This window comes from Lactuca saligna, chromosome 1 (genome assembly GCF_052625555.1).
Source record: "Lactuca saligna cultivar CGN05327 chromosome 1, ASM5262555v1, whole genome shotgun sequence".
Classification (NCBI taxonomy): domain Eukaryota; kingdom Viridiplantae; phylum Streptophyta; class Magnoliopsida; order Asterales; family Asteraceae; genus Lactuca; species Lactuca saligna.
The window spans coordinates 98,759,178-98,831,266 of record NC_136417.1 but is presented as its reverse complement, the minus strand read 5'-3'; the positions used below and the strand labels follow the sequence as shown (position 1 = coordinate 98,831,266).

Here is a 72,089-nt window from a genome sequence, read left to right as displayed (position 1 = left end):
TTGCTTAGTTCGTGAGGTAGGTTGAGTTTATAAGCTACGGGGCCGATTCTAGAAAGAATTTCAAAAGGCCCTATGTACCTTGGGTTCAACTTTCCACGCTTTCCAAAGCGTATCGTGCCCTTCCAGGGTGAGACCTTCAATATGACTCTATCTCCCACCTGGAATTCCAAGGGTTTTCTTCGTTTATCGGCGTAGCTTTTCTGTCGATCCCTAGCGGCTTTAAGTCGTTCGCGTATCTGTACAATCTTCTCGGTCGTTTCTCGAATGATCTCCGGACCAGTGAGAGAGCTGTCAGGAACTCTTCCTTTAGCTAGTTGAGTGTCACCCACCTCAGCCCAGCACAGAGGGGATCTACACTTGCGGCCGTAGAGGGCTTCGAATGGGGTTGCCTTGATGCTCGTATGATAACTATTATTATAAGAAAATTCCACAAGAGGTAAGTGTGTGTCCCATGACTTACCGAAGTCAATTACACAAGCTCGCAGCATATCCTCTAAGGTTTGAATCGTCCTCTCACTCTGTCCGTCGGTCTGCAGATGGTAGGCTGTACTCATGTCTAGCCTCGTCCCTAGTGCTTCTTGCAACGATTGCCAGAACCTAAAGGTGAATCTACTATCTCTGTTTGAGATAATAGATATAGGGACGCCATGTAGTCGCACTATTTCTTTAATGTATGTTCTAGTGAGTTTCTCCATCTTGTCCGTTTCTTTGATGGGTAGGAAGTGTGCGGACTTAGTCAACCTATCAACAATGACCCAAATAGTATCTAATCCACCCGTTGTCTTGGGAAGTTTGGTTATAAAGTCCATTGTGATCCGCTCCCACTTCCATTCTGGTATCTCAAGTTGTTGAAGGAGTCCTGAAGGCTTTTGATACTCAACCTTGACCTTCGCGCAAGTAAGGCACTTACTCACAAAAGTGGTGATTTCTGCTTTCATGTTTGGCCACCAGTATAGCTTTTTGAGATCCAGATACATCTTATCTGAACCCGGGTGGATGGAGTAGAGAGTGTTATGCGCTTCCCTCATAACCAAATCTCTAAAACCTCCATGGCGTGGATTCCAGATTTGGTCCATGAAGTAGTAGGCTCCGTCACCCTTTACCTCCAAATTTTTATCCATTCCACGTAGAGATTCTCCCAACACGTTCTCGGGCTTTAAGGCTTCCAGCTGAGCCTCTTTGATCTGCGTGGAGAGATGCGAATGAATAGTCATTGTCAACGACTTGGTCTTTCGACCAGTATACTCCTTCCTGCTCAGTGCATCTGCTACTACATTGGCTTTTCCCGGGTGATATCTAATTTCACAGTCGTAATCGTTAAGTAGCTCGATCCATCGATGCTGCCTCATGTTGAGTTCTTTTTGGTTCATTATGTGTTGGAGGCTTTTATGATCAGTGTATACCACACTCTTCGTCCCATATAAGTAGTGTCTCCAGATTTTTAGTGCGAAGACAACCGCTCCTAACTCGAGGTCGTGCGTAGTGTAGTTCGCCTCATGGGTCTTTAGCTGTCTCGAGGCATATGCGATAACCTTACCCCGTTGCATCAAGACGCAACCGAGCCCCTGGTTGGATGCATCTCAGTATACGACAAAATCTTCTGTCCCTTCGGGAAGGGATAATACTGGTGCGGTGCATAGGGCTCGCTTCAGGGTTTGGAATGCCTTCTCCTGTCTTTCTTCCCAGTCGAACGGTACTCCTTTCTTCACTAACCACGTGACCTAAGAATTCAACTCTTCGGATCCAGAATTCGCACTTAGAGAACTTCGCATATAACTTTTCGGATCGCAACGTTTCCAAGATTTTTCGTAGGTGATCCTTGTGTTCTTCCTCGTTCCGAGAGTAAACGAGGATATCGTCAATGAAAACGATGACGAACTGATCCAGGTATGGACGACACACTCTATTCATCAAGTCCATGAATACTGCGGGGGTGTTGGTCAGTCCAAAGGGCATCACTACGAACTCTAAGTGTCCGTAGCGGGTTCGGAAGGCTGTCTTCGGAACATCTTCCTCGAGTACCCGTAACTGATGATACCCAGATCTAAGGTCAATCTTGGAGAAGTATCTTGCTCCTTGTAGTTGATCAAACAGATCGTCGATACGAGGGAGAGGGTAGCGATTTTTAACCGTGAGTTTATTGAGTTCTCTATAATCGATGCACATCCGAAACGATCCGTCCTTCTTTTTCACGAACAAGACCGGAGCTCCCCAAGGTGAGAGACTCGGTCTTATAAAGCCCTTGCTGAGCAGTTCGTTGAGTTGGCCAGACAGTTCTTGCATTTCGGCGGGTGCTAGACGGTAGGGCGACTTAGCTACGGGGGTAGCTCCTGGAATTAGGTCGATTCTGAACTCAATCTGACGTTTGGGAGGTAGGCCGGGAAGATCCTCCGGAAAGACATCAGGGAAATCGCATACTACGGGAATGTCTTTTGGATCTTTCGATTTCTGGTTAGTGTCGACGACATGGGCAAGAAAGGCGCGATATTCCTTGCGTAAGTATTTCTGAGCCTGAACACTGGAGATGATACGAAGGCTCGTACTTGGCTTATCTCCATATATCAAGAGGGTTTCGTGATTTGGAAGGTTCAGGCGAATGGCTTTGTCGGAACATAGGATATCGGCGCAATGCAGACTCAACCAATCCATACCAACAATGACATCGAAATTTTTGATTGAGACTGGCATAAGATCGATTGGGAATGTGTGATCGTCTAACATGAGAGTGCAACCTATGTAGATTTCGCTAGAGTTTTCTGTTTTCCCATTAGCCATTTCTATGATGAATGTTTCTTTTAGTGGTTGAGGGATTTGTTTGAGTAAGTGTTTAAAGTTATGATTTACGAAGCTTCTTTCTGCACCACTATCAAATAAGACACAGGCATAGAAGTTGTTGAGAAGAAACGTACCCGTGACTACTGTGGGATCTACTACCGCTTCATTGTGACCGATAGCGAGTAGCCTTCCAGTTCCTCCAGCATTTGTGGTCTTTGGACAGTTTCTCTTAAAATGACCCGCCTCTCCACAGCCATAACAAGTTGGGGTCACTCCCGTACCAGGAACCTGCGTGATAGGTTTGGGAGGGGCCTTACAAAATTGGACAGTATGGCCTTTTCGACCGCAGTTAGAACACTGCAGTTCACGGCAGGGGCCGTTGTGGTGGAAAGGGCACTTGGGACACTTGGGCAAGTTTCCACTGTAAGCTTTTGGCGGGGCTGGAGCAGCTGGAGTAGTCGGGGTGGTGGCAGCATGGACCGCCACAATTTGTTGGTCCTTTGAGGAGGTTTGAGTTTTCTTGCCTTTCATCTTATCCCATCGCTTCCTCTTTCTGTCAGATGAAGCGGGCGGTGCAGTGGTTGTTGTGGTTGCTGTCATCGGAGTGGAGGGGATTTCGTGGTTGATCAGACTCTGGGCCAATTCCTTGGCGCTATCAAAAGTTGTAGGGCGTGAAGCTAGAACATTTCCTTGATACGGGGGCACTAAACCCCAGATGTACCGTTCAATCTTCTTGTTCTCTGTAGGGATCATATTGGGGCACATAGCTGCCAAGTCGCAAAACCTGGCCGTATAAGCTGTTATATCGGTCCCCTTCATCTTGAGGTTCCAGAGTTCTTCCTCAAGTTTCTGAATTTCGCCCCTAGGGCAGTACTCTCCTCTCATGAGGTCCTTCAGAGTGTCCCAGCCCATAGCATTGGCTGTGACCAAGGAAAGTGAACTAACATGGTCATTCCACCATGTCAAGGCCCTGTCGGTAAGGGTAGCGGTAGCGAACTTGATTTTGCTCTCCTCGGGGCAAGAGCACATCTCGAACACAGCTTCGGTTCTTTCGAACCATCGAGATAATGTCAGAATTCCTCCAGTACCATCGAAGAAGGTGGGTTTACAGTTCATGAAATCCTTATAAGTGCATCCCTGCACTCGATGATGGACTTCACCGAACCTGGAGTTACCACCGCTCGCATCCCCAGAATTCATTTGGGCCATGGCTGCTATCACGGCCGTAGTTACCGCTGTTTGAAATAACACTGGATCGATCTGTGGAGGAGGGGTGGTGGAGTAGGGGTTTGAGTTGTAGGTCTTCCTCTGGCGGGACGCTTTCGTGGAGGCATCCTTTACTGGAAGAAGTATAGAAACGATAGCAATAGTAAGGGCCTATTGCGAATATAAATAGAGTGTTTCGTGGACTAAATCAACATAATCCAAGATCAAGATGAGAGTTATAGCAATAGAGAAATCAACTGCCAATATATTGGTATTCATGATGCAACACAAGTTCATGAAAATTTGACCTAACAATAGGTCTTACATCATACCATAGAGAAAAGGTTTGGTAGTTTAGAGGTTTGACTAGAGTACTTTCAAGCTAGGAATGTTTACAGATAATAGATCTACGGAACATAGAGTGGATAGGTTAATCCATTAAACAAAAGATAGAGGTAACTAGACGTCTTCTACTGGCGACGGTTACTTGCCGGGTGAATCCTCAGTTCTGCTAGCTGACGCATAACTTCTTGAAGGTGTCGATCATGAGTCCTTTGGCGTGCACGGAGTTCTCTAACTTCAGCTCGGGATGCAGCCAGCTGGTGCTGCAGAGCCTCGTTAGTCCTCCTTGTCATGTCCATGGCTTCTTCGAGTTGGCGGATGCGAACTGTGTTGAGATTTGAGTTGGCATCCACTTCCACAACTCGACCTATTGCAGCTTGACCTTGCTCGACATTCCTGACAATCCTTCGAATCATGATGGGCAGAACCTGATCTGCTGATCCACCTTCGTTTATGTTGTAGAAACTTCGGTCTCCATTGTATGGCGTGGGCTGACCCTGCTCTTCGCTCCATCTGTGCAAGGATATGGCCCACATAGGAGTGGGGCCATGAAATGTCGGACGGGGGTTGGGGTTTGGGACTCCAGGGGGTAGGTTATTAACTTCTGGCTCGGAGTCGGAGTTATCCGGAAAGCCTTCTGCTCGGTGGTCATCCAAGGGGATTGGGTGATCATCGTCCGACTCTTCACTGAGCCATCCCCCATTACCCTGGTTTGGGTAGTACGGGTCGCCTGGAGGGTGGAAGCCAGCCATGGTATCTATGCAAGAAAAGGGGAAAAGAAGGTTATTAGGCGTACTAACCTAAATTACTTATAAGACGGTCGTCACGAGTTGGACCAATACTTGCATAATGCATACAAATTACATGTGATTGGGGCAGGATAGTCCGTCGAATAAGTGACCCTAACTCTAAATCCACAACCAAACAAGGAACAGGAAGTAAAGCAAAGATCACAGATTCTAAGTCTATAACGCCCTAGTCACATGTAACCGGAAAGTATCCATTTAGCGACTAATGCTCCATCAGTAACGACCCTTTTTAGTTCTCACAGGTGTATGTTTTTAGAGGTACAGAATACTCCTATAGTATTCTAATGTTGGCGTTATTGTGGTAGTGTTGGTAAGTTTTAGACTTGTTGCAATACCACAACCAAACTTAGGCACATGCTAGTCACTCCCAAGAAAACGTAGTTGATCAGGCTACATCCCCCTTAATGTGACTATATGTCTCTAAGCTCAATTGTGCTATCCAACAATCTTAATACTTTTGTTTTGTTCTAGGATGATACTAACTTCTGTGTTTTATAGTGATGTGTGTATATATACTTAGTTAAATCTTTTAGATACTTAACAGTATATATTCTTGGTTAGAGTGTTTTAGTCCCGAAGTGTTTATAGTTCGTATATCTTTTATAGGTTGATATACTTGATTCACTATAAACAATGCTCTGATACCAATCTGTCACACCCCAAAACCGATAACGGCGGAATACGTTTCGGGGTGGATGACGTAATGTACAGTATCATCACAATTGTATAATAGTAAAAACAAGAATCATACAACCATTTCATTTACATAGTAAGTGTATTTACAAGTGTGTTTTGTAATGTTTGACAAACACCAAAAGTAAACAAAAATAAGAGATGGGTCTTGTATCCTCCATCTTCTCCAAGAATTGCTGTTGTACCTGTCTATCTTTGACCTGAAGATACAAGTTATTTTGAAAAGAATATCAGCATAAAGCTGGTGAGTTCATAAGAGTTTAGTGTGAGTACTTGTATAAAAAGCATTAGAGTCATTAGTATGAAAACTGAAGTTGAAATCATAAATAGTGGTGAAACCTAGAAAATCCCATATTCTCCAGAACATTAAGTAATGTAATATAGTGAGTTATTCTTAGAGTATGTAATAGTGGTGCAGCATCCTTTTAGTGTTAGATACTTATTTACTTCGGGATATTACTTCATCTTTCTTTTAGTATTTTAGTGCGGTTATAGTGTCTTTCTAGTATATTCCCAATAGTGTGAGTAATAGCGAACTCCCATGACCTTCCCAGTCATGCATAGTGTAGTAGAGTAAAAGCATCTCTGGGCCTGAGCGGCTCGGACTGAAGTTATCAGTCGGGATGTAATAGCGTCTTCCCCGTATAGATCTATACATATAGTGTCGTCTTCCTGTCGGAAAACTTCGGGCATAGTGAATAGCGTATAGAGTATCCCGTAGTGGATTAGTGAGTTATCTCATGATTAGTGCATTCTCTTGTATTATAGTGTAGTAATATTTCGTATAACTTGTATTGAATTCTCTTATTAGTGTATTGCTTCATAATATAGAGAGTTATAGTAGTGTAGAGTAATAGTGGAAACTAGGGATAGAGTCCTTAACTATACCCATTATAGTTAATTTAGTGTATGTGGTTCTAGTCAAGTAGTGATTCAAGAAATTAATGAATTAAGAAGTACTCATAATCCGTATTAATATATGAGATATATAATTAAGAGATCAATGACAGTCGGATGGATAACTACTACCTTAAGTCCACAATCAAACAAGAAACAGGAAATAAGGCGAGTTATCGATCCTAAGTCTTTCAAGTCTTATTTATATAAATATATTAGTATGATTACATTCTCATAAAGAGTTTTACTTAACAAAAGTATTGTATGAAAGGAACATTTAAAACTTGTTTGTTAACCCAAGATAGTTTTGAAAACAATTGACTTATTTATAAAGCATAGTGATAAATCACATGTGATTTGAACTACAGATTGGGAATCACATATGATTAACTCTGAAATCTGAAAAATGGTTTTGTATAACTTTTCATAAACATGTATGTTCAACTTGTATCTCCCCCCTAAAACATATAAAACATTTGAAAGGTTCATTAAGGGGTATGAACTCACCTGAAATCGCGGAAATCGGGTAAATCGGGTAAATCGGGTAAAAGTGTCGATTGAGCGTTTGGTACCCAATAACCTCTTGAGCACCTCCTAGGACCCTAATGTCATATGAAATATGTATTTTACAAGAAGTTAATCATCTTGTGCTTTTCATTATAGTATTTGGACATTCTAGCATCGTTTTCGGGGTTTTAAGGCTTAGAAGGGGTTCCCGGGAGTGGTACAAAGTCATGAATGATTTACGGGAGGGTCCACGAGCTCACTCCTTTCGAGTTTATGGCCCAAAAGCCATCCTTTGGGAGTTTACGGCCGTAAACCCCTTAGGCTTGGCCGTAAACTCTTGTGGCTCTCCAAAGTGTATGTTTAAGGTCTTATTTCACTTCCTTGATTTAGTGGTATGTGTCTTGGACCATTTTAAGGGATTAAACATCATAATTTGTGACATTTTTGGGGAGTTTACGGCCAAGACTTGTTCTTGGGCCGTAAACTCTTGTAAACCCTTCAAGATGTATGTTTTAATGGTACAACAAAGTCTCATACACCTTAGATAAATTCTAGAAGGCCATATAGTGAGTTTGGGACAATTTGGCACATATTTTTGGGGAGTTTACTGCCCAAGAACATCCTTGGCCGTAAACTCTTCATTTTGTGTCCAAATGTGAAGTTAAATGGTACAACACACTTCCAAAGGCCTTAACTAAATTCCTTACAAGCACTAGGGTAGTTTAGGGACTTGTTTGACACAAATTTTTGGGTGTTTACGGCCCAAGCTTAAGCTAGGCCGTAAACTCCTCATTTTATCCTCAAATGGAGTTGTTTGATGCATTTCAGTGTTCCTTAGAGTCAAGTCCAATTTACCAATCATCTTAGAAGAGTTTTTGGGACTTTAAACAAGTGTTTTTGGGGTGTTTGAGGTGTTTACGGCCTAAGCACATGCTTGGGCCGTAAACTCCTTTTTAGGCTCTAATTCCTTGTGTTTTGGTGTCCAAAGTCCCCTAGGTTTATGCCTTAACTAGTCCATAAGCTTAAAGGAAGGAAAAACAAAGTCTTTGGCATGATTTTGGGGGTTTACGGCCTAAGGAGCTTCTTAGGCCGTAAACTCCATTATGGTCCTTGATTCTCATGATTTTGGACTCTAAAAGCAGTAAAGGATGATTAGATTAAGTTAGGGGATGAATCCTTACGTTTGGAAGTCGGAAATTCGCGGATTTGGAGTCGATTTCGGGTCTAGAGAGAGAAAGTAGTGAGAGAGAGGTGTAATAGTGGTAAAAGAGTCCAATTGAAGTGTTCAAGTGTTTTTATATGTCTCGGGTATTGTACCCGATACATGGCTACCCGATGCTAAAGTTTAACGGGGTTAAAACTTTTTACCCGGGTGAAGTGGTTGAAACGGTAATACAACTCTATTAGGTTAAACTAGATTAACACGTATGAGTTATATTACTTATAATGATATTAGGACATGCATATAATTAGATATTCCGATATTAACGATTCCAAATATTACATAAAATAACGTACGTTAACATATTCCGTTAGTGAAAATGGGATTTGTAACGGGAATAGATTTTGGGTTGCAAAAGGTCTTCTCAGAAATTGCCGACACCATGACCTTAATAGCCAACAAGAAGTTTCCATCTTCTATGATGGAGTCAATGTCACCGCAAGGAAATTGCTCGACTCTCAAGGCCCGTTCATAAGGAAGCCACCCTCGGAAATTAAGGAATTAATTGAAGAATTCTCTAAACATTCTAGAGAATATCACAACCCAAGAAATGAAGTAAGTCGGGGGGTAGTGAACTCGACAAATGATGGCATAGCGGCGATGATGGCTAAGCTCGATAGTTTAGATAGAAGGATGGCAAAAATGGATCAAACAATCCATGCTATTTGAGTTGGATTCGAGAACTGTATTGGGCCTCATCTCACGAAGGATTGTGACTTAGATGCAAATGGAAACAAAAAGGAGCAAGTGTTCTACTCAAGCGGCGATCGTTACGATGCGAATTAGCAGAAACCGAAGAAGGAATGGCTACCGTATGAACAATACAAAAAGGCGAAAGAGGAGAAATACAAGCAGAAGGAGAGGGGTTTTTATCAAAAGGAAGAACCGGTTATGGAAAAGAAGGATGATTTAGAAGAAATGCTCACTAGATTTATAGCTGCGTCCGAGAAAAGGCACAATGAACATGATGCTGCAATACAGGGAAGACTAGAAATATACTTCAGAATCAGCAAGCATCTATTCTCAACATTGAGAAATAGCTAGGACAACTTGCACAACAAGTGCACGAGAGAAGACCAGGTCAACTTACAAGTAAAATCGAGAACAATCCGAGAATGGAGAATGTGAATGTTGTGACCTCCAGCTTTGGAAAAATTTTCACCCCTGCACAGAAGATCTACAAGGTGCATGCAGAAAAGACAGAAGAGTCGGATCCAGCTGAACCCGACCAGACTCGCCGAGTCCCTCTAATGGACTCGACGAGTCCATGCCCTGATGACAAAAGTGTTGTTTCCTTAAGGCTTTACAACTCTCCTCTGCCATACACAATCAAAGCCATACCAACTGAGAAGGTTAAAGCATACAGAGCTTTTATGGAGCATGTTAGATCCCTTCAAGTAAACATTCCATTTGTGGAAACAATGCTTCAAACACCCAAGTATTTTAACTTGCTGAAAGGTCTCTTTGCTGCTAGAAAAGATTTAGCTGAAGTCGTGAAGATAGTAATGAGTGATGAAAGACCCCAACTATCGTATTTTTGAAAGACCCAAACATTCATACTTCACAATATCATTACTCCAAAACATGCTATTTGCATATTCATAAAAGCAATATTTTACATTGATAAAGGGAATTACAAACTATTGGATACAAACTGTCTATTACAAAGTATTATATATATTACATAACTACCCATGATATTGTAATTTATACAAACATAAACTGTAGTACAAAAGAACTATTACAAACTATTCTAAATCTATCAATAGTATGTGAACATACTAGTTACTTATCACCTGCAATTGTTAAACATTGATAGGGTAAGCGATGACGCTTAGTGAGTTCAATAATAGATACAATATAACGTTATGCCATATATATACTTCAATGTGGCAAAGGCAAAGAAGAGTCACAAGACATATGTGAGATCATGTGATAAGCGTTCATATCAATCAAAGACTTTATTCAAAGATATACTTTTCAATTCTTGATATACATCAATAAAGCTTTAGCCCAAATGGCATAGAAGACATGCAATTTATGATTAGCATCTTGTTAGATTTCAAGCTTATAGTCCTGTCAAACCATTTGCCAATGCCATAGAATAGAAGTCATTCTCTTACGGAGACATGCTCTACATGGCCAGAGGCTACGTACCAGTACCAATGTGAATCTAAGTCCTTTCACTGATCACATGGTCAAAGGTATTACAATTGCTATAAACATAGCGAATAAAATATCACGGGAAAATAACTCAGAATAATAACATTGAAAAGCACATAGCACATATAACACATAACATACAATTGTTCCTATATATTGAACTCACCATAAGTTAACTGGGGGTTAAAATAGTAATTTGGACAGCACTTCGACGTTAAATATGACTTTCTATGTTGAAAATCGGGAACTTAATTGAAAACCGGGCTCTGCGAAGGTAGGGCTTCAAAACCGAAAAGATAAAATTTTCGGGCTTCTCAGGGGACTCGGGGCGTGTTTCGGGTGCTAAAACTGATACCGGGGCTTCGGGGAAAGTCAAAATAGTGAATATATGGATTTAGGGGTGAAAAATGGCAAATTCTCAAAATTACACGGGAAGGCTCGCAGGCCTCCCTTTTATAGGCGAGGGGCTCGGATCCGGAGCTAGGAGAAGTGAGCATGTGCCTCACATGTGAGGAGGGAAAGGCACGTGGCAGTGCGAGGCTCGGACATGTGTGTGATAACGAAGCAGCTCGGTGGCTCGGATGCGAGGCTGGTAGGCGAGACGTATCTCGCCTCGGACTAGCCACTGATACAAGACGTGTCTCGTTCCTGCTGGACCTCAGCCTCGGCGAATCAGAAGGGAACACGTGCTGGTCTCAGACTTAGGCCGCGTCTCGGATACGCTGTTGCTTCGTGCGAGGTGATGTGTCTGAACACTGTTCATGCGAGTTTTTTCAGTTTTCGGGCCCCGAACTTCTAAAATCCATAACTATCGCATACGAGCTCCGTTTTTGATGTTATTTATATGAACGCGTAGCTAAAATTACGCTCTACAACTTTTTTTTAGACTTCATCCGCTAATTTTGACTTTATTTTTAATATTATTATTTTTAACAGACCGGGACAGGAAAATCCGTTAAAAATTTATAACTTCTTCATCCGAAATCCGTTTTCGTCAGACTTTTTACCGTTGTACTACATATGATGAGACCTTCGATTCTCGTTTAAGATGTATCGGTTAAATATCGCTCGATCTAAAATTTGAGTTTTTAGCTGTCTACTGCTACGTTGAAACTTCGAAAAATCATAACTTCCTTATATGAAATCAGATTTTGGCGTTCTTTTTATTGAATTTCTTGGTTTAACGAATACTACGAATTTAATTTAGATTACTAAGGTTAAAAAGTAGTTTATAAAAAACTCACTTTTTACGTCATTCGGCGTCGTGCTAGTTTTGTCGCGAATCTTCGGTTGGTCATAACTTCTTCGTTATAACTCGGATTTTGACGAGGTTTTCGCCTACAAGTTTCTAACGAGATTCTCTACAAAATCAAATAATAAAATTTAACTTATTTAAAATTTTATATTTTCGCTAAATTTCACTATTTGGCTTTTAATTGGAATCTCATAAGACTTCCAATATTTTCTGAGTGATTCTAAACATAGTTTTACTCAATTCTAGTAAAAACCATTTGTTAGAACTCAACACTCAATTTCATATAGTATTTCACAATTTTATTCATTACAAAACACGGTTTCAAAATGTGTATGTTACAAATACCTTCTCCTTTTGAGGATTTCGTCCCCGAAATTACATCAACTAAAATAAATGGGGATATTTTGCTTTTATCTCATTCTTATTCTCCCAAGTATAGTTTGGGCCATGATGGTGTTTCCATTTGACAAGAACCAATTCTACTTCTTTATTGCGTAGCTTAGTTGTTCTTTCATTCACGATTTCTTCAGGCTCTTCAACATATCTTAACTTATTATCCAATTTCACCTCGGATAATGGAACTGTCTCATCGTAGATGCTCAAGCATTTGCGCAGATAACTTACATGAAACACATCATGAATACCTGTCAAATCTGCAGGCAATTCTAATTGGTATGCTTGCTTTCCAATTCTCTGGATGATTTTGAAAGGACCAACAAATCTAGGACTCAACTTTCCTTTCTTCCCAAATCGCATAAGGCATTTCCATGGGATACCTTCAACATCACGAAATCACCCACTTGGAATTGTATAGGTCGTTTTCTCTTTTCTGTATAGGACTTCTGTCGATCCTGGGCCGCTTTCATTCTTTCTCGTACGATTTGAATCTTGTTGGTGGTGTCTTGAATCATTTCAAGGCCTCCAAGGATCTTCTGTCCTAAATCACGCCAACATAAGGGCGTACGGAATTTGTGACCATATAATGCTTCATATGGTCGCATTTTGATTGAAGTGTGGTAACTGTTATTATATGAAAATTCAACAAGCGGTAAGTATTTATCCCAGTTACCACCGAACTCCAAGACACATGAACGAAGCATATCTTCTACTATTTGGATTGTTCTCTCTGTCTGACCATCTGTCTGGGGATGATAAGCGGTGCTGAGAGCAACTCGAGATCCCAATTCGAGTTGCATACTCACCCAAAAGTGAGAAGTGAAGCGAGTATCGCGATTGGAAATTATCTTTAGTGGCACACCTTGTCTTGCAACAATTTCATCCAAGTATACTTGTGCATATTTCTCCATTGGAGTCGTTTCACGCATGGCGAGAAAATGTGCACTCTTAGTTAGGCGGTCGACGATTACCCAAATGCTATCATGCTGTCTAGCAGTCTTTGGAAATTTGGTAATAAAATCCATGGAGCTCTTCCCACTTCCATACAGGAACACTAAGACTTTATGGGGTTCCATAAGGCTTTTGGTGCTCTGTTTTGACTTGTAAGCATACTAACCATTCATGTACATCTTTTCCAATGTCTCTCTTTAATCCAGGCCACCAATAATCTGCTTTTACATCATAGTACATTTTACTTGTACCAGGATGTATTGATAGCTTAGACTTATAAGCTTCATCTAAAATCTTCTATCTTAATCCACCAATCTTTGGAATCCATAGCCGATTCTTAAATACTTTTAATCCTCGTGGATCATCAAGTAAAACATCATCATAATGTACCATTCCTTACTTCTTCACATTTTCCACCTTTAAAGCCTCAACTTGCCACTTCTCTAGTTCATCAAGAATAGTGAACTTCACTGTAGTGTGAGTAATAGTATAACACATACTATTACGATAAACTTTCCTGCTAAGTGCATCTGTAACCACATTAGCCTTTCCAGGATGGTATAGGATTTCGCAATCATAGTCCTTGATCAGCTCCATGGCTCGTTGTTGTCTCATATTCAGAGTTTTCTGACTGAATATATACTTGAGACTCTTGTGGTCGGTAAATAATTGGCATTTCGTACCAAAAAGGTAATGTCTCCAAAGTTTTAGGGCAAATACTACTGCAGCGAGTTCAAGATCATGGGTGGGATAATTCTTTTCATAATCTTCCAGTTGTCTTGAGGCATAGGCTATCACTTTACCACGCTGCATCAACACACAACCGAGTCCCAATCTTGAAGCATCGCTATATACGGAGAAATCATCATCACCTTCTGGGAGTGATAAGATGGGAGCATGAGTCAAAAGATCTTTTAGACTTAAGAAAGCATTTTCTTGAGCTTCACCCCATTCGAACTTTACTTCCTTCCATGTAAGACTTGTGAAAGGTACGGCTATACGAGAAAAGTCTTTAATGAATCTCCGGTAATATCCCGCGAGTCCTAAGAAACTTCGAATTTCGGAAGCATTATAGTGCACTTCCCAATTTTGAATGGCTTCGATTTTGATAGGATCTACGGATACACTGTCACTAGAAATAATATGGCCGAGAAATTGAACTTGACGAATCCAAAATTCACATTTCGAGAATTTAGCATAAAGTTTCTCCTTTCGAAGAAGTTCTAAGATTTCACGAATATGAATGGCATGATCGGCTTCAGACTTGGAATATATTATAATATCGTCAATGAATACGATGACAGACTTATCGAGCATTGGGCGGCATACTCGATTAATCATATCCATGAATACGGCAGGAGCATTTGTCAAACCGAATGGCATGACAAGGAATTCGAAATGCCCATAACGAGTACGGAAAGCAGTCTTCGATACATCTTGCTCTTGTACTTTCAACTGATGATAGCCAGATCTCAAATCAATCTTTGAGAAATAGGTAACATCCTGAACTTGATCGAACAAATCGTCTATGCGAGGTAGCGGGTACTTGTTCTTGATAGTCACCTTAGTTAGCTCACGATAATGAATGCACATTCGCATCGATCCATCTTTCTTCTTGACAAATAATACTGGAGCACCCCAGGGAGAGGTACTCGGTTGAATAAAGCCTTTGTCAAGTAATTCCTGCAGTTGGATCATCATTTCTTTCATCTCGGCTGGCGCAAGACGATAAGGGGTCTTTGCAATCGGAGCAGCAGTGGGCACAAGGTCAATTCGGAATTCTACTTGTCTGTTCGGAGGAAGTCCAGGCAGATAATCGGGGAAAACATCGGGATATTCGTTAACAATGGGAATATCATTTACAGTTTTATTCTCCTTTCTTGAGATGTCAACTTTATAAGCCAGATAGATAGGACAACCTTTCGATATGAATTTACGAGCTTTGAGGAAAGAGATTATTTTTTTAAATCCTTTGTTCACCGTAGACATGAATAGGATCTTCCCCTTTAATAGGAATGTGTACCATCTTTTCATAACACAAGAGTTCTGCATGGTTCTTTGACAACCAATCCATGCCGAGAATAATATCGAAATTGGGCAAGGAGATAGGGATTAGGTTAGCAAGAAAATTATAGCCTTCAACTTCTATGACACAATCCCTATAGATTTTATCAGCAAGTAATGATATACTTCCTGCAGTATCTACGTGAAATGGTTGCGCGAGTGCATAGCAAATAGTTTGAAAAGAATGAGCAAATTCATAAGATACGAAAGAATCCGAGGCACCAGAATCAAATAAGATGTGAGCAGGTCTAGAGTTGACAAGAAATGTACCCATCACGACATTCGGGTCCTCACGTGCTTCCTCTACGGTAATCTGGAATGCACGACCCTTAGCTTTGGCACCTCCTCCTTTTTAGCTGGTGTACTCTTCGGTTGTTGGACAGGGACTTGACTTCTCGCCGGTTGTTGAATAGAAGCTTGACTTCCCGTCACTTGGTTGGTAAGAGTAGGGTAAAAACGCTTCTTGTGGCCAGTAATACCACATGCATAACAAGTCACATCCTTCCTTGGGCAATCTGACTTTATATGAACTGTTTCTCCAAACCCCTAACAGACAATGGATTCCTTGTCTATTTTGCATTGACCCAGATGATTCCTTCCACAAACGCGACATGAAGGTGATTGAATAGAAAAAGATTGTGACCTACTGCGGCCACGAAAAGCACTCTGAGATTGTGCTTGCTTGCAAGGATCAGTTCGAATAGATTGAGCTGGTGGAATAGTGGAAGAAGGAGTAGTTCTTTCAGTACGAGGATGCTTTGGAACAGTAAGAGTGGCACCACGTATTTCTAAGTCATGCTCACGCCTTCGAGCATACTCAACAGCTTTATTGAATGACAGAACATCCCGATTGACAACGAAATCATGGATTTCGTGTCGTAGTCCCTCCATGAATAACTGAATTTTCTCGTCTTAAGTTGGAATATACTTCGTAGCAAAACTTGCTCTTTGATTCAATTGAGTTTCATACTCATTCATAGTCATTCCTCCTTGTTTAAGGACACCATAAAACTCCGTAGCACCGCTACTCTTGAAATCTTTGAACGAGGGATGCATCACCTTTCCGCTTGAAGATTATCCAGTGACTTTCTCTTTTCCTTTATCATCATTCTTTTTGTGTTCTTAGAGAGTATGTCGAATAACACCGGTAAGTTTACTTAGGAGTCGCTCCTCATGAGGAGATACTGGAGTATTCACTTCCTCAGGTTGAGGATCTTCACCAACCTCAGGGGTATGGCTACTTACTTGTTCAGCCATTGATCTTAAATACGGAGTAAGATATTATTTTTGAATATTAGGGTTTACTATTACCTAATACTTTTACTTATATATTTCCTATGGTTTGTATCCCTATACTTATAATGATTAAGTTCATATATTGAACTTCCTATAGTTTAAGTCTAAATACCAATCCGTGGAATTTAGTTCGCTTAAACTACTGCTCTGATACCATGGTTAAAAGACCCCAACTTTCGTATTTTTGAAAGACACAAACTTTCATACTTCACAATATCATTACTCCAAAACATGCTATTCGCATATTCATAAAAGCACTATTTTACATTGATAAAGGGAATTACAAACTATTGGATACAAACCGTCTATTACAAAGTGTTATATATATATATATATATATATATATATATATATATATATATATTACATAACTACCCAGGATATTGTAATTTATACAAACATAAACTGTAGTACAAAAGTACTATTGCAAACTATTCTAAATCTTTCAATAGTATGTGAACATACTAGTTACTTATCACCTGCAATTGTTAAACATTGATAGGGTAAGTGGTGACGCTTAGTGAGTTCAATAATAGATACAATATAACGTTATGCCATATATATACTTCAATGTGGCAAAGGCAAAGAAGAGTAACAAGACATATGTGAGATCATGTGACAAGCATTCACATCAATCAAAAACTTTATTCAAAGATATACTTTTCAATTCTTGATATACATCAATAAAGCTTTGGCCCAAATGGCATAGAAGACATGCGATTTCTGATTAACATCTTGTTAGATTTCACGCTTATAGTCCTGTCTAACCATTTGCCAATGCCATAGAATAGAAGTCATTCTCTTACGGAGACATGCTCTACATGGCCAGAGGCTACGTACCAGTACCAATGTGAATCTAAGTCCTTTCACTGATCATATGGTCAAAGGTATTACAATTTCTATAAACATAGCGAATAAAATATCATGGGAAAATAACTCAAAATAATAACACTGAAAAGCACATAGCACATATAACACATAACATACAATTGTTCCTATATATTGAACTCACCATAAGTTAACCGGGGGTTAAAATAGTAATTTGGACAACACTTCGGCTTTAAATATGACTTTCTATGTTGAAAACCGGGAGCTTAATTGAAAACCGGGCTTTGCGAAGGTAGGGATTCAAAACCGAAAAGATAAAATTTATGGGCTTCTCGGGGGTCTCGAGGCGTGTTTCGGGTGCTAAAACTCATACCGGGGCTTCAGGGAAAGTCAAAATAGTAAATATATGGATTTAGGGGTGAAAAATGACAAATTCTCAAAATTACCCGGGAAGGCTCGCAGGCCTCCCTTTTATAGGCGAGGGGCTCGGATCCGGAGCTAGGATAAGGGAGCATGTGGCTCGCATGCGAGGAGGGAAAGGCAGGTGGCGGTACGAGGCTCGGACAAGCGTGCGATGTTGAAGCAGCTCGGTGGCTCGGATGCGAGGCTGGTAGGCGAGACGTGTCTCGCATCGAACTGGCCACCGATACAAGACGTGTCTCATTCCTGCTGCTTCGTGCGAGGTGACGTGTTCGAACACTGTTCATGTGAGTTTTCTCGGTTTTCGGGCCCCGAACTTCTAAAATCCATAACTTTCGCATACGAGCTCCGTTTTTTATGTTCTTTATATGAACGTGTAGCTAAAATTACGCTCTACAATTTTTGTTTAGACTTCGTCTGCTAACTTTATTTTTAATATTATTATTTTTAACAGACCGGGATAGCAAAATCCGTTAAAAATTCATAACTTCTTCATCCAAAATCTGTTTTCGTCAGACTTTTTACCGTTGTACTACATATGACGAGACCTTCGATTCTCGTTTAAGATGTATCGGTTAAATATCGCTCGATCTAAAATTCGAGTTTTTAGCTGTCTACTACTAAGTTGAAACATAGAAAAAATCATAACTTCCTCATACGAAGTTAGATTTTGGCGTTCTTTTTATCGAATTTCTCGGTTTAACGAATACTACGAATTTCATTTAGATTACTAAGGATAAAAAGTAGTTTATAAAAAACTCACTATTTACGTCATTCGACGCCGTGCTGGTTTTGTCGCGGATCGTCGGTTGGTCATAACTTCTTCGTTATAACTCGGATTTCGACAAGGTTTTCGCCTACAAGTTTCTAACGAGATTCTCTACAAAATCAAATAATAAAATTTTGCTTATTTAAAGTTTTATATTTTCGCTAAATTTCACTATTTGGCTTTTAATTGGAATCTCATAAGACTTCCAATAGTTTCTGAGTGATTCTAAACATAGTTTTACTCCATTTCTAGTAAAAACCATTTGTTAGAACTCAACACTCAATTTCATATAGTATTTCACAATTTTATTCATTACAAAAAACGGTTTCAAAATGTGTATGTTACAAGTGAGCTACCTGAAAAGAAGGGCGATCCGGGAATCATCATAATTCCTTGTCAATTTGGAAATGTACTTGCTACTCAAGCATTGACCGATTCGGGTGCAAGTATTAACTTAATGCCTTTGTCTTTCTTCAAAAAGTTGCATTTACCGGAGCCGAGGCCTGTGAATATGAAGATCCATTTGGCGGATAAGACGAATATTAGTCCAAGAGGTGTTTGTGAAGATCTCCTCATCAAGGTGGATAAGTTTATATTTCCCGTGGACTTTGTAGTGCTCAATATGGAAGAAGACCCTAAAATTCCAATTATTTTGGGGAGACAATTCTTGAATACCGCGGGTGCATTAATAGATGTATGCGAGTCCACACTAACGTTGAGAGTAGGAGATGAGTCAGAAGTGTTTAAAGCTCAACCAAAAGTTAAGCAAGAAGAAGGAAGCAAAGAACAAGTCTCATTCACTAATTTGGATGATGAAATACTACAAAAAGAACTTGCTATCTTGCACGAAGAAGATCCAAGTAAGTTTTTGCTATCTTCTGGAGGAATTGGTGATGTTGGCAAAGACTTGGAGGAAATAGAGAAGATGCTGGAAGGAACCAATTCAGAAAACACAGTGGAATGTGGGAAATTTGATCCAACTCGTCGAGTCGCTTTAATGGACTTGACGAGTCCAGTCGAAATTCACAGCAGCTTGGCCAATTTTGATCTGCTTGTTACCAGCTCCCTGCATGCTCTAGACATGAAGATTTTCCCTAATTCTACAGAAGATCAAGCAACAGAAGGAGGAAAGGGTGGTGATCTTCAATACGTTCATGTAGCATGTCTCGATACAATAATGCAAGAAGATGAAGACAATCCACTTGAAGAGGAGGCAAGCTTTGGAGAAGAGGGAGATGCAATGGTTATGAAGGATGATGCTGATGACCCATTCATTAAGTCATGTATTACCAAACCTCGAGCCCGAATTTTCACCAACATCGAAGTAATAAAGTTTAAAGAGAATTAGGTAAAGAAGAAGAAGATGAGGAGAATGGTAATTCATGCAACGGAAGATGACGCTATAAGGAAAAAGAGAGAAGAATTAAGATGAGCTTACAAGAAGAAGATACATGCTTACAAGACAAAGTATAAACCACAGAGGATTAGGCATGCATTCCCGATGCAGGAGGATGAAGGAACGTAGATGGGAAGGATTCCAGCTAACGACTCCTTAAAAAGAAGCGCTTGGTGGGAGGCAACCCGTTATTAGAGTTTGCTTTCTTTTATCTTTTTCGTTTGATTTTCGTTTTTAGGATTTTATTTTCTTCCTCTAAATCATTAGGCATGATTGCTTAAGGGTGCGTATGGACTAAGTGTGGGGTGGAATAAAAATTTTATGACAAAATGAAATATTTTTGAACTCGTGACCAGACTCGCCGAGTCTGACCCTGACTCAACGAGTCGGTTTTATTTACAGAAAAAAATTTAATTTTTACATCTGGTAAAGCTAGGCTTTTTAACCCTAATGAGATCATTCTTTCAACCCCTTACTCGACGTGCACCTCTTTCCCTTTCTCTCTCAAGCATTCATCAAAGTTTGCACTCTTTCTTCAAGATTTTCAAATTCTATCAACTAAGGTACTTAATTTCTTCCCTAATTCTGTTTAGGTCATGATTCTTAGATGATTTAGGGTGTCAATTTCATATAATACCCGATTTTGAAGTTTAGAGAATTTTTAGGGTTTTGATTTACTATGAATTGTGTTGTTTTCGATGGTTATTCTTGCTCTAATACATCTTAGGAACATCCATGGACAAAACCCTTGAAAAAATTTCAAGTTTTTATAGTCAAATTTTGTTCGACACGTTGACTGACTCGCACAGTTCGAGCGACTCGCCGAGTCGTTCATGTGCTCGACGAGTCTAGTCGGGGACCCAGATGAATAATTTTTTTTGATGTTTTTCTGTATTTTTTGGGTTGTTTGTTCTTTGTTTTGTAGAGATCATGTTTTTCAGAGGGCAGAGCTCACGAGGGAACCAAGGTGATTTTCCTTGGTTGAATTTTCCTCCAATTTAATCGACTTCAACAATGACGAGATGGAAGAAGAGGCTGGCTGATATCAGAAAGAAGGAGGTGTATGTACCTAATCGGATTGATTAGGATTGGTTGAATAGTGTCCGGTATGAAGAAGAGTTGGCGCCTTACCTTGTGAAGGAATTTACTTATGAAGGGGAGACGATTATTTATGATGGATGGAGCCGGGTTTTTAGAATTCAAGAGCTGGTGTATCGAGAACTTTGCTGGGAATTTTTCTCCATGGTGGCTTTCCGAGGAGGAGATGATTGCTACCACCCCACGAGTTTTAGTTTTTGTCTTGGGGGCGAATACCATCAATGTTCTGTCATTGAGCTTGCATGTCGAATGGGGATTTACGACCAACCATTGGTTACTACTGCTATCTTTCACTCCTTTTTGGAACAATCTCATAAGGTGTTTCCCGACGGTGTTACAAGTACCGATTGGTGGAACACAATCGCCAACAAAGTATACATTCCGAAATCGGCTCAAGAAGGGAGCATTAGGTCCCCCACACACCGCCTCATACACCGCCTTATCTCCACTACCATCAATCAAAGGAAGGATGACGACAAGGTGTCCAACCTTGACGTATTTTATCTTTGGAGTATCATCACGCCCGACACTTTCTACAACATCCCCTGGTGTTTGGCTTCTTACTTGTCGAAGGGTGCGGTCAAGGATCGCAAAACGTCCAAAATTAACGGTGACATGTTCGTGACCCGACTAGCCAACTCATATGGGTTGATGACCCGCGGAGCATGGAATTTGATGACAATGGTTCCTGCCCCTCCCTTTAATCCTATTCTTTTTTGGAGGGTAAGAATTATTGAAGACTTTGACAGTGGTCATTATGCTATCCCAAGTGATGATCCGGTAATTGGACCCGAGGCACCGGGAAGGAGGGTTAGGTCGAGATGCGAACGGGAAGTGGAGGAGGAACCGCCGGTGATTCCGGTGGACAATGATGAAGTACCAATGGATTGGTACAATGTTGAGATGAGGAGGCTCCAAGATCAAATAGCAAGGGGCATCAATTTTATCAATGAATCCCACGTGCGGCTTTTCGATCATTTCCATATTCCGCACATTGATGGGGGTAATTTTCCCTACATTCCTTTGTGGGATGAGGTCATTGATGCAAGGAGAAGTGGAGCTGGTGGGAGCGGAGCTGCTCATGGCAATGATGATAAGGAGGAGGATTAGTTTTTTTTTTATGTTTAATGGAACAATTTTCATTTTATTTTTTTTTTGTTTTGTTTGGTGTGTTTCGAATTTTTGGTCAAGACTCTAAGTTATGTGTTTGATGTTTTATTTGCCTTGACGACTTTCAGATTTTAAGGTAAAAATGCTTGCTTAAAGGGTTTAGAGTTTGAGAGAAAGAGAAAAAGAGTGGAAGAGAGTCAAGGAAGGGCGACGTTTAGAGCTAAGGTGTCGAGTCCGGTCCTAAGTGAATTGAGTGAATAATTTTAGAAGTTATGGGAAGTTGTTGAGCTTTATCAATAGCTGGAAAAAATGTAGAAAATTATTTTTCCACCCAGCGGTCGACTCGCCAAGTGCAACAAACCTACTCAACAAGTCGCCCTTTTTACTTATACTTTTTAGGCTTTCCGCGACTGTACTCGACGGGTCGTCTATATGACTCGACGAGTAACTTGTTTGTCCGCTATGGAGACTGCCGATTCGATGCTGATGGTTACACTACTTGACCATTTATTCTTTGCAATCAATTCCTAGAGGTTTTGTACTATTTTTCCTGCACATTTGAAGCTACCCACATGTTATTTGATGTCCGAGACATGGATGCGTTATTTCCATGGATAAAGCCAATTGAAGATGGAGTTGAAGAGAAGAGATATCGACCTAGCGACTGCTACCCCAGGGGAGTTTGTTCCAATTCCCTCTACATTTCATGTTTGTTATTTTTCATGCATAATATGCAATGAGGACATTGGATAAATTAAGTGTGGGGTAGGGGGTTGATGTCATCTTAGCAAAAATAGAATCCTAATGTCCTAATTTAGGTTAATTTTTAAAATTTGTGAATACCAAAAATATGACTTAGGAATTAATTTAGGAAATTTTGGTAAAAAGTAATTAGGATTCCATGTTAGAGTTATGTTGAAAAAAGTGAAAGTTTGAAGAATTTTTGGAGCATCAAAGTTAAAGTATGAAGTTCAAAGATCAAAAATTCTGAAGAAATTCAAAAAAATTGAAGATACCAAAAATAAACAACAAGGTGGTGAATTCAAAGAAATCAAAGATCAAATGTCAAAGAAGTAAAGAATTCCAAAAGAGCTCCAATGTGGTATCATAAATTGCAATTGTTTAGATTATGTATGCTTGGGTTGCTCAACCAAAAATACCTTGAGGTTAAGAGGTTTTCTGAGGATGGATTCGGAGGGATGCATAAAATGAGCATAGTTCGGGATAAGTGGGTGAATGTTTATGAGGATTGTGAGTATTTGGAGTATAGGGGTCCTTAGGAAAAAATTTAGACACAAATGCATGCGTTGCGGTCTTGGCATAATGGCTGGGTTAGATTGGAGTTTTCATTTGTGATTCTAATGTGCTAAAATTCAGTTTTGCTTGGGGGCAAGCAAAAGTCAAGTGTGGGGTATTTAGATATTTGCATATTTAGTCTTATATTAAGCATAGATTTTTATCATTTATTAGCTAAATTGTTGCATTCCATGGACAAAAGATACTTAAAAGTGTTTGAATTATGTTTTCAGTCCAAAGTTTAAGCTTGGAAGCAAAAGGAAGCAGGAGAAGTGGTTTGGAGCTTGGGAATTGAACAAAGAAGAAAAACCACAAAAAAACAACACCTACTCGGCGTGTAGGGTCGCTTACTCGGCGAGTCCGAGCGAAGGATCGAGAAGATAATGAGAAGATAAAGACTTCGTGACTTACCGTACACGGGATTTAAGTGATGGACTCGGCGAGTCGGACATGGACTCGGCGAGTCGGGTTGAATCTATATATACGGCTTTCCAGATTGACATTCAACAGTCTGAAACCCTTGGGGAGAAGTAAGTTGCGAATTAGAGCCAGGAGAGACCTGAAGAATGAAGATATAACCTAGAATTCAATCCCGAAGGAGATTTGAGGCAAATATACATCATTCTACTTAATCTTTTGTTTTCCATTATGGCTAGACAATTAGAATTTGTTTTTATGCTGTTAATCACCTCAAACATGAGCTAAAACTCTTAAACTTCTGTTTGGGGATACAATATTGATACTATGGATTGATTATTATGGTAGGATTAATTAATTCAATGTTGGTGATTTTGTTGATTTTAACTTGTTAAAGAACCTTATGTGTGGATGATAACTACTTTTCTGTTAATAGGAAGATAATTAAATAGTATGAACATCTTTTAATTATCAACCTCATATGTATGTGACCACTTTATCAGATGATTGGGATTAATGAACATGAAACTATAATTAATAAGAAAAATAGGTAAATTCATGTGTGATCTTGTGTGATGACCATCAACAAGAAGTTAACTAAAGGACCAAATTAGTTAGCTATTAAAAGTCAAAATTAACCCGAATAAATAATTTAGTGAATTAAATTAAATTAGACAACTGATCACTGTTTGAGTTAGTTTGTTCTCTAAGGATTGGTGCAGCGAATGTGAATCTAATTACTTGAATCGGTAACCAATAGAAGAATTAATCCATTGCACTATTCCATAATATCAACCATAGTATCAATTGAGTTGAACTAAACAGAAGTCCTTCCCATTATTGGATTTAGTTAAATCTTTGCTTTTCTAGTTTTTAGTTTAAGTAATAGTTAGTAACTTTCTACTCTTGTAAAACTAGAGAAAAACCCCTACTTATTAATTAATTTAGATAAAATTAGTTTTTAGTTTTAATTTACCGTTCCCTGTGTTCGATACCCTACTTATTTAGCTTTACCACAATTTATAGGTCCACTGCCTTTGTGTATTATTTTATAATTAAAAGTAGGTTTAAAACTAGTTGAGTTTACACATATCACTAATCATATAGGGAAAACACCCTAGGACTTAGGAAACACTTTATTTGAAGTGTTAAAAGTGAAAAGGGTTGCATATAATGGGTGTACGGCCACACAAGTGTGTGTACGGCCACCAAGGGTACAGCCACTTGGGTGTATGGCCTAGTGTGTACGGACAGAGAGTGTATGACCATACACTCCATGAAGAAATGGTCAAAAATTGTGTTTCAAGACTATATGTTGCATCCTCTAAGTGTTCTTAATCATGTGCTAGCATAAAACATGATTTTGAGGCCAATATGCACTAAACAAAGGGTGTACGGCTACATGGGGTGTGTACAGCAGTACACTCCTTGATTACCATGGTTTGAACGATTTCTAAGGAGCATATATAGTAAGTAATAATCATAGGAAGGAGTACTTACAATATAGAAGCCTTTAGGGATGTTTGAGGTCCAAGAACTTAGTAGGTGTTCTTGGTGAAACTGAAGAACACTTGAAGATCTACCAAAATGAAGTGATTTCATGGATCAAATCAATGATCCATACAAGATAGTGAAAGGAATCAACAATTCAAGGGAAGAAACACTTACAATCTTGAAGATCTAAATGAAAAATCAGATGGTACTTGAGGGATAAACGAGTTCTTGGCTTAGGAATGTGAAAAGAGTTGAATGAAGGTTAAGTCTCTCATATATACATGAGAGTGTACGGAAAGAAGGGGGTGTATGGCCGTATACTCGTCATGTTGGAGTGTTTGGCCATTTTGGGGAGTGGTGAATTTGTGGAACCCAATTCTAAAACCTAACTTTAAAGGTACTAGGCTTAGAACACTCTAATTGACTCTTAAACAATTCTAGAAGATAGCAAAACGAGTCTGACCTTGATTGATTTTAATAACTGAAAAAGATAAAAATTTCGGGTTGTCACAAATGGGGTTAGAATTACTTGTGATGTGTGGAGAAGGTTGTTCCAGTTACAAGTGCCGGTATATCAAGAGTTATGTCTAGAATTCTATGTTACTATCATATTCCGGGGTGGTGATGATTATTATGACACCAATGTTTTGACTTTTTGACTTGGAGGTGAGTTTAGGGAGTGTAGTATGACTGAATTGGCATGGAGGTTGCGATTATATGATAAAGAGGATGTGATGACGGGAGCATTCAGGTTGTTTTTGGAAAATTGTCACAAAGATTTCCCAAACGGGGAAGCTAGAGTTAATTGGTGGACCACAATAGCCAATGGAGTCTATATCTCATCGTCCGCTCAAGAAGCGAGCATAAGGTCTCCAATCCTCCTCCTTATTTACCGGTTCATCGCGAGTTCAATCAATATACGCAAGGATGATGACAAAGTACTAAGTCAGGATGTATTTTTTCTTTAGTGTATTATTACGCCAAACATTTTTTGCAACATTCCATATTGCCTGGCAAGGTATTTGGTTGAAGGTGGAGTGAAGGACTGAAAAATTTCATGGATATGTGGTGGGATGTTTGTGACAAGATTGGCGAGATCATATGGTGTTTTTGGAGGGGGGGGGGGTCAGGAACCACTTAACAATGGTACAAAAACCTACCTTTAGTCCTCTTCTTTACAAGAGGGCTAGAATTATTAAAGACTTTGGTGGGGGAAATTTTGCCGTTCCTGATGAGGACGAGGTGGTGGCACCCAGGCAACCAGGTAGGCGGGTAAGAACAAGACAAGGGAATATGCATGAAGAACCGCCTATGATCCTGGTTAAAGATGAGCTACCAATGGACCCCTATAATGTGGAGTTGAGGCCGTATCAAGACAATATAGGGCATAGTTTAAATTACCATCAAATGACCCTTGCCCACATTATGCACCACATGAGCATTCCCCTTATGGATGATGCTCCCGACTACCCTCGTATAAGAAGTTGGGAGGAAAGGTGGAGCGCAAGGCAAAGCGGAACCGGCGGTAGCGAATATGGTGGAGGAGGCGATGAGGAAGATGAAAATTGATTATCCTTTAAATTTTTAATTGTGTTGGCATGTTTAAACAATTTTTATTTGTTTGGTGTGTTTCTTATTTTTGTTCATTTTGGTGCTGAATAAACTTTTAGTTAATTAGGAAGTTAGTTAGGAATTTTCATTTGTTTTCCTTTTTTTTACTTGGTGTTTTTTTTTATCTTTTCAGAATTTAGGGTGAGGGATTGAGTGCATGAATAAAGCGTGAGGAATAAATGTGAGGACGTCGAGTCTAGACGAGAAGATTAAGAGTTTTGAGTCCAATTACAAGTTTGGAACTTAAAACAGCTGGAAATGGATCTTTTTACTGAAGAAAAATAAGAGGAGTGTTTCCGTAATACTCTCCTCAAACTCCAAAAAAGGACCTGAAGCAGAAAGAGATTTTTGTCCATACAACAAAGACAAATCATCAAGTCCATATGCTTACTCGATGAGTTCACGCATAAAAGCGCGACTTTTTGCAAGTATAGCGATAACTCGGTGAGTCTCGATCTGAACTCGACGAGTTGCTCAATCGTTTATGTTCAAGTAGACGATTTGATTCCATTTGACGCGGATCGAAGTATATTCTTTGAAGACTATTTTTTGAGAATTTTCAAGAGTTTTTTTCTCTATATTTGGAGATGTATAGTTGTTCCCATGCCTAAAGTCAGCTGAAGATGGAGCTTAAAAAGAAGAATATCAACCTCGCAACTTCTATCCCAGGGGAGTTTGTTCTAATTCTCTCTTTACTTTTATGTTCTTTATCATGCATAACATGCAATGGGGACATTGGATGAATTAAATGTGGGGTAGGGGGTTCATTACATAAGTGACATTAAAATCCTTGGTATAATTTTAAAAAAAAAATTGCGTAAAATTGTTAGGTCTAATTTAGAAATTTTTTGTAAAGTAATTAGGATTCCATGCTAATATTGTGTTTGATCATTCTATGAGGACCCAAATGTTTAGTTGAGCCTATATACGTTACAGTGCATTTGTGGCCCCATTTATTCTAGTGAAATCATAGGACAAAAACACAACCTCGCTGACACTAGAAGAAAAGCCCCGGAGTGCCCGAAGACTCCGAGAAAAAGTGTTTTTCAGTTTAGAAACTTTACCCCCGCAGAGCTCAGTTTTCAAGCAAACCTCTCGATTTCGTCAAGGGAGATTATTTTAAGAAGCGAAGCACTATCCAAATCACCACCTTATCGGGTGAGTGCATAGTTACTTTCATCTTACACATAGATATGAAGTATTCTATGTAATTTACGTGCTATGTGTGCATACTATCTGTTTGCTTGAGATCTGTGCTGGATGAAAGATTTAAACTTTGTTTTTCAGATCTAAAATGTATATGTATTTTATAATTTGAGATCTATATTGGATGAAAGATTAAAAATTTGTTTTTAAGATCTAGACCCTTTTTCTTCAAATCTGAACCGTATATGTATTTTCTTTTCAGATATAAACCTTTTTCTTCAGATCTGAACCGTATATGTATTTTCTTTTCAGATCTAGACTTTTTCTTCAGATTTGAACTATATATGTATATTATATCTACAAATATGTTGGGTAAAATATGGGTAGATGAAATAGTTGGTGTGTGATGAAAATTAAGTTGGAGGATGAGATGAAAAGTGATATAGACCATGAGATAAGGGTGAGAGGAGAAAAATGAGACAAGCCTTTACCCAAGCGTTGTTCCCGTCATCTAGCAGAGTATGGATGACAACCAAGGACTATTCTAGATGGTCTGATGGAACATTATCAGGCTTGCACCCTATAGGTGTTGTGAACGATATGTTCACCCGGTGTACTCTAAAAACCCATTAACATGTATTGCAGGTGGACTCTGCAAATAATATTGTCTATAAATGAGAGTTATGGACTTAGCGTCCTTTGGATGAACCCTGGTAACTATGGATTTAGTGCATGTTATATAAAACCTGTCAACGATGGACGTCATGCATATTCCTTAGCATAATCCTTAGGAATTAATGAATAAAGATTTGCTGATTCTTATGGTAGATCCTTAAGAATAAAGAAGATAATGGGGATGGGTCATTGGGTTGATTGTTTGATGTTTAAACTTAATAACCATATTATAGTGGGTTGAAAACCCTATGTACTCACCAGGTTTCCCAACCTGACCCACTCAGTTTATTTGTATCACAGGCGTCGATATAAAGCTATACTACACCAAGAGATTAAAGAGATATAGATCACTAGTGTATATGAATGTAAGTTCTGTTTATGCTTATGTTTCTGTATTGACGATTACATCATAAAGTTTTAAAGTAAATAAAATACATTTCTACGGAAATTCTTTGATAACATATTTAACATTTTTTTCTGGGAACAAATTTCGCAACACTTTTCTTTAAAAAGTTACTATGATCTGAAAATAAAGCATAAACAAATCGGTCTTTTTTGGCTGTAAAAATAAGGATGTCACAATGAAACATCCCAAAAATACGATTCAAAATTTTCATTTTTAAATGATTAATAAAATCATAGTAATCCAAACATCATATAAAACCATAAGTCATGTATCTCAAAATATCATAACATCTGTAAAAATATATCAGAGTAAAACATCCCAAGCTAAACTTCTTAGTGTGTGCAATGCAGTCATCCCGAGCTCTTCCCTCCGCTACCGGAAGTACCTGAAACCTAAACTAAAAACTATAAGCACGAAGCTTAGTGAGTTCCCCATACTACCACATACCATACATATAACCACATACTGGGCTCCTACCCATTGCATCGGGACTTGCCCGACATCGGACTCGCTTCGGCATCGGGCCCCGCCTGACATCAGACCCTTCCTGACATTGAGCCCTATTCGGTATACATAATTGTCTCTCTTAGGCCCCTCCTGTCTCTAGGCCTCGCCCACTATACACATACAACATATAACATACTAGCATATAAAGAAAACGTACTCTACTGTATTCCTGTTCTAAGGCTTTGCCTAACTTGGGCCTCGCCCCTATTCTGCTACTGATGAGCTATGGAACCTTGTCCACACTCCTGCTGTTAGTGAGATACGAGCCCCCCACCCACACTCACTTCTCTCCTATCACGGGCCTCGCCCCTACTCTGCTAATATTGAGATATGGAACCCCATCTATATTCAACTAGTGATGAGATACGGGACCTCACCCACACTCACCTCCCTACCAGGCACATACAAGTATCACAAAGACAACAAGTATAATCTAACATGCACATATAAATCTTCCTCGGGCTTGCCCCAATATCAGACCCTAGTCCGGAACATACTACCATATAAACATACTTCGGGCTTACCCTGGCATCAGACCTTGGTCCGGAACCTATCGTACCGACACATGCAAGAATCACAAATACCTCTAGCATACTAACATTCCCCGGGCCCTTCCTGACATCGGATCGTGATTCGGAACATATAACATACAGTGCCTAGGGCTAACCCTTGGGTCTTCCTACTATACACAAACATAAATGAGTCGACATTATGGCCTTAGACCCATGCACACAGTGAGGAGACTCACCTTGCACTGCTGAAGTCCTACTGATGCTTCTATGGCTACTAACTGACAATTCCTCAATCTGCTGAATTCGGGGTGTTACACACAATTTAATAGGTGCTTAAGATTTTGTGCAACACAGAAGATCTTGAGTTAATCGAAGATCTTGAAATTAGTACAAAAAAGTAAACCATTGTTTTTTTTATTTCAAGATAAAAATCTTCAAAACCTAAGACCTATGTTTGTAAAGTAGGACAAATAATAGTATTAATTTCATAAATATGTAGAAAATATTAAAAAGAACAATAAGACGTTCAAACAGGTCAAGATATTATAAAGTATCCCAAGAGAAATATTATATGCCATAGATGTAATCAGATGTAAATATGCTTAACAAATCGTGTAAAAGTAATGCAAATTGAGAAAAATCAGTGTAAACATAAAATTTAAGAACAAAAACATAAGAATATACGAGGAAAACCCTTAATCCTTTAGGATCTTTGGCATAAATCCTTGGGAGTTGACTAATGTCATTCAGCCTTTAGAACTTTTATTAGAAATAAGCAAAAGCATTACAAGTACAAGCTGATCGTGAGTAGTATGATTGAGAGGTAATGAGGGTGCCCAAGTGTATCTGTGCTATCCATAGTGAATGTGTGTCGAATAATATGAGCTCCTATATCTATACATTTGATATCTAACTAACTCTCCTAAAAATCCATCATCTTCCCTTATTCTCGCTTGATCAGTTTTTTCGAGAAGACTCAACGTCTATTCCGAAGTATACAAGTGTCAAATTCCAAAACACACCTTTTAGTCTGAAATGTACAAGTGTCAAATTCCGAAGACCAATGCTGTATTACAGAATTGGTGGTCATTTTCCAAATAAAAAAAGATAATTATTATTATTAAAACACTCATTTATACTGATTACTTTATTCGATTTCCCTTCAACCGATCAAATACATTTTTAAACAAACAATGACATCTTACATTTGTATTTACAACAATACTTTATATTTCATGAATTCATATTTCAAACTATTAAACAATTTTGATATACATTAACAACCATGTTTTGAACAATTCAACAAGCTACAAACATTACATATTCTATTTATACAACAAACCACAATTACAGAAAACACAATTATTATTTAAATAAATAAACAATCATTTAACCCATGCACAAACATATAAAAAGAGTTTACCAAGGCATAGTAGCAGTGTCGTGTCATGGTATGCAAAAAAAAGACTGATACTAGTCCAGTACATGCTTACAAAACAAAACCATATCCCAAGAGATTACTCCACAGGATTTGCATTTTGTCAAACCCTTTGTGGGTCCCCCACGCATGCTCTTAATATCCCAATCCAACGGCGACTTTCACCCACCGCAATACGCGTAAAGCTTTTCTCCCACCTCCAAATTCAATCCAACGGCTCACATTCATCCTTCCTTCACACTCTCCAACAAACCCCCAAAAAAAACTACCACAAAATCAAAGCACACCCACTCTAGATCCCTCTATTATCTCTCTCTTTTTTTTTCCATTTCTCTATACACCTGCATAAGAAATCAAATATCTTTCGAGCTTCTTTTTGTTAACAAAGCTTCGATCGTTTTTGATTTTGTGCCAATTTTGATATCGGTATGTAACTATGTACTGATTTGTTAGCTCGAGTTCTGTGGTGTTATTTGGATTTCGTGTGAAACAGTTATGGTTTATGGATCTCGCTTGTTATCGAATTGTATTTTTCCTTGAGTTTGTTTGTTGCTATGAAGATCTGTACATATAATTTGAATTTGAATACATTATATAATATACGTCAGAAGCTTTTTGTTCGTTTCTCCGTTATCCGCTAAATCTACACGCTTTATTCGTCAGATCTGTTGTAAATTTGCTTGAAATCAGTGTGTATTCGTGAACTCATCTTTGTTAGATCATTTTTTCTGTTCGGAATCATCAATAAAAGTTAACTGATCCGATTGAGTTGTTCTGTATCTTTTTCTAATAGTCGGTGTTTTTTCTTTCTTCTTGTTGATCGAATTCGGTGGTTGTAAATCGGAATAATGTGCTCTTATTCTCATAATTGAAACTAACATCGAGTTTTTGGTTATGGCGTTTCAGATTTAGGCGTGGGGGATTATCATATGATTTGATTATAAAGTAGAAAAACAAGATGCCTTGGACGGCTTTGGGTGTTAATTACTTCGGAAAGTGTTTGCCATTGGTGGTGTTCTTTCGTGTTATCCTGTAAACTCAGATTTCTTAGGTATGCTTCTTTGTTATATAACTCATAATCACAATGCAACTACATTTCTTTACCTATAATATCAACTTATTACACTTATGTACAGATTATAGTAATATGTAACAAGTTCTAAGGTCGAAAATTAGCAATGCAGTTTCATTTATCTGTCTATTATGTAGCATTTACTTTCATTTCTTGTTAGCTCATTGTATTTTGATTAATCAACCCAGTTATAGCAGTGAAAATTGCTACTATGTTAGTATAGGTAAAGGAATGAAAGCAATCATTATGCATAAAAAATAAGTACACTGTTTGTATTGGTTAAAAAGGTAAAATATCTTGTTTCTAATTACAGATTTTTTTTTTGATGCAGGGTATAAACTTTTTGGTTTTTTCGTAGTGTGATCAATTTTTTATTTGTTATTAAATACTGGGTGGAGGTCTGAGAATGTTCATTGGTGTTGCACAAAAGAGAATTCGAGTTTTAAAGGAATTTGGTAAGATTAAAATGAGTGTTGGGGTCATTGCTTACTACAATTTGATGCAAGTTTGTCAGGTAAGTATTTATTTTTATTTTTATTTTTATTATTTGGTATGTATATTTATATTCAAGGCAACTTATTTCCATTTATTTGTCTATTATAAATTTAACTCAACTTACTTTCATTTTCTTCATTTCATCTTTTTTCTTTAGTGAAAGTAAATTGTTGTAATAAACAAATCAATTGAAAGTATGTTGCTATTTTTTATTTCTATGAGGTAATGTTTATATATAGACAGGTGTCATTTTCTCATTGGTTGTTTTTACTTTATTACAGGCTGAATACTTTCGTCAGTTGCTTAAGCCCATTACGTAGTCTGTTACCCTTAAAGCTTACGGGATATAGACAGGTGTCACCTTCTCATTGGTTGTTTTTTAATTAGAAGACAGTGAACAAGATTTGTCTCTTGGCTACTAGTAAACTAAATTTCGTTTATAAATATTCACGAAAAATGGAAATAACTTAAATAGCATCATTTGCTCTTTCCACTTTGCTTTTAAAATTCTTTTCTTAAATTTAAAAAAAAAAACCCGAAAAAAAAAATAGTAAAAATGCAAAGCGACCAACACCACTTGCACCCTTTTCCCAATCCTCCTCCATTCACATCATTCTTTGGTCAAAACCTTGACTTTGGTCAAACCGTTGACTTTGGTCAAAATGTTGACTTTCAACCCTCGAAAATCTGCCCGAGAAATTTCATTATCTTTGACCGGACCGATAACCGTAGTCAGATAATGTACCACCCGTCGGTTCCCGTTCCCGCCCCGGGTTATATCCATGTAACACGAAATGACGAAAATACCCCTAGAGAAGTTGAATCCATTATGAAAGAAGATTCAGCGGATATTGATATATTAATGAGTTTTGAAGATGAAGAAGACGAAGGGGAAGAAGGGTATGAAGAGGAGGAAGAAGTTAGCACTGCCCGAACGCATGGAAATGACGAAATTGACACTGCGGATTCTTGCTCTTCGAGGCTGCCCGGAAAGGGCTCGGGCAGGGGCAGTGGCAGTGGCAGCGGGCTTGGTTTATCGATGGCTTCGTGTAAATCGAGTGGTGTTAGCGACAGAAAGCGTCGCGAAATGAAGAAGATGGTGGATTCATTGAGAGGTATTGTGCCGAATAGTAAAAGAATGAGTACCGTTGATGTGCTTGATGAGGCTGTCAAGTACTTAAAGACGCTTAAAGTTGAATTGCAGAATGTAAGCGTCGCGAATATGAAAAGTTGAAGCGGATTAAGGCGTTGCAAATAAGTTGAAGAATTGAAGGTTGTTGAAGTGTCGGGAATAAGTCGGATGTTTTGGGTATGTATTTTGTTGAATGGTACTTTTACTTGGTTTCTTTTTTGGTGAAAGTGGGCATGAATTGTTTATGTTGTTGCTTATAAATGGTTGTTTGGGTTAATTTCTTTGTATTTTGTTTTGAGGTTTGATGTGCACAATGGTTAATCAACACTAATGGTTTATAATGACGGATTTTGGTTAGGTGTGAGTATTCATGAACACTACAATCATAAAATAAAAGCTTAAGTTATCATTTGGCATTGGAATTTGAGGTTAGGGATGATATATGTTGAGAGAGAGAGATAGAGATATGATGTATGTTGTCCCTACTTTGAGAACAAGATAAGGAGAGAAGTAGGATATTTGAGAGAGAGGGAGAGAGAGGATCAAATTAAATAAAAAAACATAAAGAATACATAATGAGAGCATTTTTAGTCTTTTCATTTGACTAAAACTATAAGCAAAATTGCTCAAAAAGACGATCAACCTAAAATTTTTTAAGTAAGATTAGCAAAATTGAAATTATACATAGAATCGTTTTTGGATTTACAAAATCGTGATCGTAAAATCAAAGAACTACTGAGCGTGCTAGTTTTAGTTAGTTTTCATTTGGATATCTAGAAAATAATGTCAAAAATTAAAGAATCTTTCTTGTTAATTATCCAACATCACACATTGATTTTTTTAATAATTATTAGACTATTTTCTTCATGTTATTTCTGTCTTAAATCGGTCTAAAACGGCTTGACAATCATGTTTTAAAATGAAAAATAAATAAAATGAAAAATAAATAAATAATTAAAATGACGAGTATATTTATTTATTTACAAATCACGAAATTATATTCCATATCTTTTTCAAGAGTTCAACTACACTAATAGTTACTTTCCGTTTGTTGTTTTCTTCTAAAGTTTTAGAACAATGCTCATTTTAATCTGAGTAAAACGAGAATGAAAGCTGGCTAAAAAAAACCAATCTAGGTAGACTCGAAACGCTTACAACTTTATAATTTCATAATTTGATTTTACGATTCTACATAAAAATGAGTTTGCTAAGATTGTAATTGAAATACAAATGTAGGATCGTAGAATCGTACAATTCTACAATCAAAATCCCATATTTAATAACCTTGATTTAATGGATTGAACATTGTCCCTAAAAATATACAAACCACAAGAACTTTTTTTTTTTGTCTATATATTATTATTGAATGGTTTATAAACTTTTATTTTATTTTATTTTATTATTATTATTTTTTTTCGAATTGGAACAGGTATATGAGTTATGCTCAACTTTAAAAGCAAGTTTAATTACTGTTATCTTTCTCGATTAGCAAAAGTTGGCTAAGCACAGCATAATTGTAGACACTACAAGGTTCTCATTGTTACTTTGTTTTTGGCTAATATAACTTTTTCTAGAATAAAGTAAATATTTTGAGATTTTTTTAAATGATTTCAAGAATTTGATTTGTATTAACAAATTGTTTTCTTATATGTTCTTCTATTTTTTAATATCAGGAATCTTTTACATACAAATGTAAATTTGAACTCTTTAATTATTTCAAGAATTCGATTTGTATCAAGATCGTGAGCATTACTTATCTTTGCACTTATTATGTAAAATGACATTTTTAATCTTTATACTTCCTAAATTGTGAGTTTTACTTTCTGAATTTAACTTTATAAAATATCATTTTCTCTCTTTAACTTAATTCTTTTTTAAGTTTCTCATTATTTTTATATACGTTCCTATGTATAAATCGGGTTACATATAATATGTTTTTATTTATTTTAACTCCTGTTCATTAACTTTTAAAAAATCTAATTACTTATAATTATATATGTTTCTAAAAAACACAAGTATTAAAATGAAATTGTATATCTTCAACTCTGGCGTATTTGATACCAGGGGTACATCAGATTAAATACATGTACAGAGAAGTACAACTAAAGTGGAGATATAAACTCCTACATATCTACTATGACTATTCGGCTAAAAGACCAAATCAAAAAACAATGTACACGTGTTATTTTAATACGTGTTATTTTAATGCTATTACCCCCCAGCAAGCTCAAGAGCGGGAAGAACTTGAAGCTTGGAACGAAGAAATGAAACAAGATCCTTGCCCAAGGGTTTGGTGAAGATATCTGCCAAATGATCAACAGAGGACACATGGCAGATGTTTAGCTCACTAGCCTCTACTTGTTCTCGAATAAAAGATGTTTAGCTCACTAGCCTCTACTTGTTCTCGAATAAAATGAAAATCTAAAGCAATGTGCTTTGATCTAGTACTGATAACAGGATTCTTGGACATAAAGATGGCTCCTACATTATCACAAAGTAACAGTGGTGGAGTGTGAATTGGAGCTTGAAGATCAATAATCAACTGTTTTAGCCACATGAGTTCAGTAGTGGTATAGGCCAGAGATCGTTACTTAGCTTCTGTACTTGATCTTGCAAAAACTTTTTGTTTTCTAGAAGTCCAGCTAATGAGGTTTGAACCATGGAAAATAGCAAAACTATATTGTGATCGACTATCATCAGTGTCGGAAATCCACCCAGAATCAGAAAAGGCATGTAATCCTTTGGCTTTAGTAGGTGTGAAGTGTAAACAATGAGTAATCGTTCCCTTAAGATATCTAAGAATACGTTTTATAGCTTGCCAATGTTGATTTGTTGGTGAATGCATAAACTGACACACATGATTGACTGAGTAGGCAATGTCAAGTCTAGTGATTGTTGCATACTGAAGTGACCCCACTACTTACCTGTATAGCTTTGGATCACAAAACGGATCACCGACCTTTTGTAGTTGATTGTACGGATTAGCAGGTGTAGACATAGGTGATGCTAATGACATATTACTCCTGTTGAGAATATTTGCGACATATGCTTGTTGTGACAAGGTTAGTCTATACTTAGTCCTGTTAATTTGTAACCCAAGAAAAAATGCAGGTCTCCAAGATCCTTGAGTGAGAATATCTTATTCAATTCATCAATAAAGACTTGAAGTTAAAGATTATTAGTACATGTGATAATTAAATCATCCACATAGACTAAAACATAAATTGTAACAGTAGGAGTAATATGAACAAATAGTGAGGTGTCAGCTTGACAAGTGTGAAAACCATGTGACACTAGATAATTTTTGAGCTTTGTAAACTAAGCTCTTGGTGCCTGTTTAAGTCCATAAAGAGATTTATTCAACCGACATACATGATGAGGGTAATTTCGATCTTCAAAGCCCCTCGGTTGTTTCATATACACCATTTCTGATAAATCGCCATTAAGAAAGGCGTTATTGATATCCAGTTGTCGAATGTACCAACCTTGAGATAGAGCAATCGAAAGCACCATTCTAATTGTTGTCGGTTTAATAACCGGACTGAACGTATCAAAATAGTCCACGCCTTCTTCTTGACTAAAACCTTGAGCAACTAGTCGCGTTTTCTATCTGTCAATTGTACCATCCGATCGTTTCTTGACCCTGTATATCCACTTAGAACCAACAACATTGACATTAGTAGGACAAGTAACAAGTGACCAGGTGTTATTTTTCATGAGAGCCTCATATTCTGCTCGCATCACATCTTGCCAACATTTGTGCTTAATTGCTTGAGAAAAAAAGTGAGGTTCAATGGTAGGGCTATGAGAAAGATCGACATTGAATAACTTGGGTTTGAGAGAGTTTGTGTGTGCATGGGTAACCATCGAGTGTTGACTGTTTTTAGCTAGTCGAAAAATGGATGTAGTTGAAGAAGGTTGGGAGGTATTAGAGGAAGAGATGTGTGGGGATAACGGAGGGACAGGAGACGAAGGTTTTGTAGAAGGAAAGACTGATGGTCTAGATGGAGTAATAGGTGGACCAGGGGTGATAGCTGGGCCTGATGGGCTGGTTGGATGAATGAAAGAAGTTGAGTTTGGTGGATTAGGAATTTGGGTTGGATTATCAATGACAATCGTAGGTGAAGGATCAGGAGATGTGGATGTGTTGGGATGATTACTTGATTGTTGATGTTTGTTTAAATGTTGATAAGGAAAGAAATCCTCATTAAATATGACATGACGTGAAATATATATACGAGAGGTGTGTGGATGAAGGCATATATAACCTTTATGAGAGGCGTTATAGCCAAGAAAAATACAAGGTTTGGAGCGAAAGTCAATTTTATGAGGATTATATGGTATCAAATATGGATGACAGAGACAACCAAAGGTTTTTAAAAAATCATAATCGGGTGTCTTGTGATATAAAGTTGATGTGGTGGCTCATAAGCGAGACTAGGAGTGATGGTTCTGTTATGTAGATAGGTAGCAGTTTTAAAAGCATGCTCCCAAAAAATTTGAGGAAGTGAGGATTGAGCTAGAAGGGTGAGACCTTTCTCAACAATGACTTGATTTTGATTTTCGACAGCTCCATTTTGTTCTTGAGTATGAGGACACGAGAGACGATGTAAAATACCATGCTGATGAAGAAACTTAGAAACATTTCGATATTCTTGATGGGTCTTATACAAACAATCCTATGTGTGCATGCAACCCTAGTATTGGATCTATGTTTTCACTATTAGTTATACAACTTTATGAACACAAAAAGAAACCTGGCATGCTACTATAATTTTCGAAATTCATATATAAAGCTAGAATACATACCTTTTGTTGTTATATAGCAATAACAACTAGTTCCTTGAATTTCCTTAGCTCTTGAAAGCAAGTACCACAAGTGTAGTACCTCTAATGGAGTCACAAACACCATATGCAACTTGGATGAAGAGGAGAAGAAAAAGAGGCACCAAAAACGGCTGGAAACCCTAATGGAAGTGTTTTTCACGTTTTTGGGGCTTAAGGGTCCCTTTTATACATGTAGGCTATTAGGGTTTACAACTAGGAAACCCTAATCTGACTGCTTAGGCCCTAAGCAGCCCTTGGACTCCTTAAACATATCCCTTGGACGATTTCTAATGGGCTTCCCATAGAATTCGTTCAGCTTATATATTATTAGGTGATCCATAGCCCAATTATAATTATCTTATAATTACAACTTCAGTCCCCTAAGTTTAATTAATCTCTTTTAACCACAAAATTAATTCTTAATTAATTCTTGACCAATATTAATTAAACAATATGATTTCTCCTTTAATATATTATTCTCATAATATATTAATAAATCATATTTAAACCTTTCTCTCCTTAAATCATCCTACATATTGCTATGGTGAACGCAACCCAAAAGGACCATGCTCATAATCGGGTCAAGTACATACCAAAACAGTTATGGACTTAGACACTAATCCAACAGTCTCCCACTTGGATAAGTCTAATAACTATTTTCCGTATGACTTCAGAACCTGATCAGCAATCGTAGCTTTCAAAAGCCGTTGTCAACTCTGATCTTATCAGATAGCGTGTCCTCTAGATAAGGGATTATATATTCCTCCATTCTCAAGATATCGTATAGACAAAAGACATGAATTTCAATCATTCTCTCTATACTGTTTCCCGACTTCCGATTCATGACGACTGATAACAGACTACAATTGAACACATCAACTTAGTCCCGGCTTGGCCAAGCGCTTAAGTGTCATCACTAAATCATCGAGAGGCCCACATATATCGCTTTTATCCCACTTTGGGTAAAAGGAATGGATAAACTTCGACTCAAATGCTCGCTTGCATTTACTGATCGAATCACACACAACAATAAGTTTTATAACACCAAGTTACTGGTGCGTTTACTTATTATCAATGTGTAACTGACCAACAAATAACAACTCACACATCTCGGTTTCAAGAATATACAATATTATCGTCTCACTAATCACTCGTGATAAAACCGTGAAGTGATCCAAGTGAGCGTGGGTTTAATCCAATACTTTAATCTTATCAAAGCACTAATGAACTCTGCAGCAAACTTGTGCCATGTCTAAACACTTCAGACAATCTACAGACAGATTCATGACAGTCTTTATTCATACCTACTCCCAACGTATGACCAACTGTGGATGTTTGAATAACCTAGTTATTCTGGAAGTCAAAACATGCAAATTGAAACATAACAACAATACTTAATCCTATATGGCCCCAAACTTGTGAGAGTAAATAAAACCCTTCTATTTATCCACCATATTGATTACTCATTATTTATCATTTAATGTTTCGGATAATCAACTCATTGCTTGAATTACAACAACAATTGTCCCATGCTCTAAGAATGCACACCGTGTTTCCTATGGTCCATGCTTTGTGAAATAGATCAATTGAACACATTTCCAATCATTCTCATTTCACAACTCCAAATCCATTTTCATAAGTGTAAGAATATCAAATTCTCGCTACTTATAGAATATGCTATATCTTAACACTTTATGCAACGATCCCTTCATAATGTCACTGCACTATTGCCAATGATATTACAAAGTCTTCTATCGGAGATTGTTACAAGACAATTCCTTAGATATGATGTCTCTCACTCAAAGTACATTCCTTTGAACATCCTTTTGCATAAAAGTTTCTAATCTAGACAAAGATTTTCAATATTTACTTCCTAATATGAACACGCTTCCATATTTTCCTCATGACAACCCATTCTTAATAGAATCTTTTCTATTTGTAATGATGTCGATATGGTCCATCCAATATGGAAACATTTCCATATTTTCCAATACTATACTTCCAACTACTCACAAGCGACCAATTCTCGTCGAACTTTGGATTGTCCTTTGATAGTTGTTTAATTATTTTAGTCAAAACCAATTCTAGTCCCTTTTTCCCTCTAAATGCGCTAGACATTTGGAAAATTTTAGAATGGTAAAATACTATAGCATTTGCAATCGATCCTATACCCAAAGCGTATGGGACACGATGCATAATGTCTTACATAAAGATATGATACTTTACCAATCTTTTGCCATAATATTTTATGTGTCATGTTCTCATAATTCGAACTATGAAGAGGGATGCCGTAATCATAATCGTTTTAAGAACACACAATGTATCCTTTGACTGAAAATATTAAAATTTCTTAATCTAAGCTTTAGATTTTGAAACGGAGTATAATATTCTCTCCCTTAATTATAGCAAAACAACTTTTCAACCCATGCAACTTTGCAAATTGAATCTTTGTTTTTCTATAATTAATATTGCTAACTTGCAATACTTTCCATAATAATCATACAATCATAACTTTTATGCTCCCACTATCATGATGATTACTATAAAACATAACACTTATGCTCCCACTAGCTTCGACATGTATTCATAAACATCTTAACTTTCAGAAAGACAATAACTATTGAATTTCTTAAGTCCATGTTTCTAATACTTAGTGCTTTGATAATCTTTTATCAAGGCTTCTTGAACTTATACACCTTTGCCTTAGATAGTTCATATGTGTGTCTTAACAATTAAGACTAATTGCCAAACCTCACAATTCAAATTATGGAAAGGGATACCGTAACCATGATCGAATTCGAGAATGCAATTTTACAATCACTATCTTCTTAAAATCTTTCTCAGTGAAAGCATTTCCTCACAATCATTTTCATGAAGGAGGAAATCTTATGACACTTAAATTTAAATGGTGTATTTTTTCCTATCCATGTGAATTTGTTAAAACCAAAGTTTATGACAAATGCAAACTCATATGGATTGACCTTCTTAATCTTGATTTCTTGCCTTATGGTAGCACAGCTGCCCACCACGTCATCCAAGTAGTTAAGCAGCTCACCCTTTCTTATCAATGTACATTCATTGATCAAGGTCCTTGCTTTTTATGCATTCAAATGAGAATTCATAGAACTCACATGCATAATTAACTCGATTGGATTGGCACAGAATCAAAATAATGTCAACACGATAGGTTGTAAACCTCAACTCGTGCGCTAGTGATGATCGATAAGGTTTATTTGATTTGTTCTTGAAACTTTTTCAAAACATTAAAAACTCCCACTGACCTCTTGACATATATGATTCTCTTTGTCAAGAAACATTTCTTGACAATCAAATATTCAAGAGTCAGTGCAGTTATTATCAAGACAAGAACACTTCACAAGTTGGTCCTAGTTGGTCTTTGTCTTATCCAAGACATCACAACTTACTAATCTCAAATGTACAAGAATGAGAAAACTTTTCCAAGTTCCATATTTGATGAGTGTTATAAACCTACTTAAAACTTTTCACTCAATGTCACAATCTTGACTTTAAGACTTGATATTGGAGCGAAGTATGATTGACTTCTTGATTTAACCATTTCTACAATACTTGATTCCTCTTCTTAGACATGCAATTGCACTAAGACTCACTTAGAGGATCTATTGAGACATGGTTCTTAATCTTTAAGACTTATCATAAAACACAATAAAAGGTACTCTCCCTTCTTTCTAGAAGAGAGAAACTTTTATCTTTCTGCCTACTTGATTCTTCTTTATTCGTTCTACTATTCATTGAAACTCTTTCAATCAATCTCAGAATTACACTTAATCTTATAAGTATAATCACATTTACTAAACTTTAGTAAATCATGACGAATATCTTTGTCACTCTTGTGGTGGACTTGATCAGCGCACAACCTAGTGTACTTGATCTCCTAGTCCTTCAACTGACACTTTGCCAAAGAATTAGTCTAAGTTTCCCAAATGTGAAAGTTTTCCATTCATCATACAATACACATTGCATGATTCCAAGTTTCTGTCCAATTGAAACTTTGGCGATGAGAAAGTCTCCCTATTTGGTACACTTTTGACATTTCCATAATTAAGAATCAAATCCATTTTGCTAATAATAGAAGTACATGAACATCAATTTTTCATATATTTCATTGTAAGGATAAATAAATAAGACAAAATCAAAATTTATTTTATTGCGGAAAAAACTTGTCCTTACAATGCAATTCAACTGAAAAACTATGTTAACAATCTATTCTAACTCCAAGTTGTAGCTCAAGAATCCATTCTTCAAGTAATGCGATCGAAATCCATTTCTTCATGATCAGATTCAGCTCACTTCTTTTCTCAAGCTTCCTTTCTTTTCTTCGATCCTACAAAACATCAAAATGTAATCTTATCACATCATGTATTAAGAATCTAGAATAGGAACTTAAAAGAGTTAGTTAATGGATTTTACCTGAAGCAGAGCCATACGTCTTGACTCTCCCATCTCTTAGATCTCTCAGGTAATTAGGGCAGCTTCGTCTCCAATGCCCCTTCTCTTGGCAATAAAAGCAAATAGACTCCTTTGGCACAACACATCGAACAATCACAGACTTAGTTCTTTCTGGACTTCCAATGTTGCCAGTGTCCATTGAAGTTTGGGAGTTTGATTCACTAGACAAATTTGCTTGACCAGCACGCCAAATCATTGCTGATTCAGCAGCTATAAGCAAATAGGTGAGATCAATTAGGGTCACGTCGTGGTCCATCATATAGTACTCTTTAACGAACTCACTATATGATTCAGGAAGTGACTGAAGAACCCAGTCAACAGCCAACTCACTTGAAATCTCGACACCCAACATGTTTAACCTATCAATGTATGACTTCATCTCTAAGACGTGCACACACACAGGTTTCCCATCTTCGTGTTTACTTGCCAAAAGGGCTTGAGTGAGCTTGAACTTTTCAAGCCTTTGAACTTGTGGGTCAGGGAGAATAATTGGAGGAGGTGGAGGAAGTGAAGCATGACTCTCATTTCCTTGATCGTATCTCGGAACGTCATCTTCATTTGGAAAGCTTGTTCCAAAGGATTTGGGAAGACCATTGTAAGATTCAGACATCTACAAAACGGGAGAAAATTCAAGTTAAGTTGATTAGAATTCTTGATGCAACACCCAAAGGAAACATCAAGCTAGGATCCAACACAATACTCTACAACCTAGAAGAGGGATGCCGTAATCTAGTTGCAGAATATTTGAAGGTAGGTAAATGACGATTTACCAATTTCCACCATGAAAAACGAAAAAGAAGTTTAAGTTTTAAATGAATTGAAACTCCTAGATCTTTTGAGACTCATTGAACTCTTCAATGGCATGTTTAATCTCGATTATGCCCTACTATTCGTGACTGGGATGCCGAGGATCACAAACAAGGTGTAAATAACCATACGAATCACGTGGTGCACCCAATGCTACTATCACCTAATCAATGTGCCGGTTAGCCACACACGCTCCATTGATCTATGATAAGCATCGAGCCACCCTTTGCCACCAATGTCATCCCCAAATTAGTGTTCCGGTTAACCACACACGCTCCACTAACGTTTGACAAGGGTACGAAGTGTAATTCCATGGGTTAGCATACAATTTCACATTTTGCCTAAAGTAACTATGATTTGGGAATTTGAAAAAGCATTTAGTTACTTTGTACTTCATTATACTTATAATGGAAGGTTTCTGTCCTATCCTACCCGTTCGGCTAACGACCCTCCACTAGTCAAGAGTGCGGTGGGTAAGAGTGGATACCCATTCAATCGCCATTTTATAGGCAATTTCCTTAAACACCCCTTATAGACTAGCTTCGTGAATGAGGCCTACTAACGGTAAGACTGAATTTTTAGTTATACATATATAATATTAAGCTTTTAATGTTATATATAGTATAAGGGTGTATTTTACACTTTTAAAATACTAGGTGGTTTAAATTATACTTTTAATTAACCAAAATCATTATGGATTTATTAAATCTCTTTTAATTATACACTTAATTAATTTAATAAAACCATAAGGGTTTAATTTGAACTTTTCAAAATCAGGGTTTTGGATTTTAGACTTTCAAAATTAACTTTTAATCAACAATTTAAATTCCAAAACTTGAGGGCAAGTTTTGAAACTCTTCAAAACAATTAGGTTTTAATCTCACTTAAAATTTTCGAATTTAAGACATTTAAATTAAAATTTTAAATATTAAAACTCTTGATTTAATAATTACCATAAATTAAACAATTAATTTAAATTATTAAATCACAAGGGATTATCTAGATCATGAGGATAATTACCAATTATACATCTAAGATATCCTAATCCCTTGAATCCCTCTCTAAATCTTGAAAATAAGGGATGGGATAATTCAAGATCTTTAATTACCATATTTAACAATTAAAAGATAATTACAAGATATGGGATTATCCAAATCCCTAAAATTTAGGATCTAACCTTGGGGAAGGAGGTAATTTCGAAATCCAAGGGTTGGATAACCCTAGATTTCAAAATCTTGGAGGCTAAGGAAAGGATTTGGGAAACCCTAGCAAAAATCGCCATCAAGGGTTTTGCAACCCTAATTGCGAAAATTACCTAGCCTTTAGGGTTTATTAGCCATAAACCCTAATATGTTAAGTTCACAAATTTGAATAAAAGCTAATTGAAAACAAAAACCAATGGCTCTGATACCACTGATGGGTCTTATACAAACAATCCTATGTGTGCATGCAACCCTAGTATTGGATCTATGTTTTCACTATTAGTTATACAACTTTATGAACACAAAAAGAAACCTGGCATGCTACTATAATTTTCGAAATTCATATATAAATCTAGAATACATACCTTTTGTTGTTATATAGCAATAACAACTAGTTCCTTGAATTTCCTTAGCTCTTGAAAGCAAGTACCACAAGTGTAGTACCTCTAATGGAGTCACAAACACCATATGCAACTTGGATGAAGAGGAGAAGAAAAAGAGGCACCAAAAACGGCTGGAAACCCTAATGGAAGTGTTTTTCACGTTTTTGGGGCTTAAGGGTCCCTTTTATACATGTAGGCTATTAGGGTTTACAACTAGGAAACCCTAATCTGACTGCTTAGGCCCTAAGCAGCCCATGGACTCCTTAAACATATCCCTTGGACGATTTCTAATGGGCTTCCCATAGAATTCGTTCAGCCTATATATTATTAGGTGATCCATAGCCCAATTATAATTATCTTATAATTACAACTTCAGTCCCCTAAGTTTAATTAATCTCTTTTAACCACAAAATTAATTCTTGACCAATATTAATTAAACAATATGATTTCTCCTTTAATATATTATTCTCATAATATATTAATAAATCATATTTAAACCTTTCTCTCCTTAAATCATCCTACATATTGCTATGGTGAAGGCAACCCAAAAGGACCATGCTCATAATCGGGTCAAGTACATACCAAAACAGTTATGGACTTAGACACTAATCCAACAATTCTCTCTCCCCCCCCCCCCCAAGTCAGTCTGTAAACTTTTGATATCACATTGAAATTGGGTTTTTATCATTGTTCGAAATTGTAAGAAAGTTTCAAAAACTTGAGATTTTTGTAATAAGAAATAAACCCACACAAATTTAGTGTAATCATCAATAAATAAGACAAAATAGCGACTCCCATTAAGAGAAAAAATGGGGGAAGGTCCCCAAACATCAGAATAAACTATTTCAAACGGTTTTGAGGATGTTACATGAGAACTAGGGAGATGAAGTCTATGACTTTTTCCTAGTTGACACGACTCACAAACAGTAGGTAATTTATTTGTAGACACGGGAAGATTGAATGTAGAAACTAAACATCGAAGAAGCGGTTCATGTGGATGTGCAAGTCGCTTGTGCCATCCATGAAGTGAGGTGCGACTACCAGTAAAAGCTTTGTGAGTATGAGAGAGAGGTAGTCGATAAAGGCCTTCATGTTTATCCCCTTGAAGGATTGTTTGCCCTTGAAATGTCTTAACAGAACATGATTTAGGCCAAAATTCCATGTAAACATCATTATCTTCTGTCAATTTAGAAACACTAAGAATATTTTTAGTAAGGTTAGGAACAATTAACACATTTGGCAATTTGAGATGAGAGATAGAAGATGATCCAACATGAGAAATAGACAAGTGATTACCATTTCCTACTTGAAGCTTTTCATCCCTTATGTATGAATCAGCTATGTTGAGCTTTGTAATATCGGGAGAAACATGATCAGTAGCACCGATATCAAAATACCAAGCTGGATCAATAGATGATAGGCTGTTCTGATGGGCTAAAAGAGCTTGGCGCTGGTTTTCTTTAGGATTGGGCCTGTTAGATGGAAAATCTGTTTGGTTTCCCTTTTGCCAACAATCAATAGCTTCGTGACCAGGTTTAGTACACAATTGACAAATTGAGCGTCATCACCTCTGGTCAGAGTTGCGATTTGCATTAGAGGAATTTGACCATTGATCAACATTTGATGAAGTACCTGATTCGCGACCAACATAGGAGTGAGAAGAGCGATGATTTGATCGATTTACAGTTAGGGCAGCAGTAGGGGCTTGTGAGACAGACGTAAGAGGAGTATGGTCTTGTTCAAGTCTAGCTTCTTCTTGTAACAAAAGACCTATGAGATCATCAACTGTTAGAGTTTCAGACTTCATCATAAAAGCAGTAATGAAACTGCCATAAGACGAGTCCAGGCCAGCAAGAATGTAGGATTAGGTCTTCTTCATGAACTGGGCGTAAGTTCTCTGCTAAAGAATCAGCCAACGACCTTTTTCTTTCTATGTATTCCATCATAGCCATAGACCCTTTCGTAAGAGTCTGAAGTTGATTTCTAAGTTGCATACGACAAGCCCTAGTTTGAGCTTGATACAAGGTCTCAATAGTTTGCCACGCTGCATAAGAAGAGTTTGAGTGGGCAACCAGAGCATGAGCTTGATCCATCATTGTGGATTTGAGCCATAATAAGACAAACCTATCACGTTTCTTCCAGACAACATAATCGGGGTTTGGTGCTGTGGTGGTAGGAACAACAACAACCACCAGAGTGGAATTAGTGGCTAAAATGGCTGCAACAGCAGGAACATTTATTGTTTCAGTCGGTGGTTGAGGATTAAGAACATAATCTTCCAGATCGAAGGCTTCAAGGGCTGCAACAATGGTTGTGCGCCAAAGTGGATAGTTGGTGCGATCAAGTTTCATAGTGATTTGTGGTATTTGAAAATTCAAGGTGGGAGCTGTAGTAGTAGCCAGATTGAGAATACTTTGAGATGCAGATGCCATATCAAAGAAAAATCAAAAGTATTATAAGCTCTGATACCATAAAGAACACATGTATTAAAATGAAATTGTATATCTTCAATTTTGGTGTATTTGATACCAGGGGTACATCAGTTTAAATACACGTACAGAGAAGTACAACTAAAGTGGAGATACAAACTCCTACATATCTGCTATGACTATTTGACTGAAAGACTAAATCAAAAAGCAATGTACACGTGTTATTTTAATGCATGTTATTTTAATGCTATTAGTTTCCGTATAAATTTAAGTTTATTTATTTATTTATTTATTTTTTAATGTTTGTACATAAATTTTGTATAAGTTTTTGTGTTTTTTTGTATGTTTTCCACGTATGACTTTGTTCACATATAATGCATTTCACATGATGATATAAATTTGAATTAGTAAATGGTATTGACCTTAAATATTTATCTACCAATAAATTCAATGGTACCTAACTTTTATCAATACAATAATTAAAATTCAATTTCATTTTTGGTATTGCTTTTGTTAGGGAATATATATGTTGGCACATCTACCTATACATGTCTAACTTACTTTGTGTATTTTATACATGCAACATATTATTTGTCAAATACATTGTAACATGTCACACAAAGAACTAGTTTTTTTACTAGTAACTAGTTGTTAGAAGGCAAAAAAGAAGGGGTCCATTGCCCCACCATTGCCAATGTTGTGGTGGGCCTTAGTGTTACCATCTCAACAAAATTATATATATATATATATATATATATATATATATATATATATATATTGAATATTTATAAGATTGTAACCGAATCGAACTTACATGAACAATGCTTTATGCTCATTTGTTTAGGTTAGCTAAACAAACAAAATAGATAAGGGAAAGAGAGTAAGAGACACCATTTCTAGCCTTTCTAACCCTTTTACATATGCAAGATACCGTTTCTAGCCTTTCTATTTTTGCATCCCTTTGTTATGTAACTAGTTTATAACATGTCGAAACCACGGTTATATACTTAATTAAACTTTTAAAATAAAAAACTAAAAATTATTAATCAATTATTTTAAATAATTTATTAATTAAGAGATTTTTTTAGTTATATAAATTTTAATCATTGATTTAAATAAATATGTGAAATTATATCACTTTATAATTTATATTAAGTTTATTTTAATTTGTGTTCTAATGTTATTAATTTAATGTAATTAGAATGAGAAATTTAAAATTTGAAATTTAAAATGGAGAATAAATAGGTTTACAAATGCAATGTATTAATTAGAAGATATAATATAATGATACATGACAAAAGAAGTATAAAATATGTATTAATTAGAAGGCTTAATAAGATGACACATATCAATGAGAGAATATAATTATTCTTTTATTAGATAGGAAGAAATGACATTTTTGATCTTTCTACTTCTTAAATTGTTAGTTTTAATTTAACTTTGTAAAATATTATTTTATCCCTTCTTATTTTTTAAGATTTTATATTTGTTCCCCAAAATATATATAATTCATTGGAGTTTGTATATGTTTGACTACGTCCGACTTAACCTTTTTTAAGTTATTCTTTTTATTGTAATATATGTCCCTAAGTATGACACATATAATATGTTTTTAATTATTTTAACTTCCTTTTGTTAATTTAGAAAAAAAAAATCTTAATTACTTATTTTTATGTAAATTTTGATATAAATTTGAAACGTAAATTTTGTATACATTTTTATGTTTTTTTTTTTTTTTGTATGTTTCTTATGCATCACTTTGCTCACACATAATAGCTTTTCTTATGACGATATAAACTTGAGTTAGTATATATTTTTACACACGCAACCAATCATTCGTCAATATATTCTTGATTTCGTAACACGTGGCAAACAAACACCTAATTTCTATTAATAACTAGTGGTTAGAAGACAAAAAAAGAAGGGGTCCTTGGCCCCACTGGCCGGTTGGCCCTCCTTGAGTTCCGTCCCTACTTAGTATTACAATCTCAACAAATGGTAACACAACAAAATTTTATCACGATGTATATTTTTTTATATATTTTTATACTTTTATATATTTTTATTTTGAATATTTTAAATATTTAACAAGACATATTTATAGTAAATTAACAACAAAACAAAATTCTTATTAAAAGACGATACTAACGTATGGAGGATCAAGATATTATATAAAAAAGAAACATGTATATTTATAGTAAATTAACAAAAAAACAAAATTCTTATTAAAATGGCAACAACCTTTTAATGAAACTACTTCAAATGGTCAAAATCGTTAGAACAAAATAACCTTTACTCTTAGTTATTTTATCTAATAATATAGAACCCTAGAAAACAATTAAATAACAAATTATCTTGTTATTACATCTTCAAATAATAAAAACACATTCAAAGATGATCTCTTGCATCTTACTTTAATCCAACTTTGTTTTATTGACTAATTAATATCCTAATCATTGTAAAAAAAATCACACATCTATAAAATAAATTATATGTTACATGGAGAATGTGACATAGGGCCCATCCTTATATTCCTTGTTGGTATGCACCATTTCATTTTTAGTAAAAGTTGTTTGTATCTGAACTTCCATGTGAGTGTTTAACACTAGGAGATCAACTTTAGGAATGAGATGGATGTCATGCATTAACCATCTCTTTTCACTAGCCATTGCCATAAATTTCCCTTAAATTGCTCATTCATGATTCAAATTATTCAGCACTCATCACACAAATAACAAGGCAATTAGGCAAATCACTATTATGAAATCGATGATGAATTACAATAACCATGAGTAACAAGAAACACATGAAACTCTTGTAACACCAATCATCAACTAATGAAAACACAACAATGGATGAGCCTCAAGACATCGCTCTTATTAGTCATTACCAAACCACATATTAATTAAACTACTAAACACCTACTGCGAGTCAAACTTGCAATTCCCATAGCCTGCAAAACAACCATCATCGTTATCAACCAAATCATCAAATCATCAAACTTGAGTCGATAGTTTAGAGTTTTGGCTTACTTGGGTCGACAATGGTAATGAGAGCAGATTTGTTGAAGTCGCAATTCCAGTAGTTTCTTCCTTGTTTTTGGTAGTAGGAGTTCATGATAACCGAAGCTTGGTTGATGAGAACTTGAGGTTCATAACAAGCACCTTGTGGATGTATCACATCGCAGTTCACAAAACTGCAAGCGTAATACATGTTATTATAAAGTTCTACATCAGAAGCCGATGGCTTTGCCACACACCAAGTTTGCTGAAAAAAAAACCGATAATCACAAAAGGGTTAGTGAATTCGTATGCATGAGTGATGAGCGACTAGTTTTTTTGTACCTGTGTAGGTGCTTGTGCATTTGCGGGTTCCAATATTACGCTACCTGTAGAATTCGAATAAGAATGTGATTTTGTAGAAGTGTGGATGAAAATGAAGAGACTGGTTTATTGAATTATAAAAAACCCCGGAAGATTTAAAGATTGAGTGAATGAAAACAGATCAAATGGTATTAAATCATTGAGAAAAAGGAAGGATAGTGAATGGGTACCTGAGAAGATGAAGAAGAAGAGGAGGGTAAGGAAGAGCGGAGGAGTTATGGTTGCCATGGCGGTTTGTGATGGAAAGAAGTGCAGTCGGAGATATAGTGAGCGGTTACGAGAATGAAAATGAGCGTGTGTTTAAATTTATATTGGGAGGCTAATCAATGATATCTTTTTAAAGAGAGTTAAATGCAACAAGTAATTATATATATGTATAAGTTTGTTTGTGATAATATTTGTTTTTATTTTTTACTATAGTATTATAGGAATGTTTTATAGATACAAGGCAATCAATGATATAGTATACATAACTTTTAACTGGAAATAGCTAAATGACAGGTTGGTCCTACTAGTTTTTAATTTAGGAAATGTGTTTTTGATTTTTTTTTTGAAACCAATGGGATTATATTAGCCACAGCTTTAAAAGAACCAAAACACGCCAAAAAAAAAAAAAAAAACAAAAAAATTACAAGATGTTAAAAGGCATTACAATACTAACTAAACACACTAGTGATAATGTTATCCGCAAAGTTCATCGAAGATATTTATGTCTTATTGAAAATTTTGATGTTGCTAGCTTTCCAACCACACCACAGGAAACAATAAATAAGAGCAAGAAGGATTTCTTGGTTTTTTTTCGGGCATCGACCCCGTTGAGCAGCAAAATGAATAAGCTTACAAACACAATTGAAAAGTTGGAAATGGATATCACACCAGTTTAAAATCCATCTCAGAATATGTAGTGACAAAGAACATGGTTTAGCATGCGGAATTAAAGCTAGCACAATTGAACATGGTGATTTGGGTGTTTAAGCGATATATTCAATGTATATGGTGTTACAAAAAGGATCTAGATCTAGACTACATAATTAACACACACTTACACACTCACTTCTACATCTCTCAAAGCACACCTCTACAAGTGGACAAACCCACTATTTATAGAGGTGTTTACATATCTCTCTTTCACTCTAACTAACAAATGGGTCTAAATGCTAAAGTACCACATGCAAGTGGGTTTTACAAAAGTCAAACATTTACAAAGTCATGAATGAATAACTTTGCACCCTAACATTCTCCCCCTCAATGTTAGGAATGAATAACCCACTTCAAATCTTCCAAAATCAAGCACTACGCGGTTTGAGCCTCAAAGGTGACACATGTCGACATGAACTTCAATCTTCAATTCTTTCATGACTCTTCAATTTGGGCTCTAGGATGTGAGACCATACAATCCGAGCAGCAACGAATGATCAAGAGTATTTCAAACTCCAAATAATCACCCAAAGTTGCGCATAAAAACACACCCCAAAAATCTTCAATAATTCCAAACCCATTTCGAATACATCACTTCCGAACATCCAATTTCATCATCTCGTAGCTTCAAAACTCCAAGATCACTTCGGTCTTCAAATCCGCGTAATATGAAAAATTCAAGTTCGAATTTCCATATAAAACTTCTCCCCCTTTTTATAATCGAAATTTGATTATAAAACTCCAAGGAAAAAGAACGTGCTTTATTTGGAATTTTTCATGTCAAAACTCCCTCTTAACATGTGGCATAAACTTTGTGCTTCACTCCGGAAAATCCAAAAAATAATGAATTTTTATCATTGTTCACGGATCGCCTTTGACATAATTTCTCAAAAATGGGTAGAAATTGTCAATTTCAAAATTCTTCAGTGACCCGTTGCGCCCAAAATAGCCAAATATGCGAAACACACTCCCATTTGTGAAACTGAGTAAAATGTGTAAATTCGCACAAACTGTAGGGACCAGATTCGAAAATATTCCCATTTCTCAAAATATTTACCCCAAATGCGAAACTGGGTAAAATTTTCCATCTTGCGAAGACTGCAGGGATGCGAAATGAAAATTCTGCATTTTGTCATTTTGTAATCCCATTTTGCGAAGTTGGACCAATTACGTCATATCGTGAAAAGATCAGGGACCAAATGCGAAACTGTTAGCCTTCTTCCCCAATTCGCATTCTACTGTAAAATTTTTGCATTTTCATTCACACCTTTTTCTTCGCATGTTCCAGTCATTTTCTTCAGATGAGAACCCAGATGCGAAACTTAGTTTTAATTCACACAAATGCGAGTATCACCATTACATATAAAATGCGAATGAATCATCTGGTTTGACTTCCAAATTGCAAACCAAAATCAATATGCGAAACCAAATGAAACCAAAATCGAGATTTTCGTTCTTTTTCAAATATTGATTTCCCAGTCCTTCTTGACTTCGCATTCGCATTTTGCTTCACGAATCGTCAATCAATCATCAACCATCCATTATCACTTCTTGATACTCATCAAAATCAAAACTTAAAGCCATTGTGTCAAAAAATTTTAAGCCGTCTCGTTCCCAATAACAATTTCGTTTGTCAAGTATCAAAAAACTTTGTAGTCAGGTAACGAGCATCCACTTCAAGATATTCGACTCCAAGGTGTAATCAACAACATCAAAATCTTTCAATCGTTCTTAATCGCTTTTGCAAATAAGAACGAACACGGTGTTCATCATCAAAAACATACTTCCATTTCGAAATTAACCTCAAATCGAATTTGATTTCAACATCCAAATCTTCAAAACAGCTTGTATCTATTGATTTCTTCTAACAATTTCATGAATCAACACTTAGAAATCATCTTTGACTTTTTCTGATATTGACTTTTGAAATCGTCGATACTAACTATCAAAATTGATTTCAATTCCAATCCAGCATCAAATAGTTCGACATCTAAACCAACATAATGATTCGACTTCAAATAAATTGTTTCAAAAAGATTTATCATTCAAAATTGCCTTTGACTCTCAAACTCAATATCAGATATGAGCAATCAACACACGAATTCGATTTTCACAAATCAGAGAAAAGAACAACTGATTTTGAAATCGATACCAACTGATTTTGGAGTATACGATATTTTGTTGAATTGATTAACTGCGATTTGATCTTATATCAATTAATCGATGATTTCAATCAAATCAATTTGGATGAAAATCAATAAAAAGAACGATGAATATAAAGTGAATTTATATGAACGATCATGAACAGTGATCGTTAAAAGACTTTCGGCCCAATTGAATGAACAGTGACAGACTATGATCATTTGGACTTTTAAGAATATTATATGAACAAATGTTGGATTGATGTATAGTAACGAGATTTTGTTATTAGGCTTGATCTTTAAAAAAAATTATTGGATCAACGATGAGATTTGAAACGAATTAGATCTAATGAATCAAAACGATCAAAAATCAAGAACGCAAAGAACGAATCCAAATATTGCGAGAGATCATAGAGAGAGACTCACCAAAATTGATTAAATTGCGACAAAAAATGCCAAACCGAGAATCGTTCTTCAAAAGTCACGTTGATCGTGAAAACCAAGCTCTGATACCAATTGTAGTGACAATGAACATGGTTTAGCATGCGGAATTAAAGCTTGCACAATTGAACATGGTGAGTTGGGTGTTTAAGAGATATATTGAATGTATATGGTGTTACGAAAAGGATCTAGATCTAGAATACATAATTAACACACACTTACACACTCACTTCTACATCTCTCAAAGCACACCTCTACAAGTGGACAAACCCACTATTTATAGAGGTGTTTACATGTCTCTCTCTCACTCTAACTAACAAATGGGTCTAAAGGTTAAAGCACCACATGCAAGTGGGTTTTACAAAAGTCAAACATTTACAAAGTCATGAGTGAATAACTTTGCACCCTAACAGAGTATCCTTCATAAAAGGGCAAACCACCAAAATGTAGTTTGTCTCGTCCATCCACATGTGGCACATATGTCAGGAAGTGTTCGAAACATGAATTCTTCTCGTCGCAAGGCTTTCACTGAGGGCTGTCTAAACAAGCTCAACAAACAAAACAAATAACTTTCAAGGGCACCACATGAAGCTAGAGGATAAGGTTGCCCACCAGATGAGTCACCTTTGAATCAATAAAAACTCTAAGGTCGTGCATGTAAGAGTTTGTGTCACTCGAAAGATGGACCGAAGAGATGATATCATTAAGATTATTTAGCTCCCTAGTTTCCAAAGGGTTCGTGTTAACCTTTTTCCAACCCCAAGTAGGATTGCTTTGCGAAAGCCTCTTAGAGATGAAACATTTTTTTCCTTTTGTCCAACTAAAAAAGGAGAGAAATTTCAAAGCCATAGACCTATTCCCGTACCAGTCATCATACCACATCTAATACGGAAACCTAAGAAAGAAGGCAATGAGATACCTAAATCCTCTAATACAAGGAAAATCTTCACAATATCATACCAAATTCCATAAAGCGCCTTTAGGTTATGAGTGCTAGAAACAAAATGACTCCAAAGAGCAGTAGTTTGTGTCTTGTATTTCCACAACCACTTAATGAGAAGGGCTCGATTCAAAGCAAACAGAGAGTCGACACCAAGGCCTCCAGATTCTGTAGCACATAGGATGATATCCCAAGCAACCCAACATAATTTTCCTTTTTCTTTACTGCCACCCTAGAGAAATCTTCTTCTAAAATTTTCAAGGTAATCAAAAACATATTTACGAGCCTTGAATATAGAGAGATAGTAAGTTGGAAGACTACCAAACATAACTTTTTATAATGTTAACCGGCCACGAAACGAAAGCATGTTAGCCTTCCACACAGATAATCTATTTTGAACGCGTTTAATAATTAGTTGCCAATTCCATCTCAGCGACATATTAGCACCAACCAAAAGTCCTAGGTATTAAAAAAAGAAAGGAAGCAACATCACATCCTAGAATACGAGCATAACTAGCGATTTCATTATCGGAGACACCGATCCTTAAAACCTTAGACTTGTGAAAGTTGTCTTTTAAGTCGGAAGTAGCATGGAAAAATCTAAGAATACGTGTTAGGTTTCCAAAGTTGGAACAAGTCCACTCTCCTACAAAGAGATCATCATCAACATAAAATAAATGGTAAATCGCGGGCCCCTCCTTTGGAATCTTGACACTTTGGAAAAGCAACAATTGACAAGCAGATTGCATGGCAATATTGAGACCCTCCATTGCAATAATACACAAGAATGGGGAGAGAGGGTCTCATTTCCGTACACCTTTGGAAATGCGAAGTTCCTTAGTTATGGATCCATTTATGAGTACTAAGGCTCTAGAGGAGGAAAGAAAACCTTCTATCCAGAAAATCTATTTCTCATTGAATCCCATTTGAGACATGACCAAAACCAGATAATTTCAATTGAGGGAATCGAAAGCATAGTCGAAGTCGACCTTGAATAAATACTTCTTATTCTTACTCTCCTTAATCCATGTACACACTTCATTTAAGATTATGGTACGGTCAATGATATTTTGACCTTCGATAAAGGCGGTTTGAACTTCATCAACAACCAAACCAATGATCCTTTTTATCCTAGAAGCAAGAGCTTTAACAATGACTTTATTCACGCATCGAATGAGGCTATTAGGACGGTACTCATTGAGAGAAAGTCGACGTTAACCTATCAAGTTGTAAGAAAGTGACTTTTTCCGTGAATCCAATCATTTAGCTATTTAAATTTAAATCATGATTCATTGAACTTTATTTTTATTTTTATTTCTCTATTATGATTGTTATTTCAGGTTTGTCATTTTGTACAAAATCAAAGTTATAGAAACGTCATCATTTATACATTTAAGTTCAAATCATGATAATTATGCTTTTGAAGAAAATTATAACTTTTTTAAAACTTTTAAAAGAATTTACAACATTTCATACTTATTTAAAAAATAGTTATAAATTTGTTTTATTATTATTATTATTATTATTATTATTATTATTATTATTATTATTATTATTATTATTGTTAAAACTTGGTTTACAATTTTATATAAAAATCTTACACTTTCATAAAACCTTTTTTAAATGAAAATATTTCTAAATGTTAAGCTATTTTTTTTTCACGGTTCCATACAATTTTCTTTACAAATTTCATACAAATCTTTGTAAAAGTTTTTTATAATATTTTATGACTTTTTTATTTAAATATTTTCTTTATAATATTTTACAATACTTTTGATTCTTAAAACACTGAACTTTAAGACCAAATGCTAACTTAAAACAACAAAGGATTCTAACTATCTTTTGCAGAATTGCTTGTTAGAAATGTGGAATTACCTGCAAAGTAATATCAAGTTAGCATATGTTCGGCCTCTTTATGATATTTGTGGGTTGTGGTTCTCGTATGACTAGTAATGCTCGAAATGACATTATTCTGAAGCAGAATTTGTGTAGTACGAGATAATGCATCTAATAAATTTCCATCGATAGTTTCATCGTTGGATAAAGATAAATTTAAGGGATTTTCCTTCATTACTATTTTCTAGACGTTTAGATTCATTTTGTTAAAACGTTAGAGAATGGAATGGAATGACAATTAGAAAAGGAATGTAATTGAAGAATGTGTGGTTGTTTAATAAGGTGAAGGTGGTTATTTATAATGGTAAAAAACCTTGTTGACCGGTCAAAAGTAAAAAATAGTAAAAGAGGGAAATATTTTATAAGTAAAAGAGGAGGAAAGATATGACTCTCAAACCTGCAGTACCCCACCCACTCAGAACCGTCACCGCTATAGTACTGACAGTATCGTCGTTCGTCTATGCCAAACTGACGATGAATCCGCGTACCCCAAGTGAGTTGCTAGAAAACCGAACATTTTCTAATAAATCATACACTTTAAGATGGATTGAGGATCTATCTGGTAGATTTTCTATTCAATCTCTTAGAAAAAGTTGTTGACTATGCTTTAAACCATCTCCAACACATCTCCATTTCTTCCTCAAAAAATGGAGTAAAAATTTGGTAAATAGTGTTTCATCTTTAATCCTACTGTATTTTTACTCCAAAAAGTATATTCATAGTATATTTTTTTTATAACTTACATATATTACCAATATACCCTTCTACTAATTAGCTTTTAACACACACACACACACACACATATATATATATATATATATATATATATATATATATATATATATATATATATAATCTATATTTTTTCATTAATATAACATTAAATAAATAAGATTATATTTATAATACATTTGTATAATAAATTATCTTGTTTTACAAGTTCAATATGTATTTAAATGAGAAACTAAATATCCTCCTATATTTTATTCCTACTTATCTTCCTACCCTATCAAATGTTGACATGTGTCATATTTAATGATACATTTAATGAAATTGATAATATTTTAGTCCACTTGTCACCATTTAGTGTGGGTAGGAGGATAGTAGGAATAAAATGTAAAATGATTTTTAATTTCTCTATTTAAATTTGTATATGAATTTGATACACAAAAAATAAACTTTATATTTATAATTAATTATGATAATTTAATATATAACAAAATATTATAAATATTAAATATTAAATTTAAATTATAACTAATAAATAAAAATAAATTAAAAATGTTTAAATATATAAAAAGAGGGACTAAAACAGATAACTGAAAGTTCATCCCAGTTTTGGGAGGAAGCAGTAGTATTACTCAATATTTGGTGTAATACTATTAATTTATTCCAAAATAGGAGAATAAATAGGGTATGTTTAGAGTAGAATGGAAAAAAAAATGAGAAAAAAATAGAAAATGGGAGTGGGCTGGAGATCCCGAGCCAGTTTTGTTTAAGTGGAATCCTTGGCTTCTGATAAGATAAATCGTGTCATATGGAAGTGTTGAAATTATAAAAGGTATTTTCCTAACTAATCCTTTATATTCTTTCTAATATTTGTCTGTTCAGTTTAGTTTACAGATACATATATACAGAAGTTGAAGGGTGTTTGGTGTAATTGTGTTTGAGTTTATACGTAGGTTTTCGTGTCATTATTACTCAATGTATATAATGTTAGTTTGGTTATTGTTTACATTATTATTCAGCTAGATATTTCCTTTGTATTTTCGCTCGTTCATAGTCCTTAGCAGATTAGGGTTTCACGTTTTAAGGAAAAATCATCTTTGGTTGTAATCTATTTGTATATGTGTGATTCTTGTTGAGAGTAGAATAAGAATTATGTGTTTTGGTCAAAAATCGATCAAATGGATATCAACCAAATTGAATTAGAGGCTGTGGTGTTATGAATAATATCAGTATTGAATTGAGATCAAAATCACACAAGTGGTTTACAAGGAAATCCCTTGATCATTAATAGGAACTCCAACATAAAACCATGGGAGGTGATAATGATCACCCGTCTTGTTTGATTATATTGGTTTGAATGCAAATTATAGAAATGATAATAAGAATACGAGTACAAGTGTTTTAGTAGCTCTAGATGTGTTTGTAGTGTGAATTATACATGTGTATTTGAATGCAAATCGGTACCGGTATCGGGAATGGTATTGGTACTCGGTAATAGTACCGGTACCGGCGGTACCGATTCCCGAATTTCATGTATTTTGAGTACCAAGTACCGTTCTTATTTTTAAATTCGGTACGGTACCGCTACGAGATCGGGATTTGGGACAAACTGTTCATCCCTTGTTTCTCTATTGTGAGAAGTGATGGAAAGAAGGGAGACTGGGATGGATCTGCCGGTGATGATGAACGGAGGTGCTTTGCGGTCAATTTCGGAGATGGCATTGTCGATTTCGATGGTTGTTTCCCTCTTTCCCTAATTATCTTATCGATGCTCCTTCCTTCCCCGTCCCGACTGTCGCCTTACCCTAGTTATCAACGCTCCTTCATTCCTTCCTCACTTGCCTTCTTCTCTCTCTCTTCACCGTTTCCATCTCCTTGCATTTCGGGTCATGTCTTCACAAATTCGACGAAAAGAACTAGGGCTTTCAACCACATCTCAGTAAACGTAAGTAACCTTTTCTTGTCTGTACTTCAACAGTTCTTTGCCAGAAAATATCTCCAGAAGTCGATCCCGAAGCTCACCCGTGTCAATCGGACATCGAAACGTCTGTTGAAAGACAATCACATCGTCGCGTCGAATCACACACCGCCAGGCAGTGGATTCATCAATGATTTGAGAGATTAACTGATCAAGAATTTATAATTTAATCCATGTCTTATTTACTACATAACAGAGAGTCGAACCACCACTCATCAAGGATTCAAAGGGAATTGCTCGAGCTCCAGGTCTGATTCTAGTTCTTCCATAATCATTAAACACATAATTAACTCTACACAAAAAAAAAACCTCTGTACCTATATTTAAAACATTTAATTTAAGTGTAAAATGCAAAGTGTTGATGGAATTCATGTAATAGTTAGGTTACCGAAGTTGCCAGTGGACAAAGTCCTATCAGCACCACGTAGCACTTCAGTTTTATATCCAAAAACAGGAGGGAACCTCCATTGCTTCACTGCCATAACCTCTTGTGCTGTACTTGACATTCTCACACCTCCGTATGAAGAATATTCCGAAAGAAAATGTACTTATTACTGAGATTACCCCTACTCCAGTTTTGGTAAGTTGAGCATAATCTTTTACTTGATTTTGTGAATTTGTAAAGGGTTGTTGTATTCTTTATCGGAATGACAGGAAGTGGAGATGATTTGATTGATGGAAAAGAAGATGGATATGCATGTGTAGAGGAGATACATGCAGCAGATGATCTATATATGAGACAAGGCATCTATGCGAGACTGCCTATTCGGATGTAAGGATTGTTATTGGTGGTTAGCGCTTACAGAACTTATGATGATTTATTCCGTCTTGAAATAATCGTCTAAACTGCTCCTTTATTTTTACCTGTAACACTTTTATTTCCACTTTTTCCCTTGATTTTTTATATAAGAATTGTTCCTCAACTTCAAGATTATGCTGTACGTGTGATTCTTGTGCCATCTATACGCCATGCACATCATGACTTGGTATTTCCTCAGGTAAAATTATCATTTTATTGTGAATGAAAGAAATATTTATAAATATTACAGTAAGTTACATGTTGGTCCCTGAGTCAAACCACAGTAATTTTTTACTTAACTTTTTGTTACCCGAGATGTAAAATGACGTATATGTCCTTACAAGGGGATGCAGGTTACCAAGATGTAATAGAATGCTCATATGCCCTTTCCAATGTATGTAAAGTGTAAACCTCAATGTGTTCATTTATTTCTATTTACACAATGAAAATAATACTTATAACTCATAATTCTACAGTTATTTCATGTAAGCCCAGATGAAATCTTGATAGAATCAACCGGGGTAATTGGTCAACGAATAAACAAGGTAAATAACATAGCAAATTCATTTATAGTCAAATCTTGACCACTTGTTTGACTTATCATATTATGTGCATGAGCCTCTTCTTAATTCACTTCTTAAGTTAATTAGTTAACTTTCATCAAGTGTCAAGGGGTAATGTTGTAATTTGTAACTCCTTGTATTCCTTTTCTTTAAATGTTAAATTAATTATCGATTCTACTTTCGGTTTGTAGAGCAGTTTCTGGTGCTGTAGCAATAACAAGTGATATTGTGAGCAAGATTGTAGCAGTAGAGTTTGAGGTATAATATTTATATTTATTTGCTTACTTTTTTTTATTTCATTTATTATCGTTTTATTAAAAAAAAAGTTATTTTTTAAGGTTGGTGGAAGCCGTATAAGAATCAGGGGAATGGCAAAAGGTTCCAGAATGATCCACCAAAACATGGGAACACTTCTTGGTGTATGTACTAATATTGCTATATTATTAATTTATTACCACAAAATGTTTTGTAAATTTTTTTTAATTGATTCAAAAAAATTGTCATTTTTCAGGTTATATCGACTGATGCTCGTGTAGATACTTACAGGTTGCTGTGAATCGAAGTTTCAACCACATTATTGTAAGTAGTTGCATCATTAAAGGGTATTTTAGTTGTTTAACCAAGAATGACATGTGTGTATTAATAACTAAAATATTGCTTATTAAATGTTGCAGGTAGATGGGGATACTAGCACCAATGATACCATTATTGCTTTGGCTAGTGGTTTATCTGGATCAAAGAGGATATCATCATTACACAGTTCTGAAGGAAACCAACTACAAATGTGCCTTGATGCAGTATGTTTAAATTACCAATTTACCCTTTTGTTGTTACATGCATTTTACAAGTGTGTTTTTTTTGTTAAGGTAATGCAAGTGCTTGTCAAATCAATAGCATGGGATGGAGAAGGGGCAACATGTCTGATAGAGGTCTTTAGGCCCGGGCAATCTTGATAAATGTTAGTCAAGCAAATGCAACCACGGTAATTTTTTACTTAACTTTTTGTTACTCGTGATGTAAAATGACGTATATGCACTTACAGTGGGATGCAGGTTACCAAGATGTAATAGACTGCTCATATGCCCTTTCCAGTGTATGTAAAGTGTAAACCTCATTGTGTTCATTTACGTCATTTTACATCACGGGTAACATAAAAGGTAAGTAAAAAATTATCGTGGTTGCATTTGCTTGACCAACATTTATCAAGATTGTGTGTGCCTAAAGAGGTTGCATAATTAATTTTGAGATAATCATAACTTAAATCACATCCCCATGCTAACCATGTTCCTGGTCCATCCCCTGTTCACATTCCACACAAAATAAATTAGATTGATTGTGCTCTTGTTTTGCACACAAGTGTATTTTCGTCATTTCTTCTCTCTAGTTTTATCTCGGTAACATGATAAATTAGGTTAATTTCACTCTTGCTTTAAATAACATGTTTTGAACAAGAGTAATATTTTAGGTCATATTTAAAAATAAACAAAATAACCTTATTTTTGAAAAAGGGTATATAATACGTAATTACAATAAGAGAATAATAGATAACTCAAAATAAGGGCAAAATGTTCATTATCCCGGAAGACAAGATAAAGAACATGTTTTGTGTATCTATTTATAGTACATATCTTTCACATAACATAAACAAGTCTTTAAATTCCATGCATCATTGACCTGATAATATTTAGTTATAGTTAGTTGTGTACTGTTTCCATGTTACATAATTGATCAATACCTCACTAAATTGATCATCTTTTACAGCCAATTTTGGTGTACATGTCCAAGGTTGATGGGATGTTCAATTTTAGCCCCATCAGTGTTAACTTTCTGACAGAAGTTGCAAAAGTTATCTTTGCACTTGTCATGCTTCTAATACATGTATGTTCTTTATTTCTTAATTTTATTATATTTATCTTCTGCTTTTGTTTTGGAAAACTTTTGTGTGACCTAAACTTATCTTTCATTTGTTTACACCTGAATATATATGATGCTAACTTGTTGGTCTGGTTATTAGGTATTCTGCTTTCATTATTTACATGTTATCTTAATTGATTTTTAAGTTCTGAACTTAGTGTAGTACTTTTTCCCTTATTCCTTACAAGTTGGCAAATTCTTTGTTAATTTTCATGCTAGAAATCCAGAAGATTGGAGAGAAGCCACTTCTTTCTGTCTCTAGCTTTGTACTGTCTCTAGCTTTGTACAAGTAAAGTTGCCACATTTTCCTTTTTGAGTAAACATATTATGCAATGGTTAGGCTTCTTCCAACAACAAAGTACTCATTGTATTCTTAATGATTCCAAATTCAACTTTATGCTAAGCTATAAAATGCTTAAAAGTTAAAAATTTATACTATATCTTATAACCTATAGAATAAGTTCAGTTTTTATAAAAGCAGCAACAAAGCTTATGCTTATGTCTTTATGTTTGCCATGGTTTTCTGCAAGCAGCTCGCAACAATGTGCTTCTTTTTGTTCCAGTATTCCTCTATGCTGTTAATAACTACCTAAAGTTCACTAGCAACCTCCTTCCATGCCCTGTAGCCTCTCAAAGTTCCTTCATTCAGGTTATTCTATTAGAAAGGAAATTTTCAAAGGAGATTGTCAAAGGAGAATTTAGTTATGGGTTTCTTTTAATGTTGTATATGGTTTGTTTTCTATAATAAATATTATGCAATATTAGCAATGTGTTACATTTACTTACTATTGAAATAATTATTTGTATTTGACATATTAGTGCAATGAATTATTCTTATTGTTTATGGTATTTTATTTTGTATTATGAAACTTTTAATGTGTTATTTAATTTCCAAATTAGTAAATCTATCAAAAATATATAATTTAAAAAACGTTTAAAACTGTGACACGCAAAACTGCATCTCGTCTTCCTTTATGACACATGCTTCCTTGATACGTTTTGTGTGTTATAAACACGCGCGTTGTAAGGTTACGACACACAAATGCATGTCGTCTTCCTTTATGACAGGATCTTTCTTGATACGCATTGCGCGTCATAGCTGCGCGTCATAAATGTGCATCGTAAACAGACGACGCGCAAATGCACGTCGTCTTCCGTTATGACAAGGCCTTTCTTGACGCACATTTGCGCGTCGTCTGCGCGTTTTACGACACGCATTGCGCGTCGTAAAAGGATGTTTTTCTAGTAGTGGTAACTTTATCAAATATAATATTATAATGGTTGTGGTTGCTTTGATCATTTATATTCAATTGTTATGATACTTACATGACATCATCCGCCCCGGACGTTTCCGCCATCCTCGTTTGGGGGTGTGACATATAACTTACAAGTCGGTTATGTATTGGTGATGCGAAAACGCATTAAGAAAATGATGTTATAAAACACAATGTCATGCACGATTTGGTGAGTAAAGGATGAAAGCTTATGAGTCAAAGTTTATTCATTCCCTTTTCCATAATGGGAAAAGTGATATCTTTGGGCCCCTCGGTGATTTATTGTTGACTTATAGTGCTAGGCCCAACCAGAACTAAATTTATGTGTTCAATTAGAAGTCTTATGGTATCATCACAAATCAGAAATAGGAAAACAAAACTCGAACAATGAGATTGATTCTATTCCATATTTCATATCAATATGATATCTTGAAGAATGGATGAATATTTGATCACTTATGTTGGGGTCAACATTCTGTTCAGAGTTTGGCAGTTACTATGGAAGCATTATTTGCCATCTAATTTAGAAGTTATATCGATAATTGTAGTTATAGACTTATCCAAGTGGGAGACCGTTAGATTAGGTGTTTAAGAAAATAACTGAATTAGTATATGTGACATCCCTAATTTCTAGCCCAGAAAAGACTGATTTAGTTTATGCTTTTAAAATAAAATTAGAGTAATCTCTCCGATAAAAATTTGCATAATTTGACCTAAAACAAAATATGATAAAAATTTATCAAAACATTTCTTAAAGAAATGTATTTTTCATTTCATTACAAAACTTGGGATGTCCACATTGATACAGACTAAAAGCATAAACAGTATATTATAGACCTTACAACAGATATTTACATCTAATGGCCTATAATCCAAAAATCCATCTTCATCATCCAACTATGCTCTCGGTCCACTACCTGTAATATAAAAAGTTGAGTGGATCAGGCTTGGGAGCTTGGTGAGCATATAGGGTTTTCAACCCACAATAAATAAATTTATTAATTTCATCAACCAACAATAACTTTATTAATTTCAATAACCAACAATATCCTTGATTAACCATTCCAGTTATCCTCACTTTACGTCCCTAAACACGTATCACAAGGGACCTAGTCTAAGGATCATCATCGGGGTGACAACACTGGTTAGGGGATTCCTTAGCAATACATGTCAGATAAGGCAACCAGGGGGCGATGGAGTACATCTTCTGAATACTTAGTTCAAAAACACTTATAGGTTGCGAGCCTGCTAGCGTTCCACGGGACTATCTAGAATAATACATGATCGTTATATATACTCCGCTAGATGAATGGAATAACAACAACTATTTCATCTACCAATGTTATACCTAACATATTTGTAGATAAAAATACATATATAGTTCAAATCATTGTAAACATGTATAAAAACTTCATTCAACATCCATCTCAAATAAACAAACAATATTTATACACATAGCACATATTTTATAGAAAATACATCATATGTATGTGTAAGATGAAAGTGACCACACACTCACTTGATAATACGGTAATTGGGTAGCACTTCGTCCCTTAAAACAATCTTTTTCGATAAAATCGAGATGTTTTCTCAAAAACCGGGCTTCATGTGGGCAGAGTTTCGACTTGAAAACTCTTTTTCTCGGGATCTTCGGGTGCTTCGGGACTTGCTTATGATGCTAGGATAGTATTTTAGGTTTAGGGGTAATATTTGCAACATAGAAGAAAGTATACGGTAAGAGGATGGAAATTTGTAACCTAAAATCGGATGGCATTGTGTTCTATTTATAATGGCTGAACACCCAAGTTATTCTAGGCGTAACTCTATGGTATGCGGGACGTACTGCTTCTTCAACCAGTATGTTGGGCGTACATCGAGTACGTTGGGCGTACAAATGGATTATCTCAAACTCGTCAAGGCTATGAACATGTGTCCACCATGCAATGGGGTAGGGCTACGTGGCCAATTTTGGATCGTGAACACAAAAGTTCGTTGGGCGTACATATCTTGTACGTTGGGCGAACATATTTATACACGAAGCGTACCACTTGGTATGCTGGGCATTCTTCCAGCCTCAAAGTTTGTGCCTGAAACTTCAAAAATTCATATCTTTCACATACTTGCTCCGTTTTTATGTTCTTTATATCCACGCATAGGTGAAATTATGCTCTACAACTTTCGTTAATACTTCGTCAGCTAATTCTGAATTTATATTTAAAGTTATATTTTAGTAGGCCAGGACATGTAAAGTCCGTTAAAAATTCATAGGTTCTTCATTCGACGTCCGTTTTCGTCTGTCTTTTTAGCGTTAAACTACAATCGACAAGATCTATGATTCTCGTTTAGGTTGTGTCGGCTAAAATTCGCTCAATTTAAAATTTGAGTTTTGGGCTGCAAATTGCTATACCAAATCTTAGAAAAATCATAACTTCCTCATACAAAGTCAGTTTTGGACAATAGTTTTATGCACGCTCTCGGTTTAACGTATACTACGACTTTCGTTTAGATCGATAAGGCTAAAAAGCACTTTATTGTAAATTCACTTTTTACGTCATAAATCGTCGTGTCGGTTCTGTTGCGAAACTTCGACGGGTCATAACTTATTGGTTATAACTTGGATTTTGGTATTGTTTATATCTTCGGAATCCTTGTTTCACATCCTTCATAGATATCGTGTTTATCTAACATTTATTTTTGACACTTATTTTTATCCTTAATTTATTACATCATAATAGTTAAATATAAGCACATAATATACGAATAATACATCTTTATTATTTCAAAATAAGTTACAAAGGTTGACCTAGACAATTACATCAACAAAAATGCCTAACGTAGAAACACGGACGTTACAATGCTCTCCCACTTAGGATGATTCCATCCCCGGAATCTTACATCAGTAAACAAATGCAGATAGTGACTCATCATGTCACTCTCCGTTTCCAAGCCCATTCGTATGTTTCCATCGCACAAGCACTAAATCAACCATCTTGCATCATAACTTCTTAGTCTTATGGTTAACAATTGCCTTTGATTCTTAAATTAACATCTTGCTTTCATTCAACCTTAATTCAGAAATTGGAATTATGTCGGTAACTTCTCCCGTGAACTTCCTCAAATTAGACACATGGAAAGTTTTATGAATACCATCTAGTTCTTCTGGTAGTTCTAGCTCGTAAGCTTGGTTACCATTCTTATGAATAAGTTTAAACGGTCAATTAAACCTTGGGCTCAACTTTCCTCTTTTACCAAATTTTATAAGTCCCTTCCACGACAAGAATTTATGTAAAACTGAATCTCTAACATCAAATATTATCGGTTGTCTTTTCTTGTCAGCATAGCTCTTTTGACGATGCTGAGCTGCTAATATCCTTTTCCTAATCACTTTTAACTTTTCAGCAGTCTGATGAACTATCTCAGGTCCCATAAACTACTTTTCTCCAGCTTCAAGCCAACATGATGGTGTATGACACTTTTGATGGGTTTTGAGCATTCTAACACTTCCTAAGTGTACATGAAACCGTAATAACCTTGGATCTATGTTTGTCTAATTATCATGCAAGTTGATTTCCAAGGCTATGATCCTATCTAGCATACATGGGGAACAATTTGAACTTGAATAATAGATAGAACTACATACCTTGTTGTTGTAAGTGTTCCTTGAAACCTTGTGAGCCTAGCACCTCAAGTGTGATGCCTCAAATGCTTCACACAACACCAAATGCAAAGTATAAACTTGAGAGAATACTCTAACAAACTCAAAATCGGCCAAGCCCTGTTGTTTCTCTAGTGTAGCCGATTTTGGGGAGAGACATGGTCCTTATATAGTGTGTTGCATTAGGTAAAACCCTAATGTAACATGACTCTTCATTTCTCAATCCATGGGTTAATTCCATGGAGCATCCTATGGGTGGAACCCAACTTGATAATCCATGGAGCCTTTTAGCCCACTATATAAGATATGGAAGATTTACATAATCTACCCATATATTTAATTGGTTATTCTTTTGATCACTTAATTAATTCTAAATTAATTCTTGATCAAAACTAATTAAATAATATTATTAATATATTAGAACTTATAATATATTAATAAACCATATGTGTTATTTCTCTCATTTAGTTTATCCAATTGCATGGTGCCATGTAACCCAAATGGACCATGCCGGGTCGGGTCAAGTATTTACCAGAAATAGTTATGGACTTAGACACCTTATCCAACAACTTTTTTCCACACAAAGCATGATAAGGTTCCATGTTAATGCTCGAGTGGAAACTATTGTTGTAGGAAAATTCTTTCAAAGGTAAATGTTCATCCAATTACCTTGGAATTCCAAGGTACATGCTCTCAGCATATCCTCCAATGTTTGAATCGTCCGTTCGCTCTGACCATCGGTTTGCGGATGGTGAGCTCTACTTAAACACAAATTCGTACCCAATTCCTCTTATAGACTTCTCCAAAACCTTGACGTGAAACGACGATCACGATCTTATATAATCATTAAAGGAACACCGTGGAGTCTTACTATGTCCTTCACGTAAACATTTGCAAGTTTGTCCAAAGACCATTTTTCATTGGCTGCTATGAAGTGTGCACTTTTAGTAAATCGATCAACGACCTCCGAAATCATGTCGTCACCGCTTTTCGTTCTGGGATGATTTAGTCACAAAATCCATGGTGATGTCTTCTCATTTACCCATGGGTACAGGTAAAGGTTCTAAACTCCCATACGGTTTCTAATGTTGTGCCTTAACCCTCGCACATGTCACATACTCGGACACATACTTTGCAACATCGAGCTTCATCGTTGGCCACCAGTAGTAAGGTTTTAGATCCCTATACATTTTCGTGCTGCCAGGATGAATCGAGTACATGGTCTTTTCCATCAGAAGATATCTTATTTCTCCTGTTTTAGGTACCCAAAATTTAGCTTGGAATACCTTCAGTCCTTGACCATTTGTATCGAATACTAACGTTTTGCCCAAACGTTCTTCTTTTCGGTCATTCTTCTCTAAAGCTTCTAGCTGAGTTTTCATAATGTTTTCTACAACCGTTGAGACAACTTCAATTCTTAATGCTCTTGGCCTTTTCTTTTCTAGGCTTACTTTTCTGCTTAAAGCATCAGCTACAACCTTTGCTTTACTAGGGTGGTAAAGTATTCACAGTCGTAATCCTTAAGCCAACTCTATCCAACGTCGTTGTCTCATATTCAATTCCTTCTGATTAAAGAGATACCGAAGACTCTTAGGACGAGTAAGTCTTCAACTCCTTCAGGTGAAGACAGAATCGGTGTTTCAAACAACCTCTTCTTTAACATTTGGAATGCTTCCTCATGTTTTTCACTTCAAGTATAAGTAGTTCCTTTGTGGGTCAAAGCTATCAATGGAGTAGCTATTGAAGAAAAGCCTTGGATAAATCTTCGGTAATATCTGGCTAATCCCAGAAAGCTTCGGATCTCCGTGGGACATTTTGGATGTTCCCACTTTATTATAGCTTCAATCTTAGCTGGTTCAACCATAATCCCTTCTTGGTTAACAACATGACCCACACATTGGATTTCTTGAATCAAAAAATCACATTTCGAGAACTTTGCATACAACTTCTTCTTTTTCAAAACTTCTAAAGCCTCTCGCAAATGCTTGTCATGCTCCTTCTTGCTTTTTGAATAAATCAAAATATCATCTATAAACACAATCAAAAATTTATCAAGGAGTGTTTTTGCAAATCCTATTCATCGAATCCATGAATGTTGCTGGAGCATTGGTTAGTCATAAAACGATATAACCAAAAACTCATAGTGTCCATATCTTGTTTTGAATGTAGTCTTTTCAATATCACGCTCTCTTACCTTTAGCTGATGATATCCTGACCTAAGATCGATCTTTGAGAAATAACTCAAACCTTACAACTGATCAAATAGGTCATCCATCCTTGGAAACGAGTACTTTTTCTTTATTGTTGCCTTGTTCAGCTCTCTGTAATTTATGCACATTCTCATGCTTCCATATTACTTCTTTATGAATAATACCGGAGCTCCCTAGGGTGATGAACTAGGTCTAATGAAACCGATGTCCAACAAATCATGAATTTGTGTCATAAGCTCCTTCATCTACGTTGTTGCTAATCGATGTGGTGCTTTTGCTATTGGTGTTGTTCCTGTTAACAGGTCTATTTGAAACTTCACTTGTCTATCAGGGGGGGAAATCTAGGAAGATTTTCGGGATATACTTTGGGATAGTCATACACCATGGGTCTACTTTGCATTTTCTTCTTCTACTTCTTGGCATCACGAATGCCAAGTATGATGTACATCTTTTAGACAAACATTTTTTGGCCTTCATCAGGGAAGTGATTCAAGAATTCACTCGGTGCTTGTCTCCGTACACCATAAATGACTCTTTTCCAGTCGGGTTTACCCTCACTATCTTTTTCTTGCACAATATTTTTGCATCATTGGCACTAAGCCAATCCATCCCCAGAACGATTTTGAAACCATTTAACTCATTGCATAACAGCTGCTCGTTGAATTCTTTTCTGTTGAAGTCGATGACAATGTTCTCAATACAATCGCTAACAGG

General features: G+C 36.2%; 2 protein-coding genes and 1 long non-coding RNA gene across 20 annotated transcripts; 2 read left to right on the top strand and 1 right to left on the bottom strand.

Moving 5' to 3' along the window:
- Nucleotides 1–31,984: 31,984 nt before the first annotated feature.
- LOC145042229 (transcription factor bHLH144-like) lies at nucleotides 31,985–34,675 on the top strand. Its single transcript, XM_078990625.1, has 4 exons — nucleotides 31,985–32,125; nucleotides 32,606–32,750; nucleotides 33,103–33,285; nucleotides 33,548–34,675. The coding sequence occupies exon 4, from the start codon at nucleotides 33,823–33,825 to the stop codon at nucleotides 34,498–34,500; it is 678 nt and encodes a 225-aa protein (XP_078846751.1). The 5' UTR covers nucleotides 31,985–32,125; nucleotides 32,606–32,750; nucleotides 33,103–33,285; nucleotides 33,548–33,822; the 3' UTR covers nucleotides 34,501–34,675.
- Nucleotides 34,676–51,275: 16,600 nt separating this feature from the next.
- LOC145000302 (glucan endo-1,3-beta-D-glucosidase-like) lies at nucleotides 51,276–52,259 on the bottom strand. The gene is made up of 4 exons (XM_078959504.1): nucleotides 52,088–52,259; nucleotides 51,879–51,922; nucleotides 51,567–51,801; nucleotides 51,276–51,487 (listed from the first exon to the last, which is right to left on the bottom strand). Exons 1-4 carry the CDS (start codon nucleotides 52,143–52,145, stop codon nucleotides 51,456–51,458), a joined length of 369 nt encoding a protein of 122 aa, XP_078815630.1. The 5' UTR covers nucleotides 52,146–52,259; the 3' UTR covers nucleotides 51,276–51,455.
- Nucleotides 52,260–60,547: 8,288 nt separating this feature from the next.
- LOC145042175 (uncharacterized) lies at nucleotides 60,548–65,080 on the top strand. Of its 18 annotated transcripts, none has more exons than XR_013680562.1 (15): nucleotides 60,548–61,208; nucleotides 61,340–61,540; nucleotides 61,586–61,732; nucleotides 61,871–61,958; nucleotides 62,104–62,153; nucleotides 62,236–62,304; nucleotides 62,519–62,580; nucleotides 62,661–62,741; nucleotides 62,834–62,901; nucleotides 62,997–63,119; nucleotides 63,189–63,304; nucleotides 63,365–63,479; nucleotides 64,084–64,200; nucleotides 64,456–64,571; nucleotides 64,770–65,080. It is a non-coding gene; the product is annotated as an uncharacterized LOC145042175 (long non-coding RNA). The 18 variants fall into 18 exon arrangements; XR_013680557.1 differs by having other exon boundaries at nucleotides 62,514–62,580; XR_013680567.1 differs by having other exon boundaries at nucleotides 60,551–61,208; nucleotides 62,113–62,153; nucleotides 62,514–62,580.
- Nucleotides 65,081–72,089: the final 7,009 nt, after the last annotated feature.

Bases quoted from the DNA above. Each gene is read 5' to 3' on its own strand.
- LOC145042229 (XM_078990625.1), top strand. From the start codon at position 33,823: ATGCAAAGCGACCAACACCACTTGCACCCTTTTCCCAATCCTCCTCCA.
- LOC145000302 (XM_078959504.1), bottom strand. From the start codon at position 52,145: ATGGCAACCATAACTCCTCCGCTCTTCCTTACCCTCCTCTTCTTCTTC. The intron at 51,923-52,087 runs GTACCCATTCAC...CGAATTCTACAG, and splicing joins CTTCTTCTTCATCTTCTCAG to GTAGCGTAATATTGGAACCC. The intron at 51,488-51,566 runs GTAAGCCAAAAC...GTTGTTTTGCAG, and splicing joins CATTACCATTGTCGACCCAA to GCTATGGGAATTGCAAGTTT.